The sequence below is a fragment of the Pseudorasbora parva genome, chromosome 8 (genome assembly GCF_024679245.1).
Source record: "Pseudorasbora parva isolate DD20220531a chromosome 8, ASM2467924v1, whole genome shotgun sequence".
NCBI classification, from domain to species: Eukaryota; Metazoa; Chordata; class Actinopteri; order Cypriniformes; family Gobionidae; genus Pseudorasbora; species Pseudorasbora parva.
Genome location: NC_090179.1, coordinates 9,626,411 through 9,687,358, shown reverse-complemented (window position 1 = coordinate 9,687,358; position 60,948 = coordinate 9,626,411). Strand labels below are relative to the sequence as shown.

Sequence of the window (60,948 nt, the reverse complement as noted above, 5' to 3'; positions counted from 1 at the left end):
ATGATTAGCCATTCCCTCACAAAAGCAGCACTATTAAGTGTAGTGAAGCCTTTCCTCCATTGACATCCATTAAAGAAACCCTCTTGTCTCCTTCCTTGCATGCAGCAGCATTAGAAGACTTTAGGTTTTTTCGTCTAAGGTTGCAGGTTTTCCTTCAAGAGGCTTTGTATAGTGAACGTTCCAGTGCACTGGAAGGATTTTGCAACTGAAAGATATTAAAACGTCCTAACTCCTGATCTAGGGAGCTGATTGAGGAATACATTACATTTTAAAATATACAAAAACTTTTAAATTGAAATAACATTTCACAATATTACCGTTTTACTTTTTGATCAAAATAAATGCAGCCTTTTTTAGCATAAGATATAGAAAAACATGATTTTTTTCTAAATGTTTACCAGAAGTGCACATTTGTCAAATTACATAAGAATCAATAAGCCATGACGTACTCAAGATAGAAGCTAATTTTAATATGTAAATTAGATGTTTCATACAAGTGTTGTCCTGAATGCATTTGATGAAACAGATTGGGGGTAGAGTTTTGGGAAGCACTATTCCAGAAAAGAGAAGCAACATTCTTTAATATTGTGCAGAGAACAGAATTCTTTTATATTGTGCAGAGGTGAGCAAGATGGGCACAATAATAGGTCAATTATGAGATTGTATTCAAGATTGTTGAATGAACAAACATACAATATCCATTATAACAGAAAAAAATTACATACATGATATTGATCATTTAAAATGTCTAAACCTGCAACAAGTTAAATAAGACTTGTGAGAAGTAACAACAGTGAAAGATCAAGACTGACACACAGTGAACATCAAGACTCGAACCAAAGAGCAATATCAGACACTGCTTTGTTCTGGTGTCTGCTGGCTTGAACAGCTCTACAGGCCATACAATAATGCTCCGCCCAGAAGGACGTCACGTGCACGCTGTAGTGCTGCGTCCAGCGCAGATAACGCTGATAAAGGGCGTGGTTTCGGTCCAGGTGTTTCAGGTACGCGGCAAGAGCCCGTGGGCCACTGAAGTCTCTAACGTGTATGAAGGCATCAGCGGGAAGAAAGAGTTCATAATTCTCCCTTGGTGGTCCCAGAACTACTGGCACTGCCCCCGATAAGAGCGCGTTTCTCCACAGTTTCTCCGTGATGTAATCTGTGTGTAAAGAGTTCTCGAATGCCAGGTAGAACTTATATCTGGACACGGTGCGAATTATGTTATCAGATACCAAATCACGCGCATTACGTCCAAACACATCCACACGAACATATCGCCGAAGAATCCGATAAAATCGCACTCTTTCGTGTTGTTCATTCCAGTTGCTGACTATCCACGCGACAATCCCCTGCCTGCGCCGCGCACTCAGCTGTTGAGTATTTATTTCTCCCTTCCTTGGCTGCAGGTACCCATATGGCAGAAAGATGTCCGAGCCTCGACGGTATGACATGGTAAGGTTAAACACCCCATCTAGCTCAATCAAAGAGCCGGAGTGACTCGGAGACTCAAAGTTCATCCAGATCCACTTCTGGCGCGGAGGACGTGGAGCACTGGGAAGCGCACTCCAGTTGCGCATCATTTCGCGGTGGTGTATGATAACGGCATCCGCGCGAGTGTAGGCACTTCTCTTCGTGGTTATGGTACAGTCCTGGATACCATAACGCACAGCGCAGTTGGGTAGGGGATCCCGGTTACCAAAGGGCCTCCACCAGATCAGTAGCGTCACGTTTAAATTTTCGGTTCGCATCCCACCGTGCGTGGATGCATACCGCGTCAGGGGTAAATTCGTTAGACTTAAAATGAACAATACCATCGCATACCCCAAAGCCAAAGCGAAAACCCAACGGTATGATCTCGAAAATATAAATACAAAGCTACATTGTTTCCGTCGGCTCGCGCTGCTCACCTTTGCAGGTCTTTGAGTATCTCTGTATGATTTGTTTTCTGTCCACATATGGAGTGGGTGTCCATATAGTATAGCCTATTAGTCCTTACTCCTTCACCCGTTCAGCAAAACTGATTACTTTGAACATAAGAAGTAAAACGCGTTGTTACGCCAGTCCAACTTGTTTACCCGGTTTAGCAAAAAAGCTCTAAATGTTGAACTGTTTTTCTACGTTAAAGCTCGTTATGAAGTTCAGAGCGCAGAGTGCGTATACAACGTCCTTATGGAGAGTGAGCTTGTGTACTTTAGATTTTGGTCTTTACAGGTGCTTGACGTGGCAGCGAGGTCAAAACCAGGACACATATTAAAGGGGTCTTTGTTTACACCCATGGCGCTATGAGTTTAACAGGAGAGAAAAACAAAATCACCTACAACTATCAATGCATAGTTGTGCCTGTCCACCCATTTATTTGAGCATTTTACTGTATTTATTCGAGTATTCTCCTTATTTATTTGTAGGTTTGCACTGATTGTTGTAAAACACTTTGGTTAACTTCTGTGATTTCTAATAGTACCAAATATTTCATAGAATTGTTTTCATTCCAAATATTGTTTCAAAGTAATTTTCATAGTATGCTACCACTAATTTATGGACTAAAGCAAAACAAATGAACTGGTTCTAAAGATCTCACACACCTTAAAGGTAAACAGACTTCCCTTTCTCAGATGTCATTAAATCTTTTTGTGGGTCTAAAGGATCCTTTTGTGTACATAAAGTGTCTGTTACTGTTCCTACCTACAAATGCATAATTGCATCATGAACATAAAATAAAACCTTGACATGCTTAAAATGTTCAGTGATATTAATTACACATAGTTGGAAACATCTTTTTACTTGCATGCTGACCCATTACAAACTTGGGTCTTTTTTTTAAATGTCAAATTTCTCTATTTTCCATAGACACTTTTCATATTGCATCAACATTAATTCATAATACACATAATACATAATTCTAGGCTTCATGTCAATAATAAAACAGTTATATATGTCTGTCAATATCTGTTATTACAAGGCTCTGCCATCTCAAACAGCCTCACCTTAAAGACAAATAGACTTCACCTTCTCAGATGGCGTTAAATAATTTGTGGGTCTAAAGGTTCTAGAGGTCATGGATCTATAGTATTCTTTGAGAGCCTACGTGGAATATTTACACTTCAAAATTTAATTTTGTCACATTGCAAGACAAATGAAAAATGAATGCCAAATGTAATTAAAATGTATACATTTTAATGGTGACCAATTACAGTGTCTAAATTACATACAGTACTCCATATACATGAAATGGTTTTAGTTTAGTCATGCGCATGAAAGTATTTTAAGACAGAAGTTGAGATCATTTTTGTGTACATAAAGTGTTTGTTACTGCTCCTCCCTGCAAATGCACAATTGCATCATGAACATACAATTAAACCTTGACATGCTTAAAACATTCAATGATTATAATTACACATAGTTGTAAACATATTATTTGCATTACAAACTTGAGTCTTTTTAAATGTCAAATTTCTCTATTTTCCATATAAACTTATAATATAGTATCAACATTATTTCAGAATACACATTTCTAGGCTTTATGTCAATAATAAAACACTTATGCATGTCTATCAATATATGTTATTACAAGGTTCTGCCATCTCAAACAGTCTGTGATGTTCACTTGTGCGATGTGCAATGTCATAAGCGGTCTCTCCTGCACTGTTTTTTAGTCCTGCCTGTATGGTGCGCTGTGATAGCAATAGCTCCATCGTCTTTCCAGCTGCAGTATTTCCAGCTGCCAGTTGCAGTGGTGTGAGTCGGCCCCTTGTCATGGCATTGACCTCTGCCCCCCATTGCAAAAGACAAGAAGCTACAGCGACATGACCCCAGCGACAGGCACTGTGTATAGGCATCCAATCATCGGTCGTTCTCGCATGAAGATTCGCTCCAGCATTCAAAAGAGCAGAGACCACAGAATAATGGCCACCGTAAGAAGCCCGGTGTAGAGGGGTGTAACCATCGCTATCATGACAATTAGCGAGTGTTGGGTCCAATGTGAGGAGACGTTCTACTGTTGCTAACTGAAAGAAAGAAAAAGAAAGATAAATGTATCCATATTTAATTTCCATAAACCCATTTTCAGGTTAAAGGAACACTCCACCGTTTTTAGAAATAGGGCTTATTCAACTTATTTCCTACATTTAGATATGTGGGCAAATGCATTTTTGTCTCAGTGCATGCATTGTTTTAGTTTGGCAGGGTTGCCGCTAGCTTAGCTTAGCATAATGCATGGAATCCTAAGTTGCCAGCTAGCATGTCCCAAGTAAAAGTGATCAAAAAAAACAACAACACCTAATTATTTATTGTGGCCTGCGTATTCAAAACGAGTAGCTACAGATAGTGATGCAGATTAAAGGGTTAGTTCACCCAACAATGAAAATTTGATGTTTATCTGCTGATCTATGATCAGATAAACATTATTTTTGGGTGAACTAACCCTTTAAGACTAATTTATTTCCTAGGCAGATATTGACTTGGGTTTATATTATGGGGAAGCAAAGGCGAAGCATTGCTACATGGGCGCAGTGATTTCACACAACACATATTGCGATCGCTCAACAGCCGAAGAACGTGATGATGAGAGCCGTGAGAAAGCGTCTAGTCTTAATCTGCATCGCTTATTTGTACTCGTTGTGAATATGCATGCCACAAGAAGTAATTAGTATTTTTTATTTTTTTTTTGGATCAATTTTACTCCTGACATGCTAGCTGGCAACATAGGATTCCATTCATTATGCTAAAATAAAACAACGCATGCACTGAGACAAAAATGCATTTGCCCACACATCTAAATGTAGGGAAGAAGTTGAATAAGCCCCATTTATAAAAACGGTGAAGTGTTCCTTTAAAGCCACACAGAAGCCGCATGTGAAACTTTCAACAAGCAACCAATACAATAATATTTGATTAAGTTTACATTAAAATACAATTTATTAAGACCAAGTCACATCAAATTCTAATAAATTTATAAATTCTAATAAATGTATGCAATAGAAATAAATGAGAAGGGCCGTAAATGAAATGCCAGCAACATTTCATTACAAACTCTAAATATAGCTCACTCTCTAAAATAAGTATTTATATGGCAAATAAATTAAAGATTAGCAGACAGGCAATATTCATTAAACAATTAACCATTTACTTACAAAACTAGTTTATTCAGGGTACTGAAGCAAGGAAAGTCAGTTCACTCAGTGACCATATTTGCATATTTTTGGTTACCCATTAAGTGGAAGAAAGACTGAGTGGCAGGATTAGTGTTCAGCTTGAATGCACCGAAAACACACAAAAAATGTATCTAAAATGGGAAAGAGCTGTTGTACAACTGACTGGACAAATAGGTTCAACAATCCACTTAATGGGTAATCTTTTACAGTTTGCTAAAAAAATAGAAAATCACGGCAATTCAAAGAAACAACTGGGATAGAGCACCAACAGGTGGATATGCTGTTTTGTCATATCTATGTTAGTTTAATGTTAATTTCAACATTTACTAATACATTATTAAAATCAAAAGTTGTATCTATTATTGTAATTTAATGGACCTGAGTTAAAGGCACAATATGTAAGTTTCGCTGCTACTGGTTGCTTTTTCAAAGCAATAACAAAGACGTAGTTTGGATGACGCGTGAATGAGCATTGAAGCGTTGAATGGAGTCTTCATCTTCACCTTTACAGCCTATGGAAAATACCTTATTGTAAAGTGTTAACAAAAATGCCTTGTGGTGTGACAAGCAGCGGGGCGGGGGACCGCGAGAGCGGGCCGGTGATGAGGGTTAATGAGTGCCAGCTGCATGACACACCGGTCTCGTCTCGCGGCCATGTGACGGGAGCATAAAAGGAGGAGCAAGGGCTGCGGAAGACGAGAGAGGACCAGGCCTGGACTTTACGTTATGTTTTGTTTATGTTTTATTATGTTTATGTTTACGTTTTATTGTGTGGGTATTTGCGGGCAGTCGTCCGTGAGGGGCTGCCCGCGGTTTTACTTTCGTTTTGTTTATTTTGAATTAAAGTTTGTTGAACGTTCGCCGTTCCCGCCTCCTTCCTTCCCATCTACGAACATCGTTACATGCATTATTGTTGATTACCATTAGTATTGCACTCTACAAAGGGGGATAGCGTGGATGTCAGCTGAACCGCCCACAACATTTTTAGGTCGGGAAGTTCGGTCTGGGCTCGATCCATAGAGGAGTTATTATGCCCGAACAGAAACTGTTCGGACCGATCACATTGTCAGGGCAATGATTGACAGATTTTCATCAGAAACGTAATCAGCCCCGTCATCAAAGAGTGCTCGGGTTGAAGAACTAAGATGTGTAGATTCCGTTATCGTGTCTGTTATAGAACATATCGTCATCGCATTCATTTTAAAAGAGGAACTGAGGACCGCGATCTATCTATTACTTCGGGTCTTGGGTCTGTTTAACATTGTGTGTATGAGTCAAGTGTGAGCTGGGAAATAAGGTTAAGAAAAATAAAATAAAAACACGAGCTCAAGCTTTCTCTCTTTCGCTCATGCTCTCTCAGCTGTTTAGAAAGCAGGCAGATTTAATGCAAGCGCACGTTAATAATGTACTCAACAAAATATTTAAAATTAGCAACAAAATCTCAGGTGAACTATCACAAATGTTTTCTGTGATGCTCAAATTGCGTAAAAAAGCTCATATTTCAGGTTGCTCCAGCTAACGCGCGAATGCAGTCTCCAGCGGGTGTCGTGTTCTATGGCAACCCGAGCTTCTGCAGTGACTGTAGTGACTTTAAAAATAATATAAATGAACCGTCTTGTTTAATCTTAAAGTTTTGTTGGTCAGACTCGGCTCACAAAGATGATAGCAAAGAAAACTTTGTGCTGACGTCATCGAGCATCGAAACTTTGTGCTGACGAGCAATCATTAGTCCAAAAGGGCAAGTTACTATGCGAGTTACCTCGAGTCGAAATGCAAATCTGCAAAGACGCATAAATCCGTCACCGTGACCGACTTTTACAGCTGAAATTATGAGAGAATTAAGCATGCTTGGAACAACAAGAGAGGAATATTATACATCACAATCAGGCACAAGGAAGGGAGACAACAGCCATATGAGACAAAAAAAATTGTCTCATTTTTTTGCTTGTTAATTGACTTAAGATTATTGTGGAATATGAGACAATCAGGTCCAGTCGGGGCCGTGCCTTCCTGCCGGGTTCGGTTCCAGCTTTCAAATAATAGTTTACATTTTGTTTACACTCATCTTCTACTAGTTCCAGGCAGCATGTGCACAGTTGAGTTCTGTTGACAGCTATGCGTTGCTCAACATATGTCACTTACTCTGTAGCTGATTGGTTGTAGGTCTATCCAATTTAGGTATTTTCTGTGTCGGTTGAAATATGCCCCCATAATCAAAGCCTAATGGAGCAGTATCAGACTCATATTCTGACCAGAATTGAGTATGACCACGTCAGGCTAGGGGATAGCCTGTAGTTAGTGAAGACAAACTCGAAGACAAAAAAGATTTCTTTACAAATGGGTATACTCCACAAAGCAAGTTTAGATAGATTGCTTGTTACATTTAAAATTGGCCATACATTATATTTTGTCACAGTGTAAATTAATTTATAATTATTATAACTGTGGTTACAGTTATTATTGAGATCATACAACGCATTATAAGGTGCATCACAAGGCATAATAATGCATTTAATTACTTTCATAATGCAAAAAGCTTCAATTAAAGTTTTACCAAATATATTATAATAAATACATTCATATGTGTCCAGAATACTGAGATGACCTCTTACTGAAGGATAACAATGAATCACTCTTTTATACTCTTGAAAGAGTAAAGAAAAGTGTTTCCTCGAAGAAAACTTTGTGCCAGGCTGGTAAAGACAAAATTTATCAGACAAAATACTGATAATACTATCAGTTAATACAAAATGCATTACTCATATTGAGACAGAATTTTTCAAACAGAATTTTACAGCTACATGCATTAAAAAAATGAAACCGTGTGAAGTTCCCTATTGCTTCAAATGCTCCACCATCATTCGGGTCCTAAAAAAAAGCCCCAAATCACTGGACTTAATGACTACACAGACCTGGGGTTGGCCCATCTGAAGAACATCACTGGACTCTTGCAGGGCTCCCTTTAGTTTGCCTACAGAGCAAACAGGTTAGTGGATGATGCAGTTAAGTCTGCACTACATCCTGCAACATCTCAACAGACCTGGAACGTATACATGAATCTTATTTGTGGACTTCAGTTCAGCTTTCAATACCATCATGCCTGATCTTCTGTAGTCCACACTCACCCAGCTCTCTTTACCCATTCTACTCTGTCAGTGGATCACCAGCTTTCTGACAGATGGGCAGCAGATAGTGAGTCTTCGGAAACGTACATCCAGGACTCTTACGATCAGCACTGGTGCTGCTTATAGTTGTGTTCCCTCTCTACTGCTCTTCTCCCTGTACACAATGACTGCACTGCAAAAGACCCTCTTTGAAGCTTCTGAAGTTTGCAGACAACACCATAGCCATTGGCCTGCATACAGACATGAGGTCAAACAACTGCCTGTCTAGTGCAGTCACAACAACCTGGAGCTGAACATGCTCAAAACAGTGGAGATCATGGTGGACTTCAGGAAGAACAGCCCAGCACTCCCCCAACTCACCATGATAAACAGCACTGTGGCAGCAGTGGAGTCATTAGCCACGTTTCCACTATCAAAAATGCCAAAAGCGGGTGTGGTAGTGCGTGCCAGGGCCAGCAGCGTTTCCACTGTCAGTTCCGGGGCTTGATCTGGTCTCGTCAGGGCTTCGTCTGGGCCAACAGCTAAGTTGCCCAGTTTCTTCAAAAGTGGGTAAAGACTCAGCAGCTCAAGTTAGCAGGTCATTCCACCAGCAGGGAATAGTCAAGGTAAAGATCAGTGAAAGTGATATTGTTCCTCTTCAGGATGGCACCACAAAGTGTCATTCACTTGCAGAATGCAAGCTTCTGGATGGCACGTAGGTCTGGTGTAATTAGCAGCTACCGTTGAATCCTCTGGTTGGAATTTGAGTGAGGTTCTTGAGATTACACAGCAATAATGACTTCATGAACTTTATGTCAAATCAAAAAAATACGTTTTCCCGGTTCCAGCTGACCTAGTTAATGCAGCCTAACAATCAGTTAATTGATTTGAATAATGTAAATTGATAATGTTTTATAAGTATACCATAGTAAACAGATATGTTTTAGTCTAGATTTAAACTGACAGAGTGTGTTTGCTTCCCAAACAATGCTAGGAAGACTGTTCCAGAGTTTAGGTGCAAAATACGAAAAGGATCAACCACCTGTACAGTCCCTGACAAAAGTCTTGTCGCTTGTGTACAAATTGACCTAAAGTGCCTCTGAAATATATTTCTAATCAAGATTTTTTTTACAAGAAATGGCTCATTTTAATCCCACCAGCTTTTGTGATAATGTTTCAGTGAAAAACTAAACTTTCAAAAAGTATTCTAATATTCACAGCTTGGTAAAGCCCATTGAGTCAATTTTTGCAAAGACATAAGTGTTGTCACCTTGTCATATGAGCTTCACCTGTGACTAATAATGGATCAATCAGGTCTCAAGTGTGTATAAAAAGAACCCCAGTACACTAGACCTTCACATCAACTGCAACTAGACCTCTGCAAACATGCCTAAGATTCACCCTGAGACTAAAGTTTTGATTATCAAGAGGCTGAAGACCAGATCCACTGCTGATGTGGCAGACACCTTCAATGTGTCTCAGCGTCAAGTACAGAGGATTAAAAAAAGATTTGAAGAGACTGGAGACGTTTTTGACAAGCCCAGGTCAGGCAGACACCGCAAGACAACTGCTCGAGAGGACCGTTTGTTGGCTCGAAAATCCAAGGCCAGCCCATTTTCCACAGCAGCAGAGCTCCACGAGACCTGGTCACCTGAAGTCGCTGTGTCAACCACAACAGTTTGTCGGATTCTGTCTCGAAATGGCCTCCATGGTCGAATCAGTGCCCAGAAGCCAGCACTAAACAAAAGACAATTGAAAAACCGTGTGGCATTTGCCAAGGCCCACAGCCTGCTAAAAGGATGGACGCTGGAAAAGTGGCAGAAGGTGGATTTTTCAGATGAATCTTCTGTTGAATTACACCACAGTCGCTGCAAATATTGCAGGAGACCTACTGGAGCCAGAATGGATCCGAGATTCACCCAGAAAACAGTGAAGTTTGGTGGCGGAAAAATCATGGTCTGGGGTTACATCCAGTATGGGGGGTGTGCGAGAGATCTGCAGGGTGGAAGGCAACATCAATAGTCTAAAATACCAAGAAATCTTAGCTACCTCTTATATTCCCAACCATAAAAGAGGCAAAATTCAGCAGCAGGACGGTGCTCCATTGCATACTTCCATCTCCACATCAAAGTTCCTCAAGGCGAAGAAGATCAAGATGCTCCAGGATTGGCCAGCCCAGTCACCAGACATGAACCTCATTGAGCATATGTGGGGTAGGATGAAAGAGGACGCATGGAAGACGAAACCAAAGAATATTGATGAACTCTGGGAGGCATGCAAGACTGCTTTTTTAGCTATTCCTGATGACTTCATCAATAAATTGTATGAATCCTTGCCAAACCGCATGGATGCAGTCCTTCAAGCTCATGGAAGTCATACAAGATATTAAATTTGGATCTCACAGCACCACAACTTAATTTGCTGACATATTTTTGTATTTGCTGTAAATTTGTTCAATTTCTGTATAGGCGACAAAACTTTTGTCTTGCCAAAATTTGACCTTTCCGTCTTGATTAAATGATAAATATTTTTTCTGTGAACATTATTTATTTCAGTGCATTAAACATCATTTGGGAGGGTTTTAGCTTTTCATATGAGCTATTTCTAACCCCAATTAATTAATTAAAAGTCAGGTTAATATCAGGTATTTCTAGAAAATAGATAAGCGACAAGACTTTTGTCAGGGACTGTAGTTGATTTTGATATTCTAAGTATTATCAAGATTGAATAATCATAACTATGCAACCATCTTCTACAGTATTGCATCATACAGTGCATTGTAGTGTCAATAAGAAAAAAAAATCCATTAAAAGAAATGGTATCTGACTGTAAGGATTACCAGTGAGGATTTAGACCGAATCATAGTACTGAGACTGCTCTCATTAGTTACAAATGATTAACTCTTATCATCCTATAGTTGTTGTATCTCACTATTAGTGCTACTCGATCTTAGCGCTGCACTCGATACTATAGACCACAACAGTCTTTTGAATAGATTTAAATGATTTTGCATTAAAGGGATTGAATTGGCATGGTTTAAATCCTAATTATCTGACCGTTATCAGTTTGTAGCAGTAAATTAATAGACGTCACACCGATCACAAGCTCAGTATGGAGTACCGCAAGGCTCAGTGCTAGGACCGTTGCTTTTCACCCTGTACATGCTACCCTTGGGAGATATCATTAGGAAGCATGGGGTTAGTTTTCATTGTTATGCTGATGATACTCAGCTCTATATTTCTTTGTGCCCTGGCTAAATTTACCAATTCACAAGATTAACGGAATGCATAGCAGATATAAAACATTGGATGACTAGTAATTTCCTACAACATAATTCTGAAAAAAAAACAGAATTTTTAATTATTGAAAAAAAAAAAAAAAAAAAAAGCGATTTACAAAGGTTGATGCTCATCAATTTACTGGTGTTTGTGCCATTATTTACCATCCCAAAAAGCATGTCTTAAACTAGACACTAAAGGATAGATTGGGCTAGTAATTATGGAAATGTTCCGGCTACGTCTGAGTTCATTAATTTGCGCATTTCGCCAGTAGATCACATGTAGAACTTTTCACTCCCAGTGGAGCTTTTATCAATCAATCAATCTTTATTTGTATAGCACCATCGAACAACCAAAAGGAGGACCAAGGTAGCCTGACAAACTCACCATTGACAGGGCTCAATCCGAGGGGCGGGATAAACGCTTGTATTTCAAACTCCTTCTGCATGGCGAACACGCAATAGGATGGCACTACAACCAACCAGAGCAAAGAAGGTGAAGCGGAGCTAGTTGACAGACTAAACTTTCGCCGTATCCGGTCGGCAAAACTCTGAACACATCTTCCCTTCTTAAGAATGTCTTCAGTGCCGTTCTTTGTTCTTTTTTCAGAGAAAAGCTTAACTCCAAGTCTTCCAGAGTCGCGGTCAAAGCTGATTCAAAAGACCACCGTTCGCCAGATTCTGTGTTTACTAATAACATGCAAGCGCAACTCGGCCGTCATTATTTTAAGCCCTGTTAAGACTCTATACACGATGTGATTGGCCCGACCAGAGTTTGGATTTTACAGCTCAGAAGTGTATTGAGAGTTGCTAGACGACACTCGCGGCAGATTAGATTTGCTGCCGCTAGGGTGCGTCTAGATTTCTAGGCGAGGACCAAGGTGCTTTACATTTAAAACAGGAGAACATCTACAATATATAAAATATATAAATACATTAAGCAATAACCAAAGGAACAGTTACACAAAATACATCAAGCAAAGCATTAAAAAAAATAAGCTTTTATGCAAATGCGTTCTCACTGTATTTTGCCCTGTTTAGTAAATCTGGCTCTAAATTCTTATTATTATTAATGTGAAAGTCTAATGAGAACTCTGGTGTGAACGCAGAATAAAGACTAAAGAGTACCAGTCTGAGCATGTACAAAGTCAGAATGCACAAGAAGTCTGCTTTGCGGAGATGATTACTCCAAGCTGTTTACAAGCTTGTTTTAAGCTTTTTAATAGTTTTTCCATGTAAATATGGACATCTTTGACCGTCGTGCCACGTCTCGCAGATTTTTCAAAGCGCCGCACTAAAGACCCCAACTTTTCTGTTTATCAGCTCTGTGGCTTTGCAGTTGGGATATTATTATACATCTCTAAATAGCAATCTGTTTATTCTTCCCCTTATGCCTGTCACTCAGACTTCAAAAAAAAAAAAAAATGTAAACAGATTTTCCTTATGCAGGCGAATGAATGCAATGGTGCAGGTTTTAAAAATAATTTCCAATTACTGACATTTCACAGAATTTATTGGTATTTTGGTGCTGATGTATGAATGGCCTTTTACTGGTAAAAAGCCCAAATGTGCTACAAAAAAAAAAATCCTGTTGAAAGGAGAGTGTTACGGGCGCCTCCTGCCCATCCTCCAAGACCTGTACTCTTTCAGAGTGAGGAAAAGGGCAGGTAAAATCCTCCACTCACCCTGGCCTCCACCTGTTTTAACACCTTGAGATAATGGTCACTTACTCTATTCTTCTCAGCGGCCCATAATATCAGTTCAGCTGGAGTGTCTTGTAATGCAAGTTCCTGTTGCTGATACCATTCCTCTGTGTGGCAGGTTTCATCCTCATCATCTCCTTCCTCCTCTTCCACCCAGCTGCTCTTTGTCCCAACTGGAATCATGTGGCCATGAGTCTCTAGCAGGTCAAGCTGGTTAAAGCCTTCTGGAAACTCCATCACTGAGCTCTGAGTGAGTGAGTGATAGAGAGATAGATAGATAGAGATAGAGAGATAGAGAGAGAGAGAGAGAGAGAGAGAGAGAGAGAGAGAGAGAGAGAGATGTGAAACCCAAAAAGTAGCATCATTTGGATCCTTGTAGCATGACACAGATGGTTTGATGTTTGTTTTATTGCAAGAAAAATTATTAATTCTAATAAGCACTACAGACGTAACGTTACATAGGTTTACCATGAATTAATGCTGCTTCACAAAAATTGGACACCAATTTTATTAGGAAACTAGTACGATAGCACGTGAAGGCAGCAATACATCCGATACCAATGATTTTACTAACGTTAATGGTTCCACCAAAGTACCTTTTTAGTGGCTGTGACACATCTCACGTTATATAGATGTAACTGTTTCTCTTAAATAATTTACTCTTATTTAAACCAGTAAACCCTTGCTTATCATCTAATGATTACTAAAACTCACCGATGAGCAGACGGGTTCACGTTCGAGCACATAGGTCTAAAACGCAGCTTGTTTTGACGCTGGGAAATATAGTTTTTGAGCCGTCATTCACTTACGCTGACTGACTGTATAAACTACATTTCCCAGGATTCAAAAGAACTTTCCCGCGAGCGTATGACTGCTTCCGCGGTGGGAGGAGATTTGCTTGCATGTGAACGAATGTCTTATGGGGAGCAGTTGAATTCATTTTAATAGGTAAAGTGATTTTTCTTTTTCTTTGTTAATGAACAAGCAGAATGGCGAAATATTTCAAATCCCATCTAAAATACTAGCAGTAGTTTTGTTTCAGTTCAAATTTGCTCTTCTGTGTGAACATCACACGTTTAGGAGCCGATTGCATGACGCACATATAAGTTTCAGTTTGTAATTTTCTCTGCATAAGGATATATAATAACTAAATATTTAGTTTTATTTGTCTTTTGTTTACTTACCTTAATATCATCATAATGTTTAGTGTTGTCCGTGCAGTTCTCCCAGTATGACATCAGCTGGAAACACCATGTGAGTATATTCATCCGCTTTTTGTAAACTTTAGTCTAGTTTTAATTTGCAAAATAATAAATGGTTGTTTGACAAGTGATTGTGACACTTATATTCAGCTGGCTTTGTTCACATGATGGCTCAAAAGTAAATGAAAATGTCTGAAACCACATAAAATGTTGGTGTGATTTTTCTTTTCTTTATTCCTATTGTTGTCATGACACTCCCATTCATTTACAAGAAGACCCTTTTAATCGTTTCTGCTTCAGTATTCTTCTCTTTTTTTTTCTTTTTTTTAGTGACGATGAGGACACGTTCAAGATTCTCATTGCCACTGACATTCACCTAGGTTATCTAGAGAAAGATGCCATTAGAGGAAACGACACGTTTGTGACCTTTGACGAGATCATGAAACAAGCTGTGCAAAATGAGGTGGGAATGAAATAATGCGTACATATATTCTTTGAGACTTTGAGGTGATTTTAGGTTAACCACTTCAGCTCTGCAGCACATTTTGCATTTTTTTGAGAATTAGGAATATCTGAATTTAAAACAGCGCCCTACCCACATACATTGGAGTAAATTGATAAAAATGGTCTAATTTTACAGAAAAAACTCTAAATTTGAACACAGTGGTGGAATATTGCATATATTCTATTGTATCTATTCACAATCTTATGATAAACATATACAAAATAAATATTTTGATATTTATATACATTTTAATATTTTTTAATTATTTTGTTATTTAAAAATCTATATTTTTTATTATCATTTTGGTCTCCAAGCTTTTTGGAAGTTTCTGTTGATTCTATAAATTGGTACTAAACAGGGGGAAAAATAATTTTCTTGATATCTCCTTGCAAATAAAAGTTATTGAGATTTATCTGACCAAAGTATCTAATAACTCCTGCTCATCTCCATTGACATAAACTGGCCACTAGGAAATTGAAAAGAAGGCTCCGCCTCTTCAACTTTGTAAATGGAGATCTCTGACTCTGATTGGTCTAGAATCATGATCCACATGTCTATAAAGAGCTGAGATTCTCAGCTTTTCTGTCGCTTGATGCAATATGTGATGATGACATCATCTAAAATCGTGGCTAAAATCGACAACCAAAACTAGCAATTATAAAGAGTATTTGTCTGCATCACATGTTTTGATCTGGACATCTGTGATATATTACAGTATCATTTGGCCATGCTTGCTCACAGACATGTAAAAAGCAAACAACCTAAGGAACAAGCTGATATAGCATTTGAGGCTAGTTGCTTTACAACGAGTTTGTGATCCGAACAGGAATATGACTTGTGTTTGCTTGTTCAAAGGAGTCATTTCCATCTTTGTGATTCTTTTGATAATAAATTTACTGTAAATTATTGGAGTAGTGAAATTAATTTCCTAAAATAATAATATTCTTGAGGCCGATAGCTTTCATTTGATATATGACTTGTCTATTTTAGGTGTGTTTGTGTGATAAAAATATGAAATGTTATATTATTTGCATGATTTTCTCAAGGGAGAGAGAGGGGGGGTCATTGCGGGGGGGGGGGGGGGGGGTCGAATTCAGACCGTATTATTTTCTTCAATGTATATAAATGCAGAAGTTACTGGGTTATTAAGAAAGCTGAGATTCTAATCTTTCAAATTATGCCATATATGTCTAGTTTTGTGGTGCACAACTTTTTTTTTAAAAGATTATGATGATGCAATTTCAGAAGCAGAGCTAAAGTGATTAATTCTAATTCATGGGCATTTGTATGTGGTGTGGGTAGGACAAGAATACTGCAACTTCTAAAGATCAATGATTTTGGACCCACTCACTTTCATCTCTAATTCAGTCGGTTCACCTACCCCTAACTGATAACCACTTAATTAAACATTTAGAACATTTATTTGAACTTGTCAAATATTTTCTTTATTTTTACAGAAAATAAAGGCCTTTCCGATCTGTTATGTAATGGGGAAAGGGAGAAGAGAAAAGTTTCAGAAAAGGCCGATTTGAACAACGGGTCGATTGCTGCTGAGAACAATGCAGTGTCTGATGTAATTTTGTCTGGCACAACCAGATATTTAGTAAACAACACCGGCTATTTGCACTTAATGTGAATGGCATCTACTCCAGTAAAAAAGTTCTGGGGGAGGACCCACACAATATTTTTTTTTTGCTTTCTATGCCTATGTGTTAATAACATAATTTATGTGAAATTTATTACACAAAATGTAAACAAATCATCCATTACCAATACTCTGAATCTTAAGCCCCTTTCAAGCAGAGCGTTGAATTGTTATAGAGTTGCCTTCTGTGTCAACTTTGCTGGAATCAGTCCCAGAATATTTATGTGTGAACAAAAGGCCGGACCAATGCCATAAGTGTGTTGTAGTGATAATGTACGTGTTGTTGCAATGACAGCTATCATGAAACTCTTTGACCGGGGGCTGTAAATGCAGATCAGGGTTTACGTTGCACATTAACAAAGAACAAGCTTTGTGTTCATCAAGGAACAATGGAAGGATGAAAAATGTCTGCAAACTGGAATGAAGCAGAGCGAATTCTATCACATTGTACATTACATTTCACATCCTGATGTTGTTTCTTTACAGGATCTGTGAACGTACATGCAAATTCCAGAAAATCACTGGCAGTGTGAATGAACCAGAATCAACGATTCCGGGACAAATCCCAAGACACATTATCAGTGTATTTTTCATAATCTCTGTATGAAAGGGACTTAAGAATTGGCTTAGAGGATTCATGAGTTAGAGTTTTTTTGCTCCCTCACTTTATTTAATGCTGGAAAAAAATAGTCGTTGGATCAAAGTAAAAAAAAAAAAAAAACTTGTTATAAGTAATTGGATTACTTTTTCTCAAATTTTCACAAATCGCATTTCTGTAGTGAACTAGAAGTAAAAATACTCTTTCAACCAAATAGATTAGTTTAATTAGCATTAGATTATTATTATTTATTTGGATTAACTTAGCATTTCATTTTTTTAGAAATTGAAAATCAAAATAAACACAAACAAAAATATACATAATAAGAAATATCACTACATTTTTCTCTGAAAAAAGGCCTTTACAATCTGGAATCAAACATTTAACTGTTTATTTAGTGCAATCTTCCAACAAACTCACTGAAATCAGAATTTCCACTTATTCTATAAAAAAATGAGGAATAATTAATTAGATTTACAAAAGTCAATACTGAAACTGTTTTAGTGCATGGTTAAAAAACACATTCAATAATAAAACCCATCAACAATGTAATTTTGTAAAAAAAAAACAAAAAAAAAACACACAAAACATCCATCAATAAATTTATATAGCAATTGCATTTGCTAGAGTAAAATTGTCACTAAGAAATTTCAGATTATTTTGCATTAAATTAAGGAATGTTACAGAAAACACTAAAAATTCCTTAATATGGTATTGATAAATCATCTAGTGCAACATATATTAATTGAAAAATAGTTTAACATCAACATTGAAAGACATGACATGCAGGAAAATCCAACTACCGACTCATTATAGGCTGATGCTGTTCACGTGAGCAGCAAGACACATGCTTGTGATGCTGACACAGGAGCTGGCATTCAGATATAAACAAGGAAGCTCTGAACTGCATCAACTGCTTACAAGACTGACAGGGGAGAGAGAAAATTGTTGAATAAAGTCCTTATTTTTTTTGTTTTTGTTTTTGTGCACAAAAAGTATTCTCATCGCTTCATAGCCAATGGAGTCGCATGGACTAATTTAATAATGTCTTCTTCATAATTCTAAGTCTTTACAGTCCACACTATGACACAAAGACAGCGTTTTCAAATGTATTCCCGCTTTGCGAGACTAAAAAGCTACATTTCCGTTGACTTAAAATCTTAGTGTGGACAGAAGGCCGGAAAAAAAACGGCCTTCTGAAAAAAAAATCATTTTCAAACGATAACGTATTAGAGTGGACATTGCCTCAGAAGTTAGAAAAGTCTGTCACAAATGCTGCCTACAAAGTCATTGCCTAATAGGGCAGCAAGGCAGGCTTAGCCTTACTAACGAGTTAAATCAGGTGTGTTTAATTTTGAATTTTAAAAATCATTCTTAAATCTGAATCACGCACAACCCTGATTCATAAATGCCTCTGCACAGATGAATGTATCTGTATAATGTAGGCCTCTACACTCGATGCTTTAACATTTATTTTTTTTATAATGCTTCTTTCTTTTTCTCTCAGGTAGACTTTGTTTTGCTGGGTGGGGATCTGTTCCACGACAATAAACCATCCCGCAAAACTATGCATAGCTGCATGGAGGTGATGAGAAAGTATTGCATGGGTGATCGGCCAATCGTCTTTGAAATCCTCAGTGATCAGGCTGTTAATTTCAGCCACAGCAAGTAAGACTTGAGCTTTTTTGGTCTCGATCAGAAACATTTCTTTCTTTAGTCTTGACATTCAAGTCCTTTCTTTTTTTTCTTCCCACTTCATTATAGCCACCAAAACAAACATTGTCATTATTTATCATATTATTTACTCATTATTTATGACCCTCATGTCACGTGTAGGAACTAAATGTGATGAGGCATTGTTTTGGATATGGATGTGAATGTGGATGCTTTGGATAGGGAAATATTTTCTGTCAGCAGCCATAGTCAATATGAACGTTGTACATATTATTCATTGTAGTAACTACATAAATCAAGTCCAAACAGTATGAGTTTGAGATTGAAAAATTAAAAGTTGATAATTCGCTCAAGCTACGTGAGATTGACTTTGCACGTGAGAAACTAGAGGCTGAGAGATCCCGGACGAGCCCCCATTTGTTACGAACTGGGAAGAAGAATCTGTATTTAAACTGGGTCATCATCAGTGTAGTAGAAATGTGAAATTATTTTTGAATTTGGTGCCTTCTAGACTGAGAAAAGACAGAAAATGTATTTTTGTCTCATGGGGATGAAAGACTACAATTCCCAGAATGCTTCGCTGCCCTGTGAGTCCATTCCCAAAGCCAGCAACTTGATTACTGTGACTGAGTTGAAGACACTACAATTAAAAACTGAACGTGTCTGTTCAATATATTGAGTGAGTCACCGTGCGAGTATCACAGCACTGAGCACTAACTGCAGGAGTGAGATAAATGAGCTGAATGAGCTCTCGTGATGAGAGCTGAGGTAATCGCGACTACACTCGCGGCATACATTCACAACGCAAGTTCAGTCTGGCACGTTTCAGTTCATGCCTTTGCAAGCTTAACTTTCATAGAAATTAATTTAAAAGACTTAGATTGCTCACCATAGCTCCGTTTAAATGAGTGCCTGTAGCTGCAAGCTGAGCTCTGAGTGTGTGATCTCCCATCCCCCATGCGTTGGTTCAAAACATGCGGAAATGGCTCCCTCTGCTGGCTGTAGTCTTTAGCCTTTGGCCAAACATTCCTCCTATGATGCAAATATCGTCAATTTGCGTCATAGGAGGACATTTTTAGGGGGATATGAGGGGGGAAAATCACAATCATTTGAATATACTCCAGGGTTTCTACTGATACAAAGCCATATGTTAATCGCTAAAGTAACCCTTTAAGATAAGATAAGATGATTTAAGAATGTTTCAGTTGTTGTCCATGAAAGTAAATGGAGTCCATAAGTTTCGTAGCCTGACGTGGTCATACTCAATTCTAGTCAGAATATGAGTCTGAAACTGCTCCATTGGGCTGTGATTATGGGGCGTGTTTCAACTGAACCAGGAAAGACCTCAATTGGATAGACCTACAACCAATCAGAGAAACGAGGCGACGCATTGTCAAATGTCAACAGAGCTCAACTGCACTGTGTTGCCAAGTCCGCATTTTTTCCGCGGTTTGTTGTATATTACCGCGGGTTGAAGCGACTATTACGACTAAACGACTATTAGTAGTTGGCGGGTTTTGTTGTAAAAACTTGGCAACCCTGTCTGCACGCACGCTGAAATAAACGATCTTTGCAGGTGTAAAAAAATAAAAGAATTTTATGATACTGTCAGACACAGATGGATTAGTGCAAATGCAAAGTTTATTATCAGAGGTAACGGACACAGGTGATACTTAGATGGGTGGTGACACTCAGACGAAGGACAATGATGGTGAAGACGATGATGATGGAGATGAAGATGAAGGTAGACGAGGGCTTCGATGAAGGACAGGTAGTCAAGGTAGGATCGGTGCAAGACCAGACAGTGAGTGTGAAGGTGAGCATGTGTCGGCGCTTGGCGTCAGCGTGGTGCTTGTGTCTCCGGACTGCCTGCTGGAGTTGCACGTTCGCTGAGTCCCAGACCCTCTCGCTCTGGCGGAACCAGTAATCCACCGCTGGGACGTCAGAGGGCTCACCCGTCCAGAGGAAGAGCGGTGGTTTGTAGCCGAGGACACATTGGAACGAGGTGAGCCCTGTGGTGGACTGCTGGAGTGAATTCTGGGCGTATTCAGCCCAGGGCAGATATTGGCTCCAGCTCTCCTGATTCTGGTGACAGTATACCCTCAGGAATCTCCCGATCTCCTGGATCTTCCATTCAGTCTGGCCATTGGTCTAAGGATTGTAACCTGATGAGAGGCTGATGGATACCCCTAGGAGACGGAAGAATGCTGTCCACACTCTAGAGATGAATTGGGGTCCTCGGTCGGAAACAATGTCTTCCGGAAGCCCAAAGTGTCGGAAGACTTGGGTGAAGAGTGCCTCCGCGGTTTCCAACGCGGTAGGTAAACCTTTAAGGGGATGAGCTTGCAGGATTTAGAGAATCGGTCGACAACGACTAGGATGCAGGTGAATCCTTGGGAGGAAGGCAGGTCGGTCATGAAATCGATCCCCAGATGGGGTCCAGGGACGCTCAGGGATTGGAAGAGGGCAGTCTCCTAGGGGTGTTGGCAATGGCTCAGACTGAACATCCCTTGACGAATCCAGAGACTTCCGAAGGCATGGCGGGCCACCAGTAGCGGTGGCGAGAGGGTCCTTCTCCTGCCTGGGTTTCCAGAACCCGGTGAAGAATGAGCCAAGTCCAGAAGGGGCATGCGATGACGAGGCGGGACATAGAGGCGCCCTTCTGGACCTCCCGGTGGAGCAGGCTGTTGGGTGTTCTCCCTTTGGATCTGTTCGTGGAGAGCCCCCTGGATCAGGATGACAACCATGGCTGGAGGGAGGATGGTTTTAAGGTGCTCGGGCTCAGGGTCGGCTTGGTGGAGACGAGAAAGGACATCCGCCCTCTAAAGCCCGCCCTGATGATTTCATTGGTCTGAACACTTTCTGATCGGGAATAATTACACCTCTATGGATCGAGGCCAGAACGAACCGCCTGGCCAAAAAGAATTGGGGGCCGGGCTTAGTTCGGCTGGCATCCAGGCTATAAGTTTCGAGCCCCAAACAGTAAATTGTAAGTTATGCATTTGAGAATCTATGGCTCAAGCACATTAAACAGCACAAACAACATCTGTCATGTCAACAACCCTCAAATACATTATCAGAATTTTCATTCAAAATTTGATGATCATTTTTCAATATAAAATAATACCGTAATATAATGCCCATACACACAGACACATGATGTTCTTTGTTATTTTGTCAGGTTTCCATGGGTGAACTACCTGGACAATAATCTCAACATTTCCATCCCTGTATTCAGTGTGCATGGTAACCATGATGACCCAACTGGGGTAAGAGAATAAATTAATTTATTAGTTCACGAAACTGGTCTGCTTCGTAGATATCGAATATTAATATATAATGTATGCACATAGAGAGTAATTTAGTCTCAGACAAACTATCTGTTACATATTGCACACAAAACCTGAAATTACTTTTTTGGGGGGAATGCAGCTAGCCGGTCAACTGAGAGATTGTTTTTACCTATTAATTGTCATCGATGGCTGCTTTGTGGAACTAACAGTTGAAAATCAACAGTGATAGTTTGTAATACTTTTTAAATGCTTGGGATCCTCTGTGCCTCAGTCTTTGGTTATTCAGTGTACCAATGTGGTGAAGTAGATATTTCTAGAAGTTTCTTTTAATCTCTTATTCAGAGGACAAAGCACACATACTGCACAAATAAGCCTCCTCATACACAGGAATAGTTATCTGTTTTAGTTCTCCAACAAATGTTGTCTTCTTATTTACAAAAGATATGTAAGAGCAATGTAAAATTCACAGTATATTTTTAATGTTTTTGAAAGAAGTCTCTTATGCACACCAGCATACAAAATATTAATACAATTTAAATATAGGAATAAATTACAATTTAAAATGTGATGGCAAAGCTGAAATTTCAGCATCATTACTCCAGTCTTCAGTGTCACTTGATCATGATTCAGAAATCATTCTGATATGATGATTTGATGCTTTTGTGACATTTCTGATTATTATTTTCATGTGGTGATATTCTTTGAATATAAATATATAGAATAAAATAGAAGATAGAAAGTTCAATGATCTGCGTTTATTTAATGCATTTATTATAAATGTCTTCACTATTACTTTTTATCAAATGAAAGTATTAAATTCTCTCTCTCTCTTACTCTTATTACATTTTTGTGGTACTGTATTGCCAGTTATTTAAATCAAATACCAATCAGTAAAAAGCTTCAGCAATGGTTAGTCATGGCAATGTCACATGATCATAACCGTGATCGAGATGGTAGTATAACATTTCTACCTATTTGTAACGGGGTTCTTAGATGGAATGGAAGGAGGCGGGAACCGGCAAACATTCAACAAACTTTAATTTCAAAATAAATAAACAAAACGAAAGTAAACCGTGGGCAGCCCCTCACGGCCGACTGCCCGCACACACACAACAAAACGTAAACAAAACTGTCTTTGATCGTAGAGAGCCACACACCTAGTAAACCATGGAGATGTTAACTAATCAACAACAGAAAGATGAAGTAATGCAGTTCTAAAGATAGCATGAGCACTAATGATTCTCACCTGAAAGTTGTAACTGCATATTATTCCTTCATGTGTTCAATTGGTCAGTAAGAGATGCAATTTAAATGCTGATTAGATAATTGATTATGCAATTGTGTGCCTTCCTTCCTTCCTACAATCTCATTTTCAGTTTGTTTTTGTTGTGTTCTAGGCGGATGGTCTGTGTGCTATAGACCTGTTGAGCTGCGCTGGTCTGGTCAATCATTTTGGCCGCAGTCCTTCAGTGGAGAAACTTGAGGTCAGTCCAGTTCTTCTGCAGAAAGGAAACACCAGGATTGCACTCTATGGCATTGGTGAGTTTATAATATTATAATTTATAATAGTTTATAATATAATATTATATTTTTATAATAGTTTAGTTTATAATATTATAATTTATAATATTCAGCAATTTGGTTTAAATTACATTAAAAAAATAAGATAAGAAAATGAGCAAATACAGATGGTAAGGTGAAAGGATCCTGTGATTGCATACAGTACAAAGCTGGACCACAAGGCTTGCTCTAGCAACATGATAAGTGGGAGAAGTCATGCTTCATTCTTAGAAAACAGTGCTGTAGGACAGGTGGACAACGGCTGCTACAGGTATAATCGAAAAGTGCAGAGTTGCAGCACAGTGTAGTAGGAGAGATGATGGTTGAGGATATGGTGTCAAAGTGAAAATTTGAATGGGTCCTGTATGAATGGGTCCCCTAATCCACACTGTGCGATTTTTCAAAATCCTTTGCGAATGTTGCTTGTCAGACTGTACGAACATGATCCCTGATGTAAGATCTCAGTTGTCATTAATCTCAGACTGTGCATAGACAGTAAAAGACTGTACGATAGTTAATGCGCTAAAACGGACGCACGCAAGAAAACTTGCCGTCCAAATCCAGAATGTCAGTTCTTTTCTCCCACCACCCGCGTAAAAATCCCCAGCCGAATTACCTCCCGTTTTTAGACAAACACCAAGGTTGTCTGGTGATTTAATGGCCGTCCAAATCCATAGCTCTAAGTTTTCAAGAAGAGATTGTTTCAAAATTAACTGTTTATATCCTTTTTGATCCCTGAAGGATATTTAAATAATTAAATAATTCATAATTTCCTGTTATTAAATTAAATATGATTTTATTCTTATTATTCCAAGCATCATGTCATCTAGCTCATGTCATCAAGCTAATTTCAATTATCAAATAGTGTCAATGTGGACAGATCAGAAAAATATACTGTAGTTGAAATTTTATTGTCCCCAAATCAGCAAGCCAAAAGCCAAAGGTGACGGTGGCAAGGAACCAAAACTCCTTCAGGGCCAGAATGGAGAAAAAAACCTTGGGAGAAACCAGACTCAGTCGGGGTGGCAGTTTTCCTCTGGCCAAATAACAAACAGTGATGAGTATAGCAACATTACAGATCAGAAATCATATTAATTTCATATTACTAATAGATATTTATACGATTATTTAAAAGATTGGGGGTTTAAAGAGGATGTAGTGTCGATGCGGCATTTACAGGGGGAATGAATAGACACACTCTCTGCAGACACTTCAGGGATGTGTTGGTCATGTCCAGATGCGGGTCCACCATCTGATCTGGATACGGCTGACTGCAGTAAACCTCGGGATAAACAGAGAGACCAACGTTAGCATAGATAGCACTCTTTTTATGATGTAACACATCAGGTGTTATGGGAAGTGTTCCCGGTTCTGAATGAAATAGTTAATGCAGCCTAACAATCATTTAACTTATTTGAATAATAGAAATGGATAATGTTCTATGAAAACCGTTCCATGAATGAATGTATTGAATCGATACACTGATTCATAACGCTCTGAAGCTTCATGAGGCCATGTTTTGAGATCGCCCATCTATTTACAAGTTGTTATTTATTTATTTTTGTGCACAAAAACTATTCTTGTTGCTTAATAAAATTCTTGTAGATCCACTGTTGTGAGATGGACTCTTGAACATATTTATACTTTTATGGGTCTTTCTTGAGAGAGAAAATGTCTTTGCTGCAAATGGAGGCCTTTCTGAGCCATCAGATTTCAACAAAAATATATTCGTGTTCTGAAGATGAGCAGAGGTCTTACTTTTGTTACTGCAAATGTGTTTTACAAACACACTGTCACAGCAGCCACAAAAAAAAAAAAAAAAGTATATTAAGAGTTAAAGGCCCAACTAATGGAAACACGAATCCCTGTTAGGGTGACTTCGAATGAAAAACAGAGTTAAACCTCTGTTAATTGTCAGTATGAACTTCTGTACAGACAGAACTTCTGCTCTGACAGAAATAAAGTCAGTCTGGTTAGTAATGCTGTTTGAGGAGTTGTTTAATCCTCCTCTGCTGAGATCTTCAAAGATGTCTTTTATCTTCAGTTTTTTTTTCCATCTAAGGCTGTGGCTGAAGTCAGTTGTAGTTCTTGTCTCTTTCTCTTCTTTCCTTCAGTGATTCTGTTTATACACAGGCGTATTAAGGCTGAGATGACTCTATAATTAATATACAAAGATTTTGTGGCTCAGATAGTTCTATTTTATTTCTTTGCTCTTGGCTAACTTGTGGCCTGCTTGTGGCCCAGATCTGGCAAACAGGAGTGGGCCGCACTAGGGCGTTCCACGCAGCATGTGGGCCAGATCATCATTCCACATGCAAGATGTGGGCCAAATCTACAAAATGTAGCAATGTGGGATATTTACATATCTGTTTAACTCCCATCAATCACTTGTAATTTCTCTATAGCAAATGTATTGTATTGAATAATGTATTGTAATGAATAACACTTGAAAGATAACCAGGAAATATTATCTAACCCATGGAAGGATAGAGTGTAATTATGCAGAACGTCATAAATCTTGATCAGCTTCCAAGAGGGTGACGGTCTTCTGATTTGATGCTCTTGGTAGCTAGGGTTAAATGAATATGTACCTTTCTCATCCAGAGAAGAGTCACTCATTAAAGGGGTCATGAACTTCCTTGTTTTATGATGTTTCCTGGGGTCCACTTGTAATATTAGAATGTTTTTTACTTCAATTTCTTTCATAATTTATTAATAAAAGGCATATTTCCTACCCTGATTTTAGCCCTCTGCTCTGAACGCTCTGTGTCTGCTGTGAGACTTTAGTGTAAACACCCACTGCTGTGATTGGCTAACGTCTTTCCATTTTAAGTAGTATTACGCTCTTCTACTTTTTTTTTGCGCAATTTTACTATTACAGTTCTCATGGTTAACTAATCATGTTGGATTACATTTAGAACTATGGCATTATATTTTGATCTATGGCATTATATTAAGATCGTGGCATCTCTGGTTGTAGAGATGAACATTGTAGCCGATCACAGACACACTTTGAACGCATGAATGTTAGTACAACATAGGAGTTAAAGGGTTACTTCAGCGATTAGCATATGGCTTTGTATCAGTAGAAACCCTGGAGTATATTCAAATTATTGTGCTTTCCCCCCTCATATCCCCCTGAGACGAGAGATTTATGCATTTTATTTCTGGAATAATTCCTCCTATGATGCAAATTTACGATATTTGCATCATAGGAGGAATGTTTGCCCAAAGGCTAAAGACTACAGCCAGCAGAGGGAGCCATTACCGCATGTTTTGAACTCGCGCATGGGGGATGGGAGATAACACTCAGCTTGCAGGGAGAGCTCAGCTGGCAGGCACTCATTTAAACGGAGCTATGGTGTGCAATGTAAGTCTTTTAACTTCTCAAATTAATTTCTATGAAAGTTAAGCTTGTAAAGGCATGAACTGAAACGCGCCAGACTGAACTCGCGTTGTGAATGTATGCCGCGAGTGTAGTCGCGATTACCTCAGCTCTCATCACTCCTGCAGTTAGTGCTCAGTGCTGTGATACTCGCGCGGTGACTCACTCATTATATTGAACAGACACGTTCAGTTTTTAATTGTAGTGTCTTCTCTAACTCAGTCACTGTAATCAAGTTGGTGGCGTTGGGGAATGGCACAGGGCAGCGAAGCATTCTGGGAATTGTAGTCTTTCATCCCCATGGGACAAAAATACATTTTCTGTCTTTTCTCAGTCTAGAAAGCACCAAATTCAAAAATAATTTCACATTTCTACTGCATTGATGACCCAGTTCAAATACAGATTCATCTTCCCAGCGCTGAAGTACCCCTTTAAGACCACCTACTATAAAGTGGGTCTGCATATTATTTTGACCGTAAATGGGTAAAATAATGGAAAAAAAATTACAGGACATTGTGAAAAATAAAGTGTGTTGTACTTTCAGGTTCCATTCCAGACGAGAGACTCTATCGGATGTTCGTCAACAACCAGGTGACGATGCTTCGACCACGAGAGGATGAAGATGGCTGGTTCAATTTATTTGTCATCCATCAAAACAGGTTCAGGAAACCATTTTTGTTTTTAAGTATTATTATTAGTAATTATTTCAGGCATACAATCAGAACATCTTCGCGATGTGGAGCCCAAATGTGTTGGAATGGTCCCATATCCCACCCATTCCTCAAACATACATGCAGATCTCTATCTGAGAATAGGTGGTGCTATAGTAATCATATTTGCATCTTTACTACTACTTTATAACTTTCTAATCATATTGTAGTGATTTGAAAAATCAGTACTAGAGTAGTTTTTTTCCTTCTCAGTGTTTCACACACATGGACTAATCTGTGGCTGGGCGCCACAGAATCAACACCGGCCACCACATATTGCATTTCGTTATTTATTTATTTTTTTAACACTATTTAAAATGCACGCAGCATATTCGTTCAGCTAAATTTCCTTTCCCTGCTCTCCCTCCATCTCTCGCACGCCTCACACTCGCACTCACTCACTCACTCACTCACTCACACACACACACACTCGGAATTCAAACAACAAATAGCGTTTTGGCGCACTCAGTGTGGCATAACCAGAGCCATTGTATAATAATAGTTGCAACATGCATTCATCTCACAGCGGCGCACGGTCACGTGATCACGACGCTCTCAATAGTTCTAAACAAACCAGCGCTGTGTCAATACATTTGAATAGACAACAGCTTCACTATACAGGTATTTGCAGCAATTTTTGGTAAACAGTACAGCATAGTGGCATTGATTATTACATCAACCACATTTACAGTATCATTTTATTATGAAGATAGATGGAGATGCAATATTGTTAACATTAATGTTAGCTATTCTTATAGCTGGAAAAATAATAATTTTTATTTGTAATGTCATTACCCACTAAGTGCCTAGTGGATAGTGGACCAAGGATAATTAAAACATTCTGGCAACATTACAGGTCAGAAGTCTTATTAGGTAAATAGATATTCGTAAGATTATTTGAAAGATTGGAGTCGTCACGCCAGAGACAGGTTTAAGGAGGATGTCGTGTCGATGAGGCATTAACAGGGGAGTTTAATTGACACGCTCTCTGCAGACGCTTCAGGGATGTGTTGATCATGTTTGGGTGCAGGTCCACCATCTGATCTGCCCTTACGCAACAAAAATATATTTCTCAATATATTAGTTGACAATATATTTCTCAATATATTAGTTGACAATATATTTCATGTGTCTCCATATATTGTGAAATTTACATGGTAATATATCATATGATATATTATATAATAATATATTATATATGCAAGTCATATATTGCAATATATGGGACAATACTGCAATTATTGCCGTTTTCATATATTGACTAAATACATATCATTATACTATTCAATATATTGCTATGTATATTGAAATATATCCTACAATATATGAAATTATATATTGGAAGAGTCATTGTATATATATATGTAAATATATATGTAAAATTATATGAGATAATATACCTCAATGTACTGGATAATATAATCAGATTTATATGGGAACATATGTCTTAAATATATTGATTTATATTACATAGTATATAATTATCATATATATTGTATACATGGTAAATATGAAATAATCTAATGTACACTGTCTGTCATATATTTTAAAATATAACAGATTAAAATATAATATAGAAATTAGGGCCGCGACTCGATTAAAAAAATTAATCTAATTAATTAGAGGCTTTGTAATTAATTAATCGCATTTTAATCGCATATAAATATTTGACCTGAGAACAATGAGAAGTAATTTTTCACATGTATTTTTAGTATACCATTGAATAATGACTGAATACATAAGCTTAATCAACAAAATATTGTTTATTTATTTCAGTCCAGCAGACCAGTGCAATGTTTGCCAGTTTAGCAAAAGCATTTTTGTGATATTTGAGGCTCGATGCGCTGCGGTGATACGCGAATTCCTTGTTGTATAGCTTGCACACAACCATGCTCTTGACGACGCTTCCATTCTTTCGTTTTTTAAAACAAAATTTCCCATCCACGGGGCCAAGCAAAGCAGTCTCATCAGCTTCTTCGTTCCATAGCTTCGTTCATGTTCACATGGTTCGTTGTTGTCGTGACTCCGGAGCGCTAGTTGGTGTTCCAGTATAATTGGTCCGTCGAAACTCATTCATTGAAAAACGTTCCGCGGTGCAAAAATAAGTGTGGTAAAATTTTTTTTTTTTTTTTTGCGTAATTAATTAACGCGTTAAAGTCACGTAATTAACGCGTTAAAGTCACGTAATTAATTAATCTTAATTAACGCGTTAAAGTCCCGGCCCTAATAGAAATATTTTCTAAATATAGAAAATATATTAAATGTCATGCACCATCATATTTTCTAAATATAGAAAATATATTGAATGTCATGCACCATCTGATTTGGGCTATTGTTAATCAACCTCTGTAAACATATGCAGGAGCTTGCTTAACTCACAAAAAATACTTTGTTTCAATAAACATACATGAAATAATTCAGTTTTGTTTGTATATCAATGTATTTTAATATATGAATCAATATATAGCAATAGGTTGTCCATCCATATATTGCTATATATTTTCAAATATATGAGGAAGTTTCTGATACATTGAAATATATTTTCTAATGTATTGCAATATAAATTCTAGTATATTGCAATATATTTTTGTTTCGTAAGGGTGGATATGGCCCGGATCCGGCTGACTGCACTAAACCTCCGGATAAACAGAGAGACTAACATTAACGTAGATGCCACTCTTCTTATAATTTAGGTGTTATGGGACGTGTTCCCGGTTGCAGCTGACCTAGTTAATGCAGCCTAACAATCCTTTTAATTGGCTGAGTTTTGTTTTACCTTCGAAATGAAAGCCACTGCATCTTTAGCGGTTCAGATTTAGGAACATCAAAATGACTGCTGTGTTCGTTATTACACCCAAGAACAAAACGCCACAATCGGTTAGATGCCATTCTGCTTCAGCCTATCAACATTGGCGGACTGTAATGAGCTTGCTCAGGGTGTCTGTGTTGAAACGCTTCTGTCAATCAACAATCATGTTTTAACAGTCTATGGTATTTTCAGCTAGAGATATAAACGGTTACATGATGAACCAACATTATCATTTTGTTTACCCCAATTTTTTCATTAAAAACAATAAAAATGAATTGGTTAATAGTGGTTATCTGGATTAGATTAAGTTTTGTTTTAGACAGTTAACTGATGAGTATTTTCCCTTGCACTCTAAAGGCCTGTACACGCCGGGATGAATATTGTGCGCGTTTATCGGCAGTGTTTTTCGTGATTATTTTGGCGCGTCTTTAAACGATATTCACTGATGATGTGTCAAGTGAACATGCACATTCAGTAGATGGCACTCCCGGTACAAAAGGTGGTGCTGTGGCACTTTACACTTCTGACACTCGCTTGTCACACAGAAGATGAAGAGAGACTGTATTTACATACTTGCCAAAACCATTCACACTTTTTTGTTAACTGGCAAGCAGTGGTGTCACAGTGACAGTCATTAGCCGTATTTCTTCTTCTTTGTCTACTTACTACTTCTTTGCCGTATCAATGTGTGCTCGGCAAGGCCGTTTTTTTGCTTAACCGCTACCAAGTTGTGTTTTCCTGTAACTTCAGTAGCTCCAGGCAACTGAACAAAAGCGCCGATCTCATTGGTCGGCCAGTTTTTAACGTGGTGCATCAAAAATAAAACACAAACCCAAGGCGTTGTTTTAAAAAGGACGTTTTTACACACAAAAAAACTTGTGTCGGTGTGCACACTCACATTAGCGCCCTTTGTTTAGCGAAAATCGTCCCGATGTGAATAGGCCTTAAGGCTTACAGAAAAATGTCCTTACCTCTGTCACACACACAGGGGAGAGAGAGAAAGAAAGCGAGTCTCAAAGGCCTATTTGCTACATAAAAAGGATTACTGTAAAATTATGTGCTAGGTGTAAATCATGTTCTGCTTTTTTTCAAAATGACAAAAAGCTTTTGAAATGTTGTAGTGTTTTTTTTAAAGGTTGGTCAGTAAAGACGTGTTAAAGATGTGCACACCTTGCAGCACATCATCCAAAGTTGCATTTGGACAGTGGAATAATCTGAATACAAATACTTAATTTAATACATTTCCAATGCAGGGTAGTGCTGTAACTTAAATTTATTGTATTTTTTTGCAGAAGTAAGCACGGGGCGACTAACTACATCCCAGAACAGTTTTTGGATGATTTCCTGGATTTGGTGGTGTGGGGTCATGAGCATGAGTGTAAAATAGCTCCAGTCCGTAACGAACAACAACTCTTCTACGTCACACAGCCTGGCAGCTCTGTCATTACCTCACTGTCACCAGGAGAAGCAGTTAAAAAGTTTGTGTGCCTGCACTCATATACACACAGTAAACATGTCTTCTGATAATGAATGATTCTCCATGGACAGTTGGAGTGTTCAAACTTTTAAAGCCTTGTTCAGACTGTTATTCTGAATACGAACGGCAAAAAAACACATTAAATAAGATTTTTATAAATCAGTTTTGAGCTACAGTGAGGAAAATAAGTATTTGAACACCCTGCTATTTTGTAAGTTCTCCCACTTGGAAATCATGGAGGAGTCTGAAATTGGCATCGTAGGTGCATGTCCACTTGTGAGAGAGACTAAATTTAAAGCTACACTGTGTAACTTTTTTAGTTTATTCTTCGCTAAAATCACTTAGTTCTTTCAAAAATGTGCTCATTAATGTATATTTACTTCTTTCAAGTAATAAAGTATTCTCGTAATTTTATAATATACCATTTAAAATACATAAGGGTGAGGGGTTCGGATGGCGGTCGCCATGTTGCTCCTCCATCTTGAAAGTACATTAGCCAAAGAGGGACATACCCGTAAATTCAAGCTTTGCCTTTCGCGTTTTAACACTCGATGGCACTGTGTCGAATGTGAAGAGGAGGATTGCTTGAGGCTGCTATATGATGATGGAGGATCACTCTTAGTCTCGGGGATATGTATCAGAGTCGCCAAGGAAGCTGAAAAGAGAATTAAGACGGCAACGCAACAGGCAAATCAACAAGACAAAAGTAAATATTGGAGTGGCCTTTCCAAGATGGAAAGAGCTCATGAGGAGCAACGATTTTAAAAAGAACGCCGACGTTGCCTGCTTTCTTCTCGTCAGGTAATATTAATTCAGCCTATTTGTGTATATTGGAAGTTTTATTGTTGCTTGGCTAATTATATCATGGTGTGCTGTGCATAACACTAGAACGACGTCTAGGATAGTTTTCCTCGCATCAATGATGAAAAAGTATTGTTTACCTTGTAACATAAATCCATGTTCTATGACGGATAACATGAGATTAATATTTTAATTGCATTTTAATTTGTTTGCCTTACGCTAGTGATGTCGTACAATATACAGAATAACGATAGCACTGATAAAAGTTACTTTACTAAGATTAGCTTGCATTCGTCTGGGAACCTGATAGCTGATGTTAGCAATGAAATGGTAAAAAAAATAACCAAAACGTAAAACTATTATTCATTTTACATAGATTAATTTGATCATAGATCATTTGGCAAATTAAATAACTGCAAATTATAATAGTTTTCAAAAGTAACCTCATCACTTGAAGCAACACTCACCGAAGAGGTCGAACTGGAAGCCATAATCTTTGAATAAATAAGCCACCGTAGGAGTTGAAACGAAATTGAAATTGAGAGGAACAGAAACTAATATTCACTGGATGGTCATATACCTTTTCACCACTAGATGGGGGAAAATATCACACAGTGTAGCTTTAAAAAAAAATCCAGAAATCACAATATATTATTTTTTTTAACTATTTATTTGTATGACATAGCTGCAAATAAGTATTTGAACACCTGTCTATGAGCTAGAATTCTGACCCTCAAAGACCTGTTAGTCTGCCTTTAAAATGTCCACCTCCACTGCGTTTATTATCCTAAATTAGATGTACCTGTTTGAGCAGGGTTTCCGCGGGGTAATATAAAAAGTCATAAATTTAACAATAAGAATTTAAGGCCATAAAAAGTCATAAAAATGTCCGGATTTTCCATACAAGGTCATAAAAACATAAAAACAAATGTAAGACCTTAAAAAGTCTTAAATTCGCGGAAGCATTGCGTTCTTGGTCTTAAATAATGTTAAACAGATCTTAATTTTCCTTCGTCCATGTAATGCTACCTCACTGAAATGCTCCCGCCTCCCCCAGCGCACTGTGTGTTTATTCCGTGGTGTTGTAGTTCTTTCTTTCGCTAGTCTAACTATTGTTCACTGTATTACAACTACAAATTAGGCAGAATGCATCTTATATTGCAGCCAATCAGCTTTCATGTTATTGGCACGAGCCTCTTTCAGATTGTACCCCACAGACTCATAAAATGGATTTTATTCTTCAGCTGATGGTTCTTCTAGCAGTTTCGTGATCGTGAAAACGAAGGCGAATCTTTCTCACCATCTTGCATAATGACCAAATAAAAGTATAATATACCCGATTGCACTAAAAAGAGTTAATAACAGTGATGTAAACCGCAAACTCCGATGTCAGATGGCGTATATTTGCTTGTCAGTGCTTGCGCGAATGTAGCGAATGCGTCTATTTCTAGGCTCATTACTATTGAATGATCAAATACACACATTATGCATATGTCCATAAAGTTTGGGACGTGTCAGTAAGTACTGGATCTGCGCATTAGTAAGTTCTCAAAGTGAAAGCAAACTAATATAGCTTAACAACAACACAAACAGGGAAAACAACACAACACTTAAGCAACACAAGCACTGTTTGTAGATATGTATCTTTGTTATATTCATATTTCCTATTCTGACAATAGCCTATTGTCATTTGTTTATAAGTATGTTTTATTACTGACCAGTTTACCTGATTACTTAATTACTTGAACACTTTTTACTTATATTAAGCAATTGCTTATTGCTGTGGTTTACTTGTAAGATTTTAGCCATATTTCCACCCCAATCGATTGTGTTATTAAAGCGAGCACACCACTGGACCAGCCTTTTTTTTTTTTTTTTATAATACCAAACAAGATTCATGCATTTTGTTTGTTTTATTGCCATGTGTGACAATTGTGCCTCTAACATAATAATATGGGTAATGTGGCATCCTAATTATGAAAAAAAAACATTTGGAAGTGACTACCACAAAAAAAAAAAATTGATAATAAAATAATAGTAATTATTGTGTTTGTATATATAAAATGGACATATAGAAAATATATAACATATAGAAAAAAAAAATATATATATATATATATGTTAATCCCGGTGGGATTAAGCTATAAATAATAAATTTACTAATACTTTGTTCAATTTAAATAAAAAAAATTTTGCAAGTAATTTAGTTATTCTGCATTTCCTATGCGTTTTTTTGTTTTGTTTGTTTTTTATTGCGCTACATAGGTCTTAAATTTAATTCATAATGGTCTTAAAAGTCTTAAATTTGACTTGTTGAACCTGCAGATACCCTGTTAAGGTCATTTGCTGCATAAAGACACCTGTTCACCCCATACAATCAGTAAGAATCCAACTACTAACATGGACAAGGCCAAAGAGCTGTCCAAAAACACTAGAAACAAAATTGTACACCTCCACAAGGCTGGAAAGGGCTATGGGGAAATCGCCAAGCAGCTTGGTAAAAAAATGGTCCACTGTTGGAGCAATCATTAGAAAATTGAAGAAGCTAAACATGACTGTCAATCTCCCTCGGACTGGGGCTCCATGCAAGATCTCACCTTGTGGGGTCTCAATGATCCTAAGAAAGGTGAGAAATCAGCCCAGAACTACATGGGAGGAGCTAGTCAATGACCTGAAAAGAGCTGGGACCACCGTTTCCAAGGTTACTGTTGGTAATACACTAAGACGCCATGGTTTGAAAACATGCATGGCACGGAAGGTCCCCCTGCTTAAACCAGCACATGTCCAGGCCCGTTTTAAGTTTGCCAATGACCATTTGGATGATCCAGAGGAGTCAGATGAGTGGTCATGAGTGGTCAAGTCATGTGGTCAGATGAGACCAAAATATAACTTTTTGGTCATAATTCCACTAAATGTGTTTAGCATCATGCTTTGGGAGTGTTTTTCTGCACATGGGACAGGGCGACTTCACTGTATTAAGGAGAGGATGACCGGGGCCATGTATTACAAGATTTTGGGGAACAACCTCCTTCCCTCAGTTAGAGCATTAAAGATGGGTTGAGGCTGGGTCTTCCAACATGACAATGACCCGAGCACACAGCCAGCACACAGCCAGGTTAACCAAGGAGTGGCTCAGTAAGAAGGATATCAAGGATCTGGCATGGCCTAGTCAGTCTCCAGACCTAAACCCAATAGATAATCTTTGGAGGGAGCTCAAACTCCGTGTTTCTCAGCGACAGTCAGAAACCTGACTGATCTTGAGAAGGTCTTTGTGGAGGAGTGGGCCAAAATCCCTGCAATCCTGCAGTGTGTACAAAGCTGGTGAAAATCTACAGGAAACGTTTGACCTCTGTAATTGCAAACAAAGGCTGCTGTACCAAATATTAACATTGATTTTCTCAGGTGTTCAAATACTTATTTGCAGCTGTATCATACAAATAAATAGTAAAAAAAATCATACATTGTGATTTCTGGATTATTATTTTTTTAGATTGTCTCTCACAGTGGACATGAACCTATGATGACAATTTCAGACCCCTCCATAATTTCCAAGTGGGAGAACTTACAGGGTGTATAGCAGGGTGTTCAAATACTTATTTTCCTCACTGTACATTTATATGTGGCTTTAAATACTACACCTCCCAAGGCCCAAAAAAGTTGCTATTCAGATTTAAATGCAAATTCTTAATTCTTAAAAGTCTATGACTTTGCAGTGATTTTTTTTTCTTTCTGGCATGTTAACCTTCTTTAAAGAGCTTAACCTTTTGATGGAAATAATTGTTATTGTTATTTTCATCAAGAAGTGCATACATTTTTTATTAAGATCTTGTGAATGAATCTTGACTAGGAGAACTTTCTCAATTCACTATCATTCTCAACTCGCACAAAAGTAGCAGGTTAGCTGGTGTCTGATGACCCCCCTCCTTGGGGAATCAGTCAATAATGTATTTAGTTTCCTTTTGTATTAACCCAAAAAGGGTAAAACAAAAAAGGGTTCGTTCACCCAAAAATTAAAATTCTGTCATTTATTTATTTACCCTCATGTAGTTCGAAACCTGTAAGACCTCCGTTCATCTTCGGAACACAAATGAAGATATTTTTGTTGAAATCTGATGGCTCAGAAAGGCCTTCATTGACACCAATGTAATTTCCTCTCTCAAGACGTTGCGAGGTGGGGCCTCAATGGATCTGACTTTTTGTTTAGCACATCCCACAGATGCTCGACTTCATTGAAATCTGGGGAATTTGTAGGCAAAGTCAACAGCTCAAACTCCTTGTTGTGCTCCTCAAACTATTCCTGAACCATTTTTGCTTTGTGACAGGGCCCATTATCCTGCTGAAAGAGCCCACAACCACCAGGGAATACTCTTTTCATGAATGTTTGTACATAGTTTACTCCATGCTCCTCACCCAGACAAAAAACGCACAGTTTGTGGGTGTCTTCAGGTGTCAAATATCTGGGACACACACTTCCTGAAACGCCTTCGCCACATACTAACAATACAAACAGCTCCTGAAGACAAAAAGGCTGATGAAGTGTACTATAGACACCCTCTTATACTTAGGGGTGCTCTGCTTATGATGTCACAGGCTTTTGCCTGCCATTAAAACTGGAGTGTATTCACACATGCTTCAGACTAATGACAATCCTAGACACATTGTTGAGTTCTGCTTCAAAAGGCACCATGAAACATTTGTATTTATATTATATATCATTTATATTACTGTAATATTAGAATATTTATAAATTAGTTTATGAACATGTAATTTTGACCTGTTTTCTTTTTGATTTAAAAATCATGTAGTTATCATGTTGTAATCATGTAGTTTTCAAACCAATATACTGTTCTTTTAAGAATCTACACTCAATACTTTTCATATAATGAAAGCTAAAGGCCATAATAATAGTCCATGTAACACTTGCAATAAATTAAACATCTTCTGAATTTAGAGTGAAACAGACCTAAATTTAATTAGTTATCGAAAATAACCTTCCACCAATGTCAGAAATCATATTCATGGCCGCATTCAGATTTAATAAGCTTCCGTTGGTGGCATTTAATTTCACATGCTCCAATTTGTAATAGCTGAATGTAGAACAAACAAAGAGCAACAGTGCTTATATGGTACTTAATGTCATTTTATTGGTCCTAAATATGTCAGTTTATTTCAGTGTATTTCAATTTGAAGTATAATGGAGTAGGTGATATATTTTTGTTGTCTCTGGGTTTTCCACAGGCACATTGGGTTATTGAGAGTGAAAGGGAAAAAAATGAATCTTCAGAAAATTCCTTTACAGACCGTCCGGCAGTTCTTCATTCAGGATGTAACACTCTCAGATCACCCTGACCTTTTCAGCCCAGAGCAACCCAATGTCATGCTCAAAGTCCTGGCTTTCTGTCAGGAGAAGGTAAAGATGCACAGAGATTGAATGGGAACTGATTGGGATTGTCATTTCTCAATGTGATTGACGATGATGGAGAATTTAAAATTAGCTGACTTGGTCACCAAGGTTACATCAAAGCCTGCTAATGAATTTAGCTTTAGGTTAATTTTATTAATTGAAATATTTGGCTGTATGACATTTTCATTTAGCAGACACAGTTTACCTTTCTTTAAAAAAAAAAAAAAAAAAAAGCTTTTACAGAGACTTAAAGCATTTGTCATTTTAGTAAGTAGAAAAGTATGTACTAGTTCAAAGATGCTGTTAAGTCACTAAGGTATGTAGCAGGAGATTACTGTTTTCCCTCTGTTTGAAGATTATTTGACCATTGAGGTACAGTGAGTGTAAAAGTTGTGAACTGGACATTGCTTTTTTTTATTTTGCCTTTCAGGTTGAAGAGATGCTTGAAGAGGCAGAGAGAGAGAGACTTGGAAATCCCCTTACTCCGGAGAAGCCTCTTATCAGACTACGAGTATGTATCAGTCACACACCCTCTCTACCTTTGCTCTGCTTGGATTTACAATTTTCTCAGTTCATTTTACTCACATATTGCATAAAGTAAGATGGTATATCAACGTGTTCGGTTATATCTTTCATAATATAGTTCAGAGTCATCTTTAAACAAAGTTTGTTTTTAAAAAAAATCCTTAAATTTAAAAATCTATTTGTAAATTAAAAAAATATCCTATTGTTTTTGCCTATACATGCAATTTCATGTCATTATGTTTTTTGAGTCCTGATGTCAACGACAGAGGTCATATCATAACATATGAATAAAATCAAATGTTTCCCAAAAATTATTTGTCCATTTGTTTCTCATGCTCTAAACAATCTTATGACATGAAAAAAATACAAAATTCAAAAAACTTTTTTTTCTGGGATATACAAGGTAAATACAAAAAATACATATTTCTCTTTCATGTGCCTCTCTCTTTCCAGGTGGATTATAGTGGGGGTTTTGAAGTCTTTAACACCATGCGCTTTAGTCAGAAGTTTGTCGATCGAGTGGCAAATCCAAAAGACATCTTGCATTTCATCAGACACAGAGAGGCCAAAGACAGCATTAAAGGCAAGTCACACTCATCGGTAACACTATAATAAGTATGTAGTAATAAAGTACTTACAAATCTTTGCAAACTATTAGTTTATAGTTCATATCTAATCTATTGTAGTATCTACATTAAAGGGATAGTTGACCCAAAAATAAAAATGGGATGTTTATCTGCTTACCCCGAGTGCATCCAACATGTAGGTGTGTTTGTTTCTTCAGTAGAACACAAGTTAAGATTTTTAACTCCAACCGTTGCTGTCTGCCAGTCATATAATGCAGCCTTTCTCAAAGTGGGTGCCGCGGCACACTTGGGTGCCCCTTGACTGTGTCAGGGGTGCCGCCAAAATATTATGTTGGCTAAAAATAAATAATAATAATAATAATCTGAAATTTCATATATAGTATATATTTGAATTTACATAAATACATTCTTCTTCCTTTTAACCCTTTCGCATGTATGATCACACATTCACGCATGTGATTAGAACGGTCAGTGCATCACGTTCATTCAAATGTGCTTTCGCGTTGGCTTGCACTGAGCCAGAGACAGGCGTGCTCAGAGCTGTCATATATCACAACTTTTCAGTGTTTTCAGCCACATGTTTATTTTAGGTTTCAAACGTATACGTACTAAAAAAAAACCAATACATTTATAGTTTGTAAAATACACAATGATGAAAAATGAAGAGGCAATAATAATCATTTCCATTATAATTAACTTAGTTTTATTCATATCAGATAAGCATTGTGTAAGTAACTTTAAAGTTTACTCTATTCTTCTGCCAGTTCACCTGCCACTTACTTTTATGTATTTTGGGAGAAGTGGATGAATTCACGTCTTGTAACTTAAATCTAACAGATCCGATTTTTTGAACTGCGATGGCGGCGCCCATCGTGCATACAGCTCAACTAACGCGATCATTGTTGTTTAAGTTGTTTAAACGACAAAACACCGCCACTTGTATATATTTGACAATCGGAATATCAGATATTTCAGGCCATATCTAAAAATCAGAGGCAGATCATCATTCATTCTCTGTTGTTGCTGCAGTGTGTCACGTGACAAGCAATGACGCGTCACCATGGAAACCATAAAGTGACACATTAATAACGGTCGCTTTGAAAAACTCACGCTGGGGGTCAGCCAGAATGTTTTAAATTTACGTGTGAAAGGGTTAAACATATTAGCGGATTATACTCTGTTCATTACTGTCTAAATAAACAGGACATTTGCATTTATATTTGGGTTATGCAGTGTTTTTTAAAGTATATTTTAAACTGGGGTGCCTTGAAATTGTATGTACTTTTGAAAGGTGCCCTGACTGAAAAAAGTTTGAGAAAGGCTGATATAATGCATGTGAATGGGTAACAATTCTATGAGAGCAAAAAAATACATGCTTAGATAGACAACTTGCACAAAGAGCCCTGTGGCTCATGATGATACATTGATATCTTAACAGAGATTGTAAAATTATCAGTTTGTGTGAGAAATAGAGCTGTATTTTATTATTTTTAACCTCAAATAGAACGCTATATCCAACAGCCTGGAACGAGCTTCACATCCGGTAAGGTCAATATACACGATCTGGCGTTGTGTACGAGATTCATTTCTGGCACTGGTGTAAACTACACCAGATTGTGTATACCGGAAGTGATGTCTTTACACGTACACAACACATGCAGGGTTATTTTTACACAGCTGCTGGGTTTTATTCATTAACCCATTTGCTGGGTTGCTTTTTTAATCCATGCTGGGTCTGTCAATTTGATATTTAATGTTTTTCTTTTAAAATAGTAAAAATGCACTGTAAGATCTCTCTATATACGCTGCTCACAGATCTCAGTGGGGAAAAATATCATGCTTGATGATACTATCATACTATCTATATCTAGACTAGGTAATGTGTTATGAACGAAAGAATGCCACAAGTGGTAGGACATGTAAAAACACAAAGCGCATGCTGAGGTGCACAGTGTGCAGAAGTCACCAACTTTCTGTAGAGTCAATAGCTACAGACCTCCAAACTTCATGTGGCTTTGAGATTAGCTCAAGAACAGTGTGTAGAGAGCTTCAAGGAATGGGTTTCCATGGCTGAGCAGCTCATCCAAGCCTTACATCACCAAGTGCAATGCAAAGTGTTGGATACAGTGGTGTAAAACACACCGGCACTGGACTCTAGGGCAGTTGAGTAGAACAGCAGAAAATTCACTCACTGTTCTATACAATATAACTTTTGTAACTAAATTATTATATTAATACTATATTAATAAAATAATGAACTTTCTGAAGTCGGCAAAGGCAGTGGCGCCTTAATGTTCCTCAGCAGTTTAGGTAATGCCAATGGTTGACCATCATAACACACTGCTCAAACATTCTAAAACCCTACAAAACATTTCTTAAGCCTTTTGATGGAAATCAGTCATATTGACTTGGAACCACATGAGGTTTGTTACGTTTCACTTTTTCTATGAAACTTGTGCATGTGGCAATGCTTAATTAAAAATCTTGCATGACTGCATATATGCACAGAATTTTTTTGTTAATAAATATTTAAATTTTAATCATGTGTTCTGCAGAAGAAGGTATGGATTTTGGAGCACTTCTCTCTCGTCCTGCTTCTGAGGTCTTACAACTTAGAGTGGAAGATCTTGTGAAGGAATACTTCCAAACAGCTGAGAAGGTTTGTAGTTTGTCTATAGCCCTATTCGGACAGGATTAGATTAACCTGGGGACGTGGGGGTAAAGTAATTTTACCTCAGGACGTCTGTAATATTAATGACCAATTCGCACGGGATAAGACATCTCAGTAAAAGTAACTCGCTTTACGCACCACAGTAAGCTCCATGTCGTCTGTTATCACGTGAGCAAACACAACATTAAAGCCAGTCTGAACTCCGTCTCAGGCTATATATGTGTTTTTAATAAACAGTTAGGTACAGTCTAACGATTCTGATTGGATTTTGTTGGTAATAAACACTTTCCTAGAGCTAAAATAAGTGTTGTGCCTCTAATAAGTGCTTTGATTTTAAGAGCTGGATCTTCTTTTTGCTTTAAATGATATGCGGAAAATACTGGACGTTTGCCACGGAGTTGTCCCTCCACCTACAACTTAACCGAATGCTTCAAGCGCTTCCAAGCTTGCAAAATGCGCCTTTTTAAAACTTTTAAACAGGAAATTATGGAATTTTTCCATGCGTTTTTACAGCGGGTCTATTCGAACGGGATTAGCATTACCCGGACCTTTTTAAAGAAGGTAAAAGTCTCGGTAATCTTCACTGACATTGTCCGTAATGATTACCGAGATGGCACATTCAGACGGGATTAAAATCACTGAGAACCTCTGGTAATAATTACTTTACCCCCACGTCCCCATGTTAATCTAATCCACTCCGAATAGGGCTTAAGTCTGTAAAGGATACTGATAAATCTTCTGAGATCAGTTCATCTCAATACTTTCATAACCTTCCACAGAATTGTCATGCTTAAAGGGATAGTTCACCCAAAAATGTAAATTAGCCCTTGATTTACAAGTCATCATTCTTCTTTCAGACAAATAAAAGTGATTATATTAAAAAAGTCCTGGCTAATCCAAGCTTTATAATGACAGGGATTGTTGCTCTGTTTTTGAAGTCCATAAAATTCATCTGTCCGTCAAATAACATGCTCCACGCGGCTCTGGGTGGTTAATAAAAGAGCTCTATCCCTTTAAGTAATAGAGCTCTTTTGAAAGGTTCACATTACTTTCTTTGAATCTGTTTTTCTAATGGCTCTAAGTCAGTGTTTCCCAACTATGATGCTGGAGGCATACCAACACTGCACATTTTGCATGTCTCCTCTATCTGCCACACCCATTTCAGGTCTTTGAGTCTCCACTAATAAGATGATCCTTTGAATCAGTTGTGTTTGATTAGGGACACATGCAAAATGTACAGTGTTGGTGTGCCTCCAGGATCCTGGTTGGGAAATACTGCTCTAAGGAAAGTATTTACTCAGCGGCCATTATGTGCAGTACCTCTGGGCAGCTATTTTGGGCGTTTCTAGACCATGCCTCCTCTACTTGAATGGGGAATCCTAAAAACTCAAAAACTGAACTGAACTGTTCTATTGAACTTCTATTTATATAACATAATTCAAATCGCCATCTAAATCTGATATTAACTTTCTCATAAACATTCTTTCTTGTGCTCCCATAGCATTAAAAAACTGTTTGCAGTTTATACCAGCCAGTGGTCATGTGCAGTCCCAAGTTTGCGTCTCAGAAAAGCATGTTTTTGGTTGTTTTTCAGAAAGTTATGCATACTATAATGTGTACTATGTATAATAAATTTGTTTAAAATAGTTAACATTTCATGCAATACCTCTGGGTATAACAGTTCATGTTAACTGCCCACTGTTAATATTTTGGTATGTGTTTCTGTATTTGTAGAATGTGCAGTTGTCTCTATTGACAGAGCAAGGCATGGGAAAGGCAGTGCAGGAGTTTGTGGATAAGGAAGAAAAAGATGCTATTGAAGAACTCATAAACTACCAGCTAGAGAAAACCCAACGCTACCTCAGAGAACGGCGGGTGGAAGCCACAGAGGAGAAGATTGATGAGGAGGTAAGAGGAAGATGTACAAGGCAATAAACCATTTTCTCAATGATGGTGGCCAGGTGGTCTCTGTTGGGTTCTGAGAAAATGTCTTTAGCAAACTACACAGATTAAAAGCTCCATGTATGTATGTTAAAAGCTGCATGTACCATCAATTGATTTAAATGTATATGGTCTGTCACGTTTTTCTGCATATGGCATTAGATTCGACAGTTTCGAGATTCAAAGAGAAACACAACAGAAGAAGATGAGGAAGTTCAAGAGGTCATTTTAATCTCTTTTGCTCACTCTACGTGTCATTCACTTCTTTTCACATTCATCAATCACTTGCATACATTCCTATGTGATTTACCCCATCAACATGACATTCATTCTGTTTCAGGCTATAATCCGTGCAAAAGCTAATAGGGATCGTAGTCAAACTGTGAGAGATGATGAGCTCAACCTATCAGATGAGCCAGCAGATATTGCTATGGAGTCTGATGAAGAGTCCACACCTGCTCCTCCAATCCGTGGAAGGGGACGTGGCTCCAGAGGAGGTCGAGATGTTGGTGCTAGCAGAAGAGGAAGAGCGAGAGGTATCTAAATAAACATTTTCTTTGATAACTATATAAATCACAAAACCTAAAATTGTGAAGACACATCCTTTTGTTTTAATAATTTGTGGGCATCTCTTTGTAATTAAAATGTTTAGGTATTCCAAATATTTTAAACGTTAATTCGTATTGAGGGTGGGCAAAATGCAAGTTAAAACTGGTACACATTTCAAGTATTGTTTATTTTTGTTATGGAAGTAAATTAATAACAAATGTATTCGAAACAAAAAAGCATTTCAAATTGCACTCATACTATTGGTAATATTTTATTTGCAAAACAATTTCATTATAAAAAAATGTAGTAATCCATACTTTCCAAAATATTGAGTCTGAAAATACCATCTATAACAGGGGTGCCAAATTCAGCCTTTGGAGGTCCTGCAGAGTTTATTTCCAACCCTGCTCCAGCACACATACCTGTAGTTTTCAAATAGTCTTGAATGGCTTGATTAGATGTGTTTATCTAATCTGATTTAAAGCTAAACTGTACAGGGCTATGGCTGTCCAGGAACCACTGGCCTATAATATTGAATAGGCAGTTTTCGGTCCATTTTATTTCGCTTTGCAAATTCAGTGTGCTCAAATTTAGCTAATTATTCAACATTGCACATCCGGGAACTGCAGAAAAAGCATTAAAGTGCTAATGCATGATCTCCATCTGATGTTATTTGGCCTCATCAACAGGTAAAGGAGTAATTAATTTGCAAAAAGTCATGCAACTGTCATTATTCCTTATCCTAGGGCATTTTTCTCTGTTGCTTAGTCTGCTCTTCAGATCTTGGCATGTCATTTTGCACAGTCAAGCTCACTATGGCCCCATTTACACTGAATGGTTCAAGTGACCCAATTCCAAATTTTTTTCCTCTCATGTGGCACACATCGGATATGACATGTGAACGTGTAAGCAGTAAAAAAAACGCATGAATTCCGATATCCTCAGATCGGATTCAGGCCTCACTCATATGTGGTAATAAATCCGATATGATTCGGATGCGTGCATTAGCTTCTGCCCTGTAAGCGGTCAAATCGTATATCCCCCAGTAAATGCGAGTCGTACGTCATTGAAAAAAGGACGGAGGCGAATGACGATCTGCGATCCAGTGTTGCCAAGTCTGCGGTTTTCATGCGGAATTGGGCTACTTTAACACAGTTTTGAGTTGCAATTGGACGGGTTTTGTTGTGAAAACCTGGCAACCTTGTCAAGGGCTCTCCTCTTTTTCTCCACCTTAAGAGAGAAATGTTTTGCCGACTTTAAAGATGTGTGGAACAGTGCAGACAGCAAAACATTGTGCAATAATTTTGTCTGCGTCCATTGCATATTGCGCTGTTTTACTTCCTTTCACCGGTTAAGAATGTCTTGGGCTGTTTTCCCAGTGTACAGTGTAAATGCAAATATCGGATACGGGTCGCTTTTGAAAAGATGATGTAAGCGGGTCGTCAAAAAAATCGGATATAGTCACCAAATCGGAATTGTGCATCAAGACCTGCAGTGTAAATGCTGCCTATGTTATATGCTGATCTTCATATCCACTTCAATCATATCCTGCCATCTCGTCTTTGGCATCCCTGTGGGTGTTTGTCATCCACCATGAAGTGGTAGGCAGTGTCAGAGACAGTGCCTGGTGCTGCTCGTAGAATGTGCCAAAAAAACACTTCTTGTACTTGTACCTGTACACATAAGAGGAGGTAAAATTACGGGAAAAAGCTTGACGTGTACTTGTAACTACAATATTTAAAGCAATATAACATATTGATGTAACAGTTGTTGTCATTTAAGCGTCATTCATTATGATTCCCTAATTGCAAGCCTGTGCACTCTCTATACGGGTGCTGGCTGCAGTACTCTTGCAGTTGACTGCCTAAAATGGAATCACGATTCATATGTGGACATATTGTTTTCCCACCCCTAGCTTATATATACGCTCACACCATACTTCCTCCACGCACACAAGAGCCATCACATAGATGCTTATCCAAGGCCTTATTTCAAGACTATGCAATGCTCTATTAGCGGGCCAACCAGCTCGACAAAGCCTCCTGCTGATCATCCAGAATGCAGCTGCTTATCTAATCTTAGTTGTATTGTAAGGGTACTGTTAAATAAGCGTACTGAAGCCACTCCTCTGTCTGTTGACATCCATTCAAAACAAGAGGCTATGTCTCAGACATCTTGTAGATATCGCATTACCCAGGGTGTATGCTCATAGAAAACAGTGTGTTTGAATTATGTGAAAGATGTGACTCTTCTCATTTGCATTTTAACGGTTGGGTAATTAATTTCAAACCCTGCCTATAATGTCTATTTTACTGTGTCTAGGTGCTGCGTCAAAGTCGGGGCGGGGGGGACGCGGACAAAAAGGATCTCTCTCAAGTCCTCTAAAAACCAAGTCAATAATGGATGGTAAGAAACAATCTCACCTGACTCTTAAGTAACTATTGCAGCACCTCAGCTTATACACTTAAAATGACAACCACATCCTCACTCAGAGGGTCTTATTCACATTGTGCACGCTCTTCATATGTACATACGTACATTTACATACATATTATACGTAGGGCTGGACAATAATTCAATATCAATATATATCGCGATATCATTTTTTTCAATAACGGTGATATGATTTTTAAACACATTTCCGATATTTCGATAAATACATTACAGCATTCCTCACTGACTGACGTTCAGGGCGCAGCCGTCAGAAAGAGCAGAACATGATTGGCTACTTGCGTGATGACGTACACCACAGAAACGCAGTCAGTGCTCAGCAGTAGTAGGCTGATAGATCCAACGCGGCAAGTTTTAGCTACAAAAAGAGTTTCCCTGACCGCAACACAAATGTGACTGAACGAACTTCCACAAGTAAGGAGAAAGAAATAGTTGATAAGAGAAGAGAGACTAACGTTAATTCAGTGGGGTGGAAGTGGTTCGGCGTGTCCCCCGCACTTTTAATAAAGTGTATTTTCATCCCCCGCACTTTTACTGGGTCTCACCGGTCCTAGTCGACCCACTCCGAGCGGGATCCGAACGGCGTTATCTGGAGCGAGGGCAAGCGGGCAAGTTAACAGGGAAGCTAAAGACCGCTTTCTCCAACCTCGGTTGATTGCGCGCTTCTTGAGGTCACGGGCAAGTGTATACATAGAAACCAACGTGAATACATCAAGATTTAATTTCAGAGACAAAAAATAATCTATGCATGACTTGTCATTTTATTCGTATCTAAATATGAGGAGGGCTCATATTCAAGAAAATGCTCAATAAACTGCGTCTGCGGCATAGGAGCACTGTACGCTGTGAAGCAGATCCACCATCTGAAGCAGATCCATCCGCTAGAATATTCAGGCTGAATCCTGGCTGAAGCACTTTTGTTTAATCTATATTAAGAATAATATAATCAGCCTATGTTATAGTTTAAACTTAAAGATATTAATATTAATAAAGTGAGAGTCTTATGTTTATTTGATGTTGATTTCACATTTCTTTTTCATATAAAGGCTAAATACAAATAAGAGGTGAACATTAATTTATTTGTACTGGTTTTATTTCTAAAATATTGTATAGTTTTATAGGAGGACTATTCATAGACTTGGCAAATACCTTTGTGGCAGTTCTTAGTAGTTTTTTCTAAAGCTTTTATATAGTTCATATCAATATCGGAATTATATCGTATCGACCGAAATTAAGAAAAAATATATTGTGATATGAATTTTGGCCATATCGTCCAGCCCTAATTATACGTACATTTGAACTTCTAACAAAAATGTTCCACATTACAGACCTCTGATTAACCAGCTATACCTACGTGTATCTGCGTCTTATGCAGTATATGAAATATAGCACATTTAAGATCTATGTTTGTTTAAAATGTAATCTTAAAGTATTTATAAGGCCATGAAGAGTATGTAATTTTTGCATGCAAGTGGTTTCAGTTGTTCCTACATTTTTGTTCATAATTTAGAATAAATTTTATAATGAAATTTATTGATGAATCATGATTTGTTCATGAAAACATTCATACAGAGATTTCACACACAGATTCATGCATATGCATACTTAGTGATTGAGACCCATTGTCTTTCTATCTGCCTAACCTCCAAGTTTTCCTTTTACAATGCCAATTGTTTCAAAGCAGATTTACAGTGTTAACAGGAAAATATTGCAACAGAATTTGATTCGGCTGGAGAGAAAACAGTGATGTCATCTAGCTCATTTCAATTATCATATAGCGACAATGTTGGCAGATAAGTAATTTTAATTGTTTTTGTTTTGTTTATTTTCATATATTTAAAGCATTCCAGGTTTCAACTCAGAGGACTTCTCGTGGAAACGCATCAAAGTTGGATGCCGAGGAGGTATGCACTCATAAATCTGCATGTCTTTGACTGTTAAAAACGAAATGATAATTGTTAAAAAAGTTGATCTCTTTCATTGTGTGTCCTGATTAAAGGGTTTTGACAACAACAAAAACATTAAGACCACCTGCAGACTATTTACTGAAACACCCTTTATTAGTCTCTCTCACAAACAGTAATTTGTGCCCCTACCTTCACTTGGTTAGAGTGCATTCTCACAGATAAAATACATTTTCTTTTTAAGCTTCTAAAATCAAATAAAAGAAAAAATCTGTGAAGCTTTTAAGTAAATTTACCTGATTAAGCATTCAGTCACCCAGTAAAGCCTTACAAGAATCTAGCCTTGAGGTCATGCAAACAAACTTTTCTGCATTTTGTCATTGAGAGCATGTCGTAATTTAGATATATTTCACAGTTTGGTTACCAACATTCTTTGAAATTTCTTCTTTTGTTGTATTTGTATTTTGTATTAATTTATAAAGCAACTTTCAGGCTACAAAGTAACTCTTAAGCACTATACAGAAAAAAAATAATAATAATTTTTTTTAAACAGAACAACAATATCAAAACTCATTAAAAACTTGTTCTGCAGAAAAAGAAAAGAAAAAATCATACAGGTTTGGAACAAAATGAGGGTGCATAAATTACAAAATTTAACCCCACTTCATATTAGGTGGCCTTAAGTACTATGTACTTATATCAAAAATAAGTACAATGTACTTACTGTGTTCAAATTGTGTTGCAAAACATTTTTGCTGATTTTGAGGTGGATATGGGTAGAGTTAGGGACAGGTGTGGTGATATGGGTCAGTTTAAGGGTAGGTTAGGTGTAAGGGAAGTGCCAACTGAAATGTAACTACAGAAATTAATTACAGACGTAATTACATGCAGGTACAGTGCCTTGCGAAAGTATTCAGCCCCCTTGAACTTTGCGACCTTTTGCCACATTTCAGGCTTCAAACATAATGATATGAAACTGTAATTTTTTGTGAAGAATCAACAACAAGTGTGGGACACAATCATTAAGTGAAACGAAATTTATTGGATATTTCAAACTTTTTTAACAAATCAAAAACTGAAAAATTGGCCGTGCAAAATTATTCGGCCCCCTTAAGTTAATACTTTGTAGCGCCACCTTTTGCTGCGATTACAGCTGTAAGTCGCTTGGGGTATGTCTTTATCAGTTTTGCACATCGAGAGACTGACATTTTTGCCCATTCCTCCTTGCAGAACAGCTGGAGCTCAGTGAGGTTGGCTGGAGAGTGTTTGTGAACAGCAGTTTTCAGTTCTTTCCACAGATTCTCGATTGGATTCAGGTCTGGACTTTGACTTGGCCATTCTAACACCTGGATATGTTTATTTCTGAACCATTCCATTGTAGATTTTGCTTTATGTTTTGGATCATTGTCTTGTTGGAAGACAAATCTCCATTTCAGTCTCAGGTCTTTTGCAGACTCCATCAGGCTTTCTTCCAGAATGGTCCTGTATTTGGCTCCATCCATCTTCCCATCAATTTTAACCATCTTCCCTTTCCCTGCTGAAGAAAAGCTGCCACCACCATGTTTGACAGTGGGGATGGTGTGTTCAGGGTGATGAGCTGTGTTGATTTTACGCCAAACATAACGTTTTGCATTGTTGCCAAAAAGATCAATTTTGGTTTCATCTGACCAGAGCACCATCTTCCACATGTTTGGTGTGTCTCCCAGGTGGCTTGTGGCAAACTTTAAACAACACTTTTGATGGATATCTTTAAGAAATGGCTTTCTTCTTGCCACTCTTCCATAAAGGCCAGATTTGTGCAGTATACAACTGATTGTTGTCCTTTGGTCAGTCTCTCCCACCTCAGCTGTAGATCTCTGCAGTTCCTCCAGAGTGATGAGTGGGCCTCTTGGCTGCATCTCTGATCAGTCTTCTCCTTGTATGAGCTGAAAGTTTAGAGGGACGGCCAGGTCTTGGTAGATTTGCAGTGGTCTGATACTCCTTCCATTTCAATATTATCGCTTGCACAGTGCTCCTTGGGATGTTTAAAGCTTGGGAAATCTTTTTGTATCCAAATCCGGCTTTAAACTTCTCTACAACAGTATCTCGGACCTGCCTGTATATATGCACCTGCACTGTGATAGTCTCAGAGCATCATGAAGCTTCATGATGCTCTGAGACTATCACAGTGCAGGTGCATTTATACGGAGACTTGATTACACACAGGTTGATTGTATTTATCATCATTAGTCATTTAGGTCAACATTGGATCATTCAGAGATCCTCACTGAACTTCTGGAGAGAGATTGCTGCACTGAAAGTAAAGGGGCTGAATAATTTTGCACGCACAATTTTTCAGTTTTTGATTTGTTAAAAAAGTTAGAAATACATTTTATTCCACTTCATGATTGTTTCCCACTTGTTGTTGATTCTTCACAAAAATTACAGTTTTATATCTTTATGTGTGAAGCCTGAAATGTGGCAAAAGGTCGCAAAGTTCAAGGGGGCCGAATACATTCGCAAGGCACTGTATTTTTAAAATGTAAGTACAATGTAAAAACATGTATGTACACAATAAGTACATTGTATCGTACATGGTAGTTAAGGCCACCACAGTTAAGGCAGTAAAGTGGGTCCCAAAATTTTAGTCCACAACAACATAATTTAGAAAAATATATAAATTATGACTATTTTCATAAAATGGTAATCTGCAATCATAACTTTATTTGGAAAGTATATATAGCTTCATACACCTGTTTGTTTAGAGATATTTTTTTACAAGAGAAATAGTTTTTGGAATGTGGTCTTGCTGTGTGAAATTTAATTTGATTTCATTTTAACTTATTTTCTTTCTCTGTGATCAGATCACCATAGAGGACAGTGACTCAGATGAGAATGTTTCATTTTTAAAATGTTCCAGGACAAAACAAAAGTAAGTGGTTTACATGTTTATATGTGCTTTGCTCTACTTGTTCATCCAGGTTAACTGGCATGGACTTCTAATGGCTTCTAATGAAGGAATGCTCCGATGTATCTGAAGAAATTAGTTGGGCTTGGCTCATTGGTCTATTATTTGTATGACAAAAATATGTCAAGCGTTGCAGTATCAGTTTGCAGTATCAATCTTGCAAAAGAAAACCCTTTATTAAACTGTTATCTTCCCTTAAACGCTTGTATTTAAAGTGTTTGTTAAAAGAACATGACATGTTTTTCATTCAGTTTTTTTCCTTTAATGCCTGAAAAAATGAATAACTAAAAATGACAACAAAAGCATGAGAACGTACAGCAAGCAATCATTTAGCAGCACAAGTTATTCACATATGCATAGACAGTTTCCTGGATTGATTCAAGTAGAGAAACCCTAAGACTGAAAAGCTATACACTGTAAGATGTTATTTTAAAAAAGTAAGAAAACGGCTTACCCATATCTTCCCTCTTTGCTTAAATCAATAGGCTGACTTCATTAAGCTCCAGTAAAAGAGGCTCCCAGAGCCAGAGCCAGTCTTTGAAAGGAGTATGCTATGATGATGACGACGATGAGGTAGTGTTAATGTACAATGATATTTGTGTTGGATTTGTTCACAAATTGATCTTTGCCTTTTTTTTCTCCTCTCAGGATGAGTTTGATCCATTCAAGGGTTCAAGGCGGCAGCACAGATAAGAAAATAATAACAACTGCTTGTATAGTTCCCTCACTACTTCCACAGTTTTGTGCAGTTTTCAGTAAACTAGTTTGTTCAAGGTTTTCATGACTACAGTTGTTTTAAAAACGTGTTGATGAATGTTGATCACTGCTTTTATTGTCCCAAGGCTGTTCCATGCCATAAAACCATAAACATCTCTCTTCTTATGTGTACATATTTTGTCATAGGAAAATAATTGTTGCTGCAGGACAGAATATTCTTGTATTTACTGCTGACAATTTAGACTGGGGAGTCATATTCGTTTGTTAAATCAAATAATTAACAATACGTGCTTTAATAGAATGGGATCTAATGTAGTTTATAAACCAAAGATTAAATATGCGTTGTCTGTAGTATTTCAATTTGCCATTATTTGACATTAATCAAATAATGTCTCGCTTTTATGGGTTAGTTTGTTTCGTATTTATTTGTTTGTTAGTCCAGGGAAGAGACAACATCTTTAAATTATGATATCTAGATCTCTTTGTATCTAAATTGAGGCCTTTCGATCTTTTTTTTTAATATGTGGGCATCAGTACATCATAGATACATGAGACGAGTTCTTTTCAATTGATTTAGTGAACACTGATCCAATGTATTTTAGTGTTTAATTGGTACAGTTTAGTTGGCTAGTTCAACTGTTCATTAAAAATATAATTGTTACAACTGTTTAAACTGTTCAAAATATTTTTTTGTTAGAGCATTAGCAGTAGCTAGTATCAAGCTTTTGTGTCTGCTTTAAGACACCCAGAGAAGGAGGCTGAGGCACCCAGGAGGAAGAGAATAACTGCCACGAAATGATGTTGCAGTAGTGTATCCATTCACTTTTGTTGTGTACATGGTGCTGTAAATAACTAATTTTGTGTTCAGTGAAAGAAAGTAATTCAGGCTTCAAAAGCCAAGGGCGAGTAAATAATGACAGAATTTTTTGGTTGAATTATCTATTTCAGGCACAGACCTTTAACAATAATAATGTTTTCTTGAGTGAAAAGTGAAGACTCAAGAGTGAAAAATGATCATGTCAGTTTTGATTTATTAGTCTAAAATCACTATATTCAAATTTCAAACTACTGTAAAATCTTCTGCTAATTTAAGATAACTATTCAGGTTACATGTTTTAGAATATTGGCTTTTCAATATTTTAAAAACCTAAGTAAAGTTGTTTACTTATTAAATTTAAGAATTGAAGTATCAGGTAAACATGTTTAACATAAACATGTTATAGAAACAATTCCCAGAAATTGGTGGTACATTTCACAAATAATTACAAAGACATGTCAAGTAATAGCCTACTCTGAATTAAACATGAAATTCTGAATAGAAAATAGAAAGACTGAAATGGAAAAGACAACAAAACTTTTTCACAGTGTACAAGTAAATATGGTTAGTTATATTACTTTCAGTATTTGTGGCTAGGTACTTAGACCTTTAACTATTATTTTGGACATAGTTCACTCAAAAATTAAAATTCATAATTTACTCAACCTCCAATAGTTCCAAACATGAATGAGTTGAACACAAAATATATTTTAAAGAATGTGTTTCTGAACCTGACGGTTGACAATATTGTTGACCCTTGTTTTCCTACTATGGAATTCAGTGGCTAATGTCAACAGTCTGGTTACCAACAGTCTTTAAAATTTCTTCATTCTGTTGAGAAAAAATGTTGTAATACAGATACTCTGAAAATGCCATTCTTCACTGCAACCAGATGAAGGAACAGCACATAAGCCCTTTCAACTCTGAGCCACTCTTAAAGGGTTACTTCACCGCTTTTTCATATTAAACTATGTCATTCCCTTAACTAAAACGAGTTAATACATACCTCTGTCGTCTGAGTGCGTGCACTTAATCACTCTGACGCACGGTGACATTTTGATAGCGCTTAGCCCACTAAGCCCAGTTCATTCCCTATGGTACCAAACAGAGATCAAGTAAGAAGCGACCAAACACCTCCCCTATTTAAATACAGTTACATGAATAGTTGAACAAGTATTTATCAAGTAAGATCAAGTATGATGACATAAAATAAAACGTGGCACTTTTCTAAGCGGATTAAAAAGCGCAGAAAAAAGTTCTGCCTGAAAAATCCATAGACAGTAAAAGAAATGGACAGAGCTATCCTATTGACTTCAACGGCGGAAAAATGAGGCCAATCAGAGGCACACACTTCCTGATGGCTGAGCGAACTGCGCAGGGTCAGACTGAGCTTGACGACGTAGATGTGACGTAAGCAACCTGTCTGACAGTTGTAGGTCTTCTAGTAGTTGTGGAAAGTGAAATCTAACTTACTATCGGCTTCTCCCCATTCTTCTCCCTTGACTTTATCGGACTTTATGTCTCCACTTCCCCCCGACTGCCTCATAGACTGTAAAAGATTATTTCTGCGTGTCTCCTCCTGTCTATATGGCAATTTCTCAACTGGTTATGACGCAATCGTTAGCCTGTTTTTACAAAAACAGCTTCTACGGGGCGATAGTGTAAGATACAAGGTAATAGAGCCTTTTATGCATTGTCGTGTTTTTTTATAAATAAACAATGGACAAATGGAGTCTTTAAATGCCTCAGATGTAAAGTTATTCACTGTCAAAGTGACTCAAAAATGAATGGGAGTCAATGGGATGCTAACAGCAGGTGATGGCTTGGTTAGCAATGGCCGCCCCTATGGGTGGAACGCTTTCCGAGCGCTAGATTACCCCCTTGGAAAAATCCTCCCTCACATCTCCCCCTCCCTCTCTCATTTCTGTCAATAGGGGGGAGGGGAAGATGTGAGGGAGGATGTTTCAGCCGTGACTTTTTACTGCGCCGAGTCGAAGTACTCTCAGAAGTGCTCCTCCGCCATACATTATAGTTCTGCTTTTTAATCCGCTCAGAAAAGCGCCACGTTTTATTTTGTGTCATCATACTTGATCGTTCAACTATTCGTGTAACTGTATTTAAATAGGGAAAACGTGGAGGTGTTTGGTCGCTTCTAACTTGATTTCTGTTTGATACCATAGTGAATGAACTGGGCTTAGTGGGCTAAGCTAAATGCTATCAGATCGTCACGGTGCGTCAGAGCGATTAAGTGCATGCACTCAGACGAGAGAGGTATGTATCAACTCGTTTTAGTTAAGGGAATAACATAGTTTAATATGAAAAAGCGGTGAAGTATCCCTTTAATGCCATGAAACAATTTGTTGATGGGTCCACATTTCATGAGCATAGAACAAACGTTACAGGTTGGACTGTTTTAAATGAACATGGCAACACTGGAGGATGTGCCAGAGACATTTTTGAACAGCTTGCATTGATTTCTATAATAGATGTCTATTCCCTCCCAGTCAGGCACATAAATGATTTGCAGATTATCAATTGCAAAAAAAAGGTCATGGGTACGAAAGTTATGATTATGTAAAATTTGCATCTCATCTTTTATTGGACCTCCCTTCACTTGGGTCTTTGCAATATACGTTTGCCACTAAATCTAAAACTATGGAACAGCAGCATGGCAGACAGAAGGCTGGTTCGTGGCCCAGGTCAGTCCTGTGACATTTGAATTAAAATGTATTAACTTTTAAAGGATTCCTAACTTGTAAGAAATAGCTATTTTAGCAACTAAATGAAGAATAACTAATCATTAAATGCATTAAGACATTTCTAAAAAAAAATTATAGAGGTCTTTCCTAAATACCCCATGTATGTATAATTACATATGTTCATTTTCATCATAATACATAGAGTATTATGTTTTGAGTACATAGAGTATGTTTTGTAATATATAATTCCAGTTTTTTCAATAAAACAATACATTTTAGGTTTAATTTCAAATATATTTGTAAGAGTTTAGAACAACCTATAATGCGCAGTTTAACTCAAACAATTAAAAGTTTAAAGTTAATGGCTGTGATTTAAGGTTTTGCCTTGTGCTGTGTTCAGGGTGAATTATGGGTTAGTAACTACTGAATAAAATTACAATTAAATGTAGCATATTTATTAGCAAATTTCTAATTGTGATTCTGTAAACATTTCATGTTTAATAAAATTATCGAAGGACATTTTTCAAGAACACTGAGGTGGATGACTAAATTTGCATTCAATTGAATACAACTGTCATTGTTAAACAATACCACCAACCACAATGGAAGAGAATTGTGAAGATGTTGAGGACAATTGATTCAACATTCACAACGATTTTCCTCTCATAAGAATATTGTGCCAAGCAGCAAGTGACTGTGAGAGTGGGCCGGTGGTGAGTGATAATGATGAGCGCCAGCTGCACGCCACACCGGTGTCGTCTCACCACAGCGGAGTGACGGAAGTATAAAAGGAGGAGCGAAGACAGTGGAACATGAGAGAGGGTCAGGCCTGGGTCTATCTTTTGTTTGCAATCGTCTGTGAGGGGCTGCCCATACTTTTGTTTATTGCTTTGAATTAAAAGTTGTTAAACATTTGCTGCTCCCGCCTCCTTTCTTCCCATCTATGAACTGTATGTATAATTAGAAGTGTGAACAATAAAGTTCAGTGACTGTATACATTTGTGATTTTTAGGGATATGTGTTATAAAAATATAAAAACATTGAGGAATGGTAATGTAATATATATATATATATATATATATATATATATATATATATATATATATATATATATATATATATATATATATATATATACGTTGCTTTTTTGAATAAGAGGCAAGACTAAGCCGATCATCTTAATAAAGATTTAGTTTCTTGCAAGAAGAGTCAGTCATACAGCCATCCTGAATGTCTACAGAGGGCTAACTGAAGACATAACAGAAACCACAATCTCTTATACCCCCATTGTCTAACTAAACAATCCCTCTCAGTTTTCCACATGTTAAAAGTAAGAACCTCCCATCTGTCCTGATTTCCTTACACCTTGCCCTTAGAATTAGTTCTGCCGGACACCTTTGGTCCGTGAGAGTCCTCAAATAGGTGTCCTGCGACCCCACAGGTCACCAGTCTCTGTCTCTATAAAGTTTTAGAGAAGTGCCCTGCATGGCAGAAACACATGTTAGCTCCTGTATGAATTCAAACACACATAAACTTGTATATTCTGTATGCTATCTGAACACACCTGTAGTTTTGCTAATAGCATTTAGGCCTACTTTTAAATGCTTTACTAGAATAAACTTCGGAGCTTATGAACTGAATATTGAATTGTTTCATCACAGAAGCGTGGCGTTTTCTACAGAAGCGTGTCTGACGTGGCCCTGCTGTCTATTGCCTACAGGGAAGCCCTATACTTCTTGTTAAACATAAATATAGCCTACTGATACAGCAACGACAACGTCGGCACTCTGCAGTATTGACCATACTTATTGTATTGACGGCAAAACAGGCTACAGAATATTTCGTTCTGTAGTGACGTTCAACATTTGAAAATCGATAATTATTATTAGTTATTTAAACACAGTTATATCTGCATTATGTCAAAACCTAAAGTCTTTCAAACATCAAAATGTAATTTATTAATATGCATTTGTGTCAAAATTAATATTTTTTCCTATTCTATTTTGCCTGGTAGGCCTGCTAACACTCTTGCTGTGTGAAAAATAGGCGTAGTTTCTATTTCTAGCATGTAGGCCTACGCGTTTTCGGACGTGCGTGTCACGCGGGCAGTGTGTAAGCTGTAACCTGGGAGCCAAAATAAAAACGGACACGCCACGCAGCTCACGCCACACTTGCAGTGTTGTCACCAGGCTCCACTTACACTCTGCCAACTCACATAACACATTATTAATCAAACTCATTCCACCTGCACCAGTTAAAAAAGACTCTCAGGCGGCTGCGTCAGAGAACCTAGGCAGCTGACTCGTTGCCTCGCTGCCCAATCAGACAATGGCTTGTAAGGCAGCGTTTTGTGCACGAAGGCACCACGAAACTAATTTCGGACTGACTTGTAAGGCAGTGTAACAGTTTAATAATCTACAGCTAAATAGAGCGAGCTTTGGTGAGAACTTAACGAATATTTAGTTACTACATTAGTAATTTCTCTCTAGAAATGACATCAGAAGTGGAAAATATTGTTTAAAAAAACTTACATTTACACACAAACTGACCAGCAAATGCAGCCATGTTTTTTTCCAGCTCAACAGTCACTGAATGGAAAGCACAGGATAGTGGAATATCAAAGGCAGCAAAGGATACATGTATGCTGCCTTCAACACTTTGTGCTCAATCATCTCACTAGTTCAGTAGTCAGGGCACTGATCAGGGAGTCAGCCCATTGACTTATGTCGGCACTCGGCAGTGCCCTGACTAGTGGACTAGTGAGATGATTGAGCCTTTATCAGTATGAAGGTCTCTCAGGAGACAGGAAGTGAAGCTAACATTAGATTCGGACGTGGCATGATGCCTTCCTGCCTTCAAATGTGTCCTTCGAAGGCAGCATTTTCCAGGTCTCGGAAGCAGCCTCCGCCTCCACAGACACTTTGTCTAGTCTCGTCTTATAAAGGGTCGCACGTCGAACACATTGATTTCAATGAGTGTACACCATAAAAAATGAGTGTACGCACACCGGTGGCGGCATTCGGTGCCTGTCCGCAGCGACTCAGGTAGCTGTTCAAATTCCTGCCACGCCACAGAGCTCCATTTCAAGGTTTTATATTAAATGTATATAATATTTCCCTCAAATCGTCAATGTACTGAATTCACCCTGTGCCCATCATTCAGCTCTTCTGTCAGAAGTCGATTCAAAATTCAGCTCACGTGTATATGGATACATAATAGGCCTACATGCATTTTCTAAACCCAACAAAACAAAAATGTGCAGAGGCTTCAATAGACACACAGTTTATGATCAATAAAATATACTGTCTATTGTTTAAGGGCAGACCTGACCAATACAATAATACATAGGCCTATAGACTCCTCTTCATCAGTAGTTTTTTTTTAAAGGAAAGGAAAGGAAAGGAAAGGAAAGGAAAGGAAAGGAAAGGAAAGGAAAGGAAAGGAGAGGAGAGGAGAGGAGAGGAGAGGAGAGGAGAGGAGAGGAGAGGAGAGGAGAGGAGAGGAGAGGAGAGGAGAGGAGAGGAGAGGAAAGGAAAGGAAAGGAAAGGAAAGGAAAGGAAAGGAAAGGAAAGGAAAGGAAAGGAAGGGAAAGGAAAGGAAAGGGGGAAAACAATGGAGAAAGGCAGAGATGGACACAGGGTGGGTCCACAGGGTGGACACAGGATGGACACAGGGTGCCTCAAACATACAGTATATGGCCATTCAATCTGATCGAAGGCTTTTTGGGCATCTAGAGAAATAACAGCTCCAAAATTGTTGGCTAACTGACGGTCTGCATATAAAATATTTAGTAGTAGGTGGACATTACAAAATGAAAAACTTCCTGGAATAAACCCAGTTTGGTCAAGATGTATAATCGTTGAGATGTGGTGTGCTAATCTGGAGGCCAATATTTTAGTCAATACTTTTTGATTAAAATTTAAGAGGGCAATTGGTCTATAATTTGCTGGCTCGGTCTCAGATTTCTCTTTTTTCAGAACTACACAAATATTTGCTTCATATAAAGAATCAGGAAGTTTCTGTTTTAGGATTGAATCTTGTAGCATTCTTAGCATATAAGGGGCCAACTGCAGTTTTCCCAGTTGGAAAAGCATGAATTGCCTTTAGTCAATCTTCTATTGAAAGTTCAGAGTCTAGATCAGACCTAGAGGCTTCACTAAGTTTTGGAAGACTTAATTTTGAAAAAAAGCTATCAAAATTAGGGTCTGTATCTTTAATTTTAGAAGTGTATAATTCGGAATAAAACTCCCTGAAACGTTCATTTATCTCCTTGGGATTAGGATTACTGCCCGTTTTTGATTTTATCATATAAATCGCCTTCTTAGCTTGTTCTCCCCTCAATTGCCTTGCGAGCAACCTTCCGGGTTTATCCCCAACTCAAAATACTTCTGTTTAAGTTTGAGGAGAAAGTTACTTATTTGCCCATTCAAGATAGAATTATACTCAAGTTTTAATTTTAAAATTTTATTATAGTCAGACTTTGAGAGTGGCATATGCTATATGCTTGTTCGAGTATTGGGAGTGTTTCCTCTATTTTCCGAAGTCGACTATTGGAAACCTCTCCATTGTCGTAAGTCGCAAAAAACTCCTCTATTTTTCCAGTTAAATATGATATAAAAGTTGAATCTTTTAATAACCTTGGGTTAAAATGCTAAAAAGCTACTTTCAAGTTGAAGTAACTGGGCTATGATCTGATATTAATATATCATGATATTTACTGTTAATATTAGAAATCAATTCTGATGTTACCAAAAATATTTGGTTCTAGTGTATGATTTATGAACATGAGAATAAAATGAATAATCCCTGTCTGTGTGATGCTGAAGCCTCCAAATATCAACCA

At 37.8% G+C, this 60,948-nt stretch overlaps 3 protein-coding genes across 5 annotated transcripts; 1 reads left to right on the top strand and 2 right to left on the bottom strand.

Annotated features, from left to right (window-relative positions):
• Positions 1-812: 812 nt before the first annotated feature.
• Positions 813-2,118, bottom strand: LOC137085005 (alpha-(1,3)-fucosyltransferase 4-like). Its single transcript, XM_067451559.1, has one exon. The coding sequence runs from the start codon at positions 1,953-1,955 to the stop codon at positions 825-827; it is 1,131 nt and encodes a 376-aa protein (XP_067307660.1). The 5' UTR covers positions 1,956-2,118; the 3' UTR covers positions 813-824.
• A 1,182-nt stretch (positions 2,119-3,300) lies between these two features.
• ankrd49 (ankyrin repeat domain 49) lies at positions 3,301-14,052 on the bottom strand. Of its 2 annotated transcripts, none has more exons than XM_067450054.1 (3): positions 13,949-14,052; positions 13,262-13,480; positions 3,301-4,004 (listed from the first exon to the last, which is right to left on the bottom strand). In XM_067450054.1, the coding sequence occupies exons 2-3, from the start codon at positions 13,469-13,471 to the stop codon at positions 3,552-3,554; spliced, it is 663 nt and encodes a 220-aa protein (XP_067306155.1). In that variant the 5' UTR covers positions 13,472-13,480; positions 13,949-14,052; the 3' UTR covers positions 3,301-3,551. The 2 variants fall into 2 exon arrangements, with proteins under 2 accessions (XP_067306155.1, XP_067306156.1); XM_067450055.1 differs by having other exon boundaries at positions 13,831-13,960.
• A 39-nt stretch (positions 14,053-14,091) lies between these two features.
• mre11a (MRE11 homolog A, double strand break repair nuclease) lies at positions 14,092-53,262 on the top strand. Of its 2 annotated transcripts, none has more exons than XM_067450052.1 (20): positions 14,092-14,182; positions 14,442-14,488; positions 14,767-14,899; positions 18,692-18,852; positions 22,040-22,127; positions 23,549-23,690; positions 27,641-27,755; positions 31,908-32,093; positions 38,132-38,303; positions 38,728-38,808; positions 39,276-39,405; positions 41,965-42,068; positions 43,815-43,988; positions 44,184-44,243; positions 44,362-44,557; positions 46,893-46,976; positions 48,864-48,925; positions 51,769-51,836; positions 52,358-52,445; positions 52,521-53,262. In XM_067450052.1, exons 2-20 carry the CDS (start codon positions 14,466-14,468, stop codon positions 52,563-52,565), a joined length of 2,112 nt encoding a protein of 703 aa, XP_067306153.1. In that variant the 5' UTR covers positions 14,092-14,182; positions 14,442-14,465; the 3' UTR covers positions 52,566-53,262. The 2 variants fall into 2 exon arrangements, with proteins under 2 accessions (XP_067306153.1, XP_067306154.1); XM_067450053.1 differs by having other exon boundaries at positions 14,095-14,182; positions 14,456-14,488.
• The last annotated feature ends 7,686 nt before the right edge of the window (positions 53,263-60,948 follow it).

What these genes read in the sequence shown, in the direction of transcription:
- mre11a (XM_067450052.1), top strand. Translation starts at nt 14,466, where the DNA reads ATGACATCAGCTGGAAACACCAT. An exon ending in CAGAAGAGGAAGAGCGAGAG is followed by an intron (nt 44,558 to 46,892) that starts GTATCTAAATAA and finishes TACTGTGTCTAG; the next exon opens with GTGCTGCGTCAAAGTCGGGG. An exon ending in ATGATGATGACGACGATGAG is followed by an intron (nt 52,446 to 52,520) that starts GTAGTGTTAATG and finishes TTCTCCTCTCAG; the next exon opens with GATGAGTTTGATCCATTCAA.
- ankrd49 (XM_067450054.1), bottom strand. Translation starts at nt 13,471, where the DNA reads ATGGAGTTTCCAGAAGGCTTTAACCAGCTTGACCTGCTAGAGACTCAT. An exon ending in GGGCCGCTGAGAAGAATAGA is followed by an intron (nt 4,005 to 13,261) that starts GTAAGTGACCAT and finishes TCTTTCTTTCAG; the next exon opens with TTAGCAACAGTAGAACGTCT.
- LOC137085005 (XM_067451559.1), bottom strand. Translation starts at nt 1,955, where the DNA reads ATGTGGACAGAAAACAAATCATACAGAGATACTCAAAGACCTGCAAAG.